We start from the raw sequence: 72089 nt of genomic DNA on the forward strand, positions 1-72089 counted from the left end.
TCCCAGCAGTGCCCTGAGACAGGAGGGGTGGGTGCAGAGTCCTCCCAGCAGTGCCCAGAGACAGGAGGGGTGTGTGCCTATCACTCCCAGCAGTGCCCAGAGACAGGAGGGGTGTGTGCAGAGTCCTCCCAGCAGTGCCCTGAGACAGGAGGGGTGGGTGCCTATCACTCCCAGCAGTGCCCTGAGACAGGAGGGGTGGGTGCCTATCACTCCCAGCAGTGCCCAGACACAGGAGGGGTGGGTGCAGATTCCTCCCAGCAGTGCCCTGAGACAGGAGGGGTGGGTGCAGAGTCCTCCCAGCAGTGCCCTGAGACAGGACGGGTGGGTGCCTATCACTCCCAGCAGTGCCCATGAAACGCAAAGGGTGAAGTAGTCACAGATACCATGCCCACAAATGTCAGTCAGGTGCACAAAGACCCTGCAGTACATGTACCACATGTGTTCGAGGCTGGGAGTATACGCATGCATAGCGCAGAAAAGAAAACATGTACACATGAAGTCATGTCAATAGGCCACATACACAAGTACAATGACTACCAAGGATGCCACGAATGACGCAGGTGGAGACATCGCTCAGCATGCATGTGCAAAGGTGAAGGACTACGTCACACACCCAGCTAATGTACACACAGCTCTGTGCCTAAGTCAGGGGACACCCTGCAGGGAAGAAGTCAGGGTACACAGAGGAAGGAATACACCTTGGGACAATTGCAACATGCAGCAACTGCATACATGAATGGAGAAAGGTAGCTAACACGGTGTGAGGGCACACAGATCCCAGGGTCCCCCCTATGAGAAGCACACTACTACATTTCCCACACACCCAACACATGACCAACACCCACAACCATGTAGCAGCCCCACCAACAGCAAGGCCAGCAATGCAGGAGTGTTCCAAGGGCAAAAATAAATAGCTTTATTCAGCATGATAAAAAAACTAGTATGACGTGAGTCCAATTTCAACAAAGGCCATAGGGCAGTCCAGGAGTCCCAACTGGATGGGGGACACAGTGGGATGCGTGTCCCCTAGCTTGCCTGCACAGTCACAATCCGTCGTCTTCCACAGGGGTCAGGGCATCATGTGGGGGGGAAGAAACAGGCACCGCAGGGACAGGAGGGTGAAGGGTAGGTGTCGTGGGTGCAGGGATGGAGGACTCCACCACAGGGGGTGGGGCAGGGCCAAAGGCAGAGGCCAGGATTTCGCTGCACACCTTAGCAAGGTCCTCCAGGGACTCCCCTGCACCCGAAGGAACCACAGGCCCCAAGGAGGGGGGGGGGGGGTCAGAGGGATGGGTCGCAGCGCCACTGTGGGAGGTTGTGGACAGGGGGGGGGGGAATCAAGCACCATGACCGGGGACCTCCTTGACCGCTTGTGGAAATATGGATTTTTCTGGTCAGTTATGTCCCCTATCTTGGACCCCAACAGTTCTATGTACATATCACAAGTACATGTATGTTCCCTCCAGTTCCAGTTATGAAGACGCAAATACATATGCGTCCACCGTCAACATGTCCTCTGTCAGATCCGCCATGAACAGGCCGGATATTCCATTCCTAAATATGAAAGGCCACCGGCTTTGTATGGCTCACTTATGCCATTTTACAGTCCAGGCAAGTAGGCCCTGATTCTGTCATCAAAACTCCTTTTGCCTTCTGCCTCTGAAAGCTCCAGTCTGAGCCTGCATCTGTGACCATGAACTTTGTCTCATTCTCTGCGCGGCTCACAAAGTCTGACATCAGCCTATTCTCTGCCAAGAACTGTATTTCACCTTCGAGTTATCTGCTTCCCCCTCAGCCGATGCATTCCTGCCTAGTAGTTTAAGTAAACATTCTTCCAGTTACCAAGCAAAGGGCCCGGCTTCTCTGCCCTCATACAAGTAATTCATAGTCCTGTTACTATGGAAGATTCCTGCCCTCGCATTCAGTGTAGACACTTAGACGCTTGTACACGCACGCACAGTCAGTATAGAACAGATTCTGTCCGAAAGTCCTTCTTTTATGGATAACATAGTTCTTTAAACATAGGATGTTAGATATGATTCGGGACTAGGTTGACTTGACCCCCCAGACTTCTTGTCTCCACATGTAGAGCTAAATGTCAAGTCCCCTTCACCCCCTAGTTACACGTCAATTACACGTCATACTGCTGCGCGCGCATCTAGGCCAAGTATTATCTTATAGATCCACCTATATATGACATCATAACCAATTATGTTCCTTTTTACTCTTTATTACACCCATTTCTGGTTACGCAGAACAAATCGTCATTTTCCTTATCAATTGTTACGCCTATTGCATTCGCTTCATAGTAATATATGTACTATAAAAGTCATTTCATGTCAATAATGTATGTACTTCACTTCCTGAACCTCCGGGGTGATGGAACTTGAAGCATCCGATTATAATCGATTATTGGAATAAAGCCCATTCCGAACCTCTAATACCACGGATTCTGCCTCTCATTTTATTGAGCTATTTTATTATGTTTCTGTATCAAATTCAGTCCCGGTAAAGGAATTTTATTTACCACATGATGGCGCCCGAACAGGGACACTTTCTCATCTCACGCGCCGGCGGTGAGTTGCAGGCCCGGTCTCCTGCCACAGCTGGATGGACAATAACGCGTACCAGCAGGATTTCCTGTATCTCCCTCCAGTCAAGCGGGGGCGACTGAGACTGCGATCAACACCCAGACGAGGCGGTGAGAAGTGCGAAGTATCCCGACCAGAGCCTAGCTGAGAGAGCAAGATCCGAGGTACACAGAGACCCACCAGTCCGAAGTCAAGCCCAGTTTCCGACGAGACGAGTCGAGTCCAGTCCGGTTCAAGTTCAAGTTACCGAGGCCTTCCGTTTCCGAAGCTACCCGGTGAGTACCATTACCGGGGAGGCATTTCTGACGTGCACATAAGTTGTGCCGGTCAAGACGGGTTTGGGTACACAAATCCGGTCTGCACTGTTTTAGCAGTGTATCTGTACTGTTTAGCAGTATATCAAGTATTCCGAAGTATCTAGTTATTGTCAAGAATTAAGCTTGGTGATTAGTTATGCAGACGATCATCATTGTTGTTTCAGTTAAAGGTTTAATGTTAAATGTTTAACGTGTTTAAAAAACGTCCTGTATAGTGTGGTATGAATGATTGTTCATTATCGTGTTTATTGTATTAAGTCTGTTCAAATTCAAGTATCAGGTCAGTTGGTCAAAATCAAGTATAAGGTCAGTTCTCAATATGCCGCTCTTCTCGAAATTAAGACAGATCACTACTAGAAAAGGGGTTCTCGAAGAAGCCGTTCCTATTCCTCCTAGGGACACTCCAGGGCACTTTATGTATCACAAACATGGCTTAGACGCTATATTATTTCTTGATTTATGGGTAGACTACACCAAGGGATTACCAGAAAGTCAGAGGTGGCCCACAGCGGGAACCTGGGATGCAGAGTGCATCATGAAAGTTGAGGAAGAGTTATGGAAAAGGAAGGTCAGACAGTCACAGAAAGACGCCGTTGAGTTATGGCGTAAAGAATCTCATAGACGCACAGAAAAAGCACGTAGACAGGAAGAAAAGAATAAAGAAAGTTCAAATAAAGTTCGAGAGAATCTATTAATTGAGGAAGGTAGCCGAGTGAAATCAGAACAAGTAGACAGACAAAGAAATGCCCTTATGAATGGTATGTATCCCCTTCTGGCCGAAGGATTACCTAAGGCTACTCCAGAAATACCGAAAGACTTGCCACCCCCACTGTTCCCAATAAAGGTACATCCTAAGGGGCATCCTAGAACCGCAGAAGATGTTTTTCTTTCCTCATATTTAGATGACGCAGCTCCCGAGTATGCTAATTCCGCCCCACATAGACCGCATACCAGGGAGGTTCAACGCCAAGATCCAGTGCCCGTATCCCTACAGCAACAAATCGAGTCACAAGTTCCGGCAAGCACATCTGTTTCTGCATCCGCTCCTACAGCTACTTCTACAGCTATGTCCACACCTGTAGTTGCTGTGTCACGTTCGACGAATCCTTTCACGCCCGACACCCCAGATGGGGCTACGGGAGGTGCTAGCAACATTTTTTCTACGCCACCCAGAATAAATAAACTTACTTTTCAAGAGTCAGCACATCCACGTACACCGAAACTCATAAGTGCCCGTACGCTGAAGGAACTTCTTATAGATTGTAGATATGACCCTGTGCCCGGTAAAGAGGACGAAATGACCCTGGCATCATTGCGTATCAGACGAGCCGCAGTGTATTTAGGAAAGTTACCAGGAATGACTGAGCATCTAGATAAAATATATCATTTTGTCCAAACAGGGCGAGATCCAGAATGTATTAACAGAGCTATGGAATACCAGAAAGTAGAGATACAGGGGGAACTGTTACGTTTCCTCATAAACTGTGTGATCAGAAATCAAGACCGACCGGGGGTAGACCCGGAAGCAATGAAAATTCTTACAAGATGGAGCCAGAATATATCAGAAGGGAGACATGATAAACAAAATTGTATAATAGCTATGTGCCGAAAGATCCGTAAAGAAATAGAACGCCTACACGAAGAGAGATTAGAGGTAGACGAGTTCGAACAAAGCGAGGAAGAAGGGTCAGGACTGCCCACAGGACAGTCGGACACCATAGCCTATGTAGGTAGAGGAAGATCTTGTAATAGTAATAGATGTCTTACTGACTCGATACGTCCGATATGTCCAGATAATAACAGGAATTTCCAAATACCTATAATTAATATAAGGTCTAACGAGCACTCGTTCCAAACCGCCGACAAACTACTCCAAGAACGAAGGGGTTATCATTTTCTCGATTCTATGGACGAACAAGATTTAGCCAGGGCAGCTGTCCATTGGGTGGACAGTCCCGGAAAATATAGTGATGATACAGTAGTACGCACATTTTTGAATCTTACCCCAGATGAACAGAGGTTAGCTGGGATTTATATGATTCAACAACTCATTATACTATATCGGAGTCAGCATTCGGACCCTGGTCCCTTACCTGACATATTGACTGAATTGCTTATGAATAAATGGAGAGGTCCAGGTACTAAATTAATTAAAGAAATTCTAGAATCAAGAAAGCAGTATATTGTTTTTGTATGCTCAGAGCATGTTTCATTGCCCGTCAAGGAAAGAACCACGTATCACATGGATAGACAGAATCCCTTACGAGAAGTGCACCCAATAAAAGGCGAGGACAACGAGTTTAAGCGCGTATTTGTATATACGCCCATATCAAAAATAGAATTGTTACAAATGAAGAAAGTGGTACCCAGTCATGACAAAGATCCAGCGGGTTTTCACCGAGAAATTAAAGACATGTTACTCATGGGAGAGTATACCTATCCCGACATTATGACAATATTAAAGGTGTTGATGCCTGCTGGCATTTATGAGAAACTCAAGGAAAAAGAGTGGGAGGTAGGAGACCAAAAGATAGAATGGTCAGTGTTAGAAGCGGAAGAAAAGGCCCGAACTGCAGGAGCAGGACTTGGGGATAAAACTAAAGCATTACCAGGTTTACTAGTACAAGTACTGCCACGTTTATTAACTACGAAAAAGGAAGATTGGGGTACAATTTCAGCCTGTAAACAGAAGCAAGATGAAGACACTAGTGATTACTATGCCCGATTTGAAAAATGTTTTGGTATAAATAGTGGCATAAAAGCAAGTAGCGAATCATACCCACATCTGTTTGTAACAAAATTAGTAGAAAATGCCCTGCCACCAGTAAAGAATAGAGTATTAAAATTCGAGAGTACCTGGCAAGGTAACACTCCATCACAAATGTTACAAATGTTACAGTACCATCACAATAGAATTAGAGAGGAACAAGAACATGAACACAGACGCATGAAAGACACGAAAATGAAAATGCTAGTTTCCCAGACAGTTCCAGCTGAAGGACATAAAAAGGGTATGACACATTCCGATTCAGCAGGACCTGTAAAAGGGACATGCAATTATTGTAAAAAGCCAGGTCATTACGTACACGATTGTCCAGTTTTGAAACATAATATCAGCATAGGTAAAACACAAGAAAGATCACGGCCATTTAGACAAGAGCAGAATGAACAAGGAGCTCCGCAGCATGCCCAGGCCATGCCAGCCGCACAACAGCCAATACAGTTTGTGCCAGCTGCACCACCGTTGCCTGTTGCTGCCACACAGACAACAACACGACAAATGTATCAGACCGCACAGTATGAATATCCTGAGTATCAGCGTTACGCATGAACTAGCCTAGAGAGGGAAGTTGACTTACCCCTTATTGAAATCCCAGTAGACCAAGAAGGACCTTATGTACATAGTGAATTATTAGGCCAAGATAGAAAATTTCTACTCGATACAGGGGCAAGTCGAACGACCATAAAACGTAGTGAAGTTCCAGGGGCACCCCTCTCAGGCTCACAGAATATTTCCCTTGGTTTTTCAGGAAAACCTATTATTAATGAAGTGTCACAACCTCTGCCACTTACGATAGGACCTCTGACCCGAACTACAGATTTATTGCTTACTAAATCATGTCCAGAAAATCTGTTAGGAATTAAAACCTTGAAAGCTCTAGGAGCCATAATATGTTGTTCTCCGGAAGGTGTAAGGTTGTTTTTACGTGATTTTAAAGGTCACTATGTGTCTAGAGACATGGATCCCCGACTGCAGACTTTACCTACACGTCTATGGGCACAAGGCCCTACTGATGTTGGATGCATGAATATTACACCATATAGAGTCACATTAAAGGCAGGAGTGGTGCTACCACGAATGCGACAATACAAGTTACCACCAGATGCTGTAGTGGCTTTACTACAAATCATTGACGAGCTCATTGCCCAAGGAGTAGTTGTGGAAACAGACTCCAATATATGTAATTCACCGATAATTCCGATTCTTAAACGAACAGATCCAAAGGCCCCGCCAGTATATCGATTGGTTATTGATCTGCGCGAATTAAACAAGTGCATTGTGCCACAATTTCCTGTGGTCCCAGATATCTCGTCATTACTGACAGCCATTGATTCCGAAGCAACATTCTTTACTGTAATTGATCTCAAGAATGCCTTTTTCAGCGTCCCAATAGATCCGGAGAGCCAATATTTGTTCGGATTTAGTTTAAATGGACGTAGCTTTAAATTCTCACGCGCACCTCAAGGATTTACAGAAAGCCCCAGCATCTATAGCCAAGCACTGAAACGAGAACTAGATAGTATCCACATGCCAGTTAACACTGCTCTGCTCCAATACGTCGATGATTTGCTGATCACCGCAAGAAGCGAACCAGAATGTGAAAAAGCATCACTGACAGTTTTAAAATTTCTAGCCGAAAAGGGACACAAGGTGTCCCCTTCTAAGCTGCAATTCTGTGTCCAGCGAGTTGTTTATCTTGGACACTCGCTGTCCAAGGAGGGAAGGCAGCTTACACCAGACCGCATTCAGTTAATAGCTAACATGCCAATACCCAAGACACAAAAGGAGGTGCGGGCTTTCATAGGCCTCACTTCATACTGTAGACAGTGGATCCCGCAATATGCATTTCTAGCAAAACCACTCATCCAGTTGACAACCCAGGAGGCAGCCACATCGACTGTTCTCCCTTGGACTCAGGAACATACACAAGCTTTTGAAAGCCTAAAGAAAGCTTTATGTCAAGCACCTGTTTTAGCAACGCCATGTTACAGAAAACAGTTTACACTTTTTGTTACAGAACGCGAAGGTACTGCCTTGTCAGTACTCACACAGGAACAAGCAGGATCACACAAACCGTGTGCTTATTTTTCTAGTACATTAGATCCCGTAGCTCAGGCTTTGCCTGCATGCCTAAAATCAGTAGCAGCGACAGCTTTAGCAATTAGACAAAGCGATGCCATAGTGTTAGGACATCCATTGACAGTTCAAGTACCACACACAGTAGAAGTCCTTGTGAATAGAACGCAAACACAACACTTGACTATAGCACGACTTACAGGGTATGAACTTACATTGTTTCAGCCACATATAGAAATCAGACGCTGTAACACATTGAATCCTGCCACACTTTTGCCAGTAACCGGAACAGACCCACTAGCTCATGACTGTATTGAAGTTATTACTATAACGACAAAACCCAGACAAGACCTGACAGATGTTCCATTGTCCGATCCAGACCTGACGTTGTATGTAGATGGTTCATGTATGAGAACAAGTGCAGGAGAATTAGTGGCTGCTTACACAGTCACCACAGATACTGAAGTCATTGAAACTAATCGTATAAATACTTTGTCAGCTCAAGCCGCAGAGCTCATCGCTCTGACACAAGCCTGTATTCAAGCCACGAATAAAAAAGTCAACATATACACTGATTCACGTTATGCATTCGGAGTTGTACATGACTTCGGCGTGCTGTGGCGAGAGAGAGATTATTTAACTTCCCACGGTGCCCACATTCAGCACGGACCCCTCATTCATGCCTTATTAGATGCAATACATCTACCTACTGCAATATCAATTATGAAATGTAAAGCTCATACGAAAGTTACTGATATCATTTCTCAAGGCAATGATCTAGCCGACAGAACAGCTAAACAGACTGCTCAAACTCAGACTCCCGACATGACAAAGACAATAGTCCCGACACCGACACATTGTATGACAGTTAAAGATCCTACTCTTGACGTGATTGACATACAGACACATGCTACACCAGACGAAATAAAGAAATGGACTGAATTAGGAGGGATTCAAACGGACCAAGGATGGATGATGAAGGAAAAGTCTGTATGGTTCCTTCCTGATTCAATGGTCCAAGTTATAATTAACACTACACATAGTCCAGCACATCTCGGAGAAAAAGCTATGCTAGATAGCATTCAACACATTTGGTTCAATAAACATTTACGAGCAGCAGCAAAGCAAAAAGTCCGTACCTGTATGATCTGTTGTCAGTTTAACCCAGGAAAAAGCATTCCCGTAGAACAAGGTGGATTTCATCCTCCTGATCACCCTTTTGAAGTGCTCCAGATGGATTATATCCAGATGGAACGATGTCGAGGATTCAAATACGTTCTTGTAGTTGTCTGCGCTCTGTCCCGTTGGACGGAGGCGTACCCGGTTTCAGATTACACTGCCCCGACTACTGCCAAACAGTTGGTTCGAAAATTCTTCCCACGATACGGTTTACCACGTGTTGTTCACTCAGATAACGGCCAGCCGTTCTCATCCGAATTAATGAAACACGTTTCACTTCTGTTAGGTTATCAGTGGAAATTCCACTGTGTCCGACACCCCGAGGCAGCAGGTCTCGTAGAAAGACATAACCAGATACTGAAAATCAGATTGTCCAAAATATGCAGAGAGAAAGGTGTCGACTGGGTAGTAGCGTTACCCGTTGCACTCTTTTACATGAGAATGGTAGCACACTCACGAACAGGGCTATCCCCGTATGAGGTGATCTTCGGTAGACCACCAAATATGTGGGGGACGCCTATACCACGAAAAATAACTGATGTTGACTGTAATATGCTGACAGATTACTTGGCTTCCTTGATGTCTGCACTACAATCTTGTCGTTCACAGGTAGCTGCAGCCTTTCCTGACAACACTGAGGTGAAACCCCATGACGTAGTTCCGGGGGATCTCGTCTGTGTGAGGAATTTCGACCGAAAGACTCAGCTGGAGCCCAGGTGGAAAGCACCCAAGTTGGTCCTGCTGACCACAAGGACAGCCGTGAAGATCGAGGGCCGCAAGGGCTGGATTCATTCAAGTCATATCAAGAAATTTCATGGACTATCCTCGGATATAGACATTATGCCCTGCACTCCCTCACAGACTGATTCAAAACTTCCTTTGGTTGAAAAGACTGAAACCGAACTTTACAAACTAAAGCTTAGGCCCAACAAGTCGAGCAATTTGATTGTTTAAGTCCTCTCCAAGGTGAAGCGGTTGAATTGTCTCTGACATGTATCCCTTGGACCTGAGTAGAGAAAATACCCGGAAAATGTTGAAACGACAGGCGTATTGTAAATCACTGCGTAGCCACTGCATAATGACATTATTAATTTTGTTTTTATTGAGTCTTCTAATAATTATTACAAGTATATTGTTGCACATATATTACCCTATTTCTAGACATGTTTATAATGTTGCTGCTGAACATTCTTTTAGTGATTTACCTCCGCATGAATTGTCTTATAGACTTGCGCTGCGCAATAACACTTTCATTAGTATGTTACATCATTCCCATCAGACTAGTAATGCCACCAATTGTTGGGTGTGTGGTCGGCTCCCTCCCTATCAGAATTAGGAAGGAGTCCTGCCATTCTTTCCACACCCATTTACACACAATGGCTCCTGTGGAGCATGGTTTAGTTTAATCAATTCCATAGACTCAGACACAGCAGTTTACCAAGATCATTGGGTATGGGGAAACCTGAACCTAGTTTTACTCAAGGTCTGCTATCCTGACAAGGAGGGTCGCCCCAAAAGAACAGGAACTGATCTAGAAAATGAAGTATATGGATTAGGTAATTTTACACCTAATCTCATGATTCTAAATGTCGTATCCGAAGTTGAACTAGTCTTACCCACCATGTCAGTATTTCCAGCGAAGGGTGAATTGTGTGTAAGAAAGGTTGGTTCCATACATATGGGCCATAGTAAATGCACTACTATAGTAGAATTCAGTGATCAAGGCAAATCTTCATTTAGAGCTTCTCGCCATTCCTACTTTGTATGTGGTCAGACTGCATATATGCGTTTACCTCTAGATTGGGATGGTACCTGCTACATTGCATTCCTTTTGCCACCTGTTTTCCTAGCTCCTCCTGATTATTACAGAAATATTCATTTAGTACACAACAGGGAGCGGAGAGATCTCCCCATTGTCGATTATACTGAGACGGCATGGGACAAGTATGTAGATTTCAATAAAGGCATCTTTCCCTATATAGGTACAGTTACCAATAGTAAGCTGATACGTAGATTAACTAGAACCCTTGAAGCAGTAGTGAATGAAACTATTTCCGCCTTAGGCAATTTAACAGAAGAGCAGTCTGCTATGCGGATTGTTGTGCTTCAAAATCGTCTTGTCCTTGACGTCATCTTGGCTGATAGAGGCGGAGCTTGTAGGGTCATCGGATCCAGCTGCTGCGTATTCATACCAGAGAATTCGCCATCTGTATATAAAGCTATCACTCGCCTTCATAAGATTGTAAGCCAGATACACCAGAACCCAGGCACTTGGACTTGGTCCAGTTGGTTTTGGAATGTGATATCAGCCTGGGGATGGAGAGTTTTATCCTTCCTAGGTATTGGCCTTCTCATACTATTCAGTTGCTGTCTATGTCTACAATGTGGACCAGCGATCTGTGGTCTGTGTGCCACATCGTGTATTCCACCACCAAGATTTCATTCGTCACGGAAGAAGAAAGAAGAACAAATGATGCTATATGAACAGATCAATGGATTAATGAAGATTGATATCTCTTGAAGGGCAAGTAGGGGACAAGGAGGGAATGTGGAAATATGGATTTTTCTGGTCAGTTATGTCCCCTATCTTGGACCCCAACAGTTCTATGTACATATCACAAGTACATGTATGTTCCCTCCAGTTCCAGTTATGAAGACGCAAATACATATGCGTCCACCGTCAACATGTCCTCTGTCAGATCCGCCATGAACAGGCCGGATATTCCATTCCTAAATATGAAAGGCCACCGGCTTTGTATGGCTCACTTATGCCATTTTACAGTCCAGGCAAGTAGGCCCTGATTCTGTCATCAAAACTCCTTTTGCCTTCTGCCTCTGAAAGCTCCAGTCTGAGCCTGCATCTGTGACCATGAACTTTGTCTCATTCTCTGCGCGGCTCACAAAGTCTGACATCAGCCTATTCTCTGCCAAGAACTGTATTTCACCTTCGAGTTATCTGCTTCCCCCTCAGCCGATGCATTCCTGCCTAGTAGTTTAAGTAAACATTCTTCCAGTTACCAAGCAAAGGGCCCGGCTTCTCTGCCCTCATACAAGTAATTCATAGTCCTGTTACTATGGAAGATTCCTGCCCTCGCATTCAGTGTAGACACTTAGACGCTTGTACACGCACGCACAGTCAGTATAGAACAGATTCTGTCCGAAAGTCCTTCTTTTATGGATAACATAGTTCTTTAAACATAGGATGTTAGATATGATTCGGGACTAGGTTGACTTGACCCCCCAGACTTCTTGTCTCCACATGTAGAGCTAAATGTCAAGTCCCCTTCACCCCCTAGTTACACGTCAATTACACGTCATACTGCTGCGCGCGCATCTAGGCCAAGTATTATCTTATAGATCCACCTATATATGACATCATAACCAATTATGTTCCTTTTTACTCTTTATTACACCCATTTCTGGTTACGCAGAACAAATCGTCATTTTCCTTATCAATTGTTACGCCTATTGCATTCGCTTCATAGTAATATATGTACTATAAAAGTCATTTCATGTCAATAATGTATGTACTTCACTTCCTGAACCTCCGGGGTGATGGAACTTGAAGCATCCGATTATAATCGATTATTGGAATAAAGCCCATTCCGAACCTCTAATACCACGGATTCTGCCTCTCATTTTATTGAGCTATTTTATTATGTTTCTGTATCAAATTCAGTCCCGGTAAAGGAATTTTATTTACCACAGGGTGGTGTCACTGTGGGGCTCAGGGACAGAGCGGCCATGAAGGAGTCTTTGGGGGAGATGTGGCCAGGAGAGCTGAGGGGAGGGGATTTGGAGGGAGTGGATTGGGTGGAATGCGGACTCCCACTCTGGCTGCGTGTCACACGTTTGCCCCCCGACCCAGTGGGTGTGCCTACTGCACCCTGTGTGTGCGTGTCAGGAGGTGTGCGGCGGACCTTCCCTGCTGGTGTGGTGCCTGTGTCTGTTGTGGTGATTGCATGCTTACGTCTGGGTGTATGTTGGACAGGCATGGGAGTGGGAAGTGTGGAAGGAGCAGGGGTAGGGGGTGGGACGTAGAGCTGCAGGAGACCCACTGCTGCAGTCAGTGTGGAGTCTATGGACCTCAGCAAGTTGCGTTGGTCAGCCTGCGATGAATAAATGCCCTCCAAGTATGCCTCCATGTTGTTGAGGACCTGGCTGTGGCCATGGAGGACATTAAGGATCGCAGTCTGACCAATCTGCAACTGCCGCTGGATGTCCACAGACTCAGCATTGGCGGCAGCAGTGGAGACAGGGGCAGGGGGTGCGGTGCCTGGCAGGAAGGAGACATGTGGTGACCGGGCACGTTGGGAAGGGACACGAGCACGTGGGAGGCGGCTGATGCCAATGGAGGGGGCGGTGCCAGATGTAGGGCTGCTGTCAGATGGTGGTGCAGCCCCCGCCCACTCGGAGTGATCATCCTCGGACCCGTCCGCTTCATAGTCTGTTGTGCCAGTCGACAGGTCCCCGGGGTCACTCTCCACCGCCTCTGTCCCACTCGAAGTGCCAGCCCCGATGTCACCGCTGGCACTGGTGCTCGGTCCCTCCACGCCGTCTGTGTCCATGTCTCCCACCGTGTCCCCCGACGATGCTGTGGGCAGGGTGAAGAGACAGAAAGTAATCATACACCTGTATACATATGTCACATGAGTACAATCTACGTAGGTTACAGTGCATAGCCTGAAACAAAGGATGAGTTACAACTACAAAACAAGGTACATACGTAGGGCCTGCAAGACACAGTTGTGTGACCCACCATGGCATGGAAAAACTATGGAGAGCATGACACAATAGCAAATGAGATGACATGGCATTCTGACTGAGGAGCAAGGCCCTGGGGACAATACAGCACTGCATCTGCACCACACAGCGTGGCAGGAAATTGGGATGAGCAGGGACCAAATCCAGGAACTAGAGGCACATGCAGCATAGGTAATACTGAGAACATGCCCACCCTGACTGCCACGCTGCACCTTGAGTGTATGTCCAGACAAACATCACACACTGGCCAGTCTGAGCAAGGAGATGACAGGTCTTGACATGTAGGCCATGGCCGCCCCACCCACCCCCTACATGAGACACATCTGTGGAGACACAGGAAGCACTTACATCTCTTAGTCTGGGTGAAATACACATGGGATGCAATAATTCAAGATTGCACACAAAATACATAAGGTGCGGCTGTCCAAAGAATCATGTACAAATGGCCATCATCAGATGATTGCTACGAGACACACAGGCAATGGCCACCGTGAGTATGAACTTGGAAAATCATGTCAGGCTGGACAGTGGACACTTGTAATACATCTCACGTCAATAAAGATGGTGCCAGGGGACAATGGCACAGAGCACAAGCGATGCTGTAGACACAGAGATTGTCGACATTCTCGGATTACACACATGATACCTAGGAAAAGATGCCCCTGGGGACAGTAGTGGCCACACAACTCCATGCTCCTGAATGGAAATGACTGCAACACACGCTAACATCCCTGCACTATGCGTAACGCACACTCATGCACATCATGTCACAGGCCACCACATGGGACATGCCTGCTGGAAGGCCTCACACTCAAGAGATTAACTCCCATGTCTGAAATCAGCATTAGTGCCAACTGACATGGAACCCACAAGTCCAGAACTGGACAGGGCACAGGCAAGGTCACTAAACCTCTTACACACCACCCCCACACATGACGCTGCAGGCATTGTACACTTGGAGAAGGTGTCAGGCTACATTACTTTGTGATGGAGTGACTACACAGAGACCAGGGAACACATTGCAAGGTTGGGAAGGGAGGCAGGTGAGGCCTGCAACACTGTGGGTAACAGGATCGTCACAACACCATAAACCCTGGAAGTGTATCCATGGAACAGTGCACTTACAAATGCTGGTGAAACACAACAAACACACACATGTACCTACCCCCTTCCGGCTGCTGCATGTCCTGTAGACGCCTGTCCAAGTCAGGAAAGACCACCGCCAGCACACGTTTCTGGATGTGGGAGAGACGGCGGCGCCCGCGGTTCTTGTGGCTCTCAGGTGAGTCCCCCAGCAGGAGCCGTGCGATCCTCCGCATCCAGCACCGGATATCCTGCCAGCGTTTCCTCACCTGGGACAGGTGCCGCCTCCGACCATCCGCACTCCTCACGGCGCTGACGGCGTCCAGCCATATCTGCTCCTTGGCAGAGGCGTCTACCTGTGAGGATGAACAAGTGACACTACATCAATACACCTTGCACATGTCACGGGGACACAGATTAGAACACATTTGCAGTCTACAACAAGGCATAGTATGCATCCAACGCATTGCACCTTTGTCATAGGGACATGATCCTCTGGGGGAAGGCCAAAAGCAGTACGTGCCATTGGAAGGACACAGGTGGAATGAGGGCAACTACACAATCAATGATCCTGGCTCACACTGTGCATCACACCCACCCCTCCTGTCTCAGGGCACTTCTGGGAGGACTCTGCACCCACCCCTCCTGTCTCAGGGCACTGCTGGGAGGACTCTGCACCCACCCCTCCTGTCTCAGGGCACTGCTGGGAGGACTCTGCACACACCCCTCCTGTCTCAGGGCACTGCTGGGAGGACTCTGCACCCACCCCTCCTGTCTCAGGGCACTGCTGGGAGGACTCTGCACACACCCCTCCTGTCTCAGGGCACTGCTGGGAGGACTCTGCACCCACCCCTCCTGTCTCAGGGCACTGCTGGGAGGACTCTGCACACACCCCTCCTGTCTCAGGGCACTGCTGGGAGGACTCTGCACCCACCCCTCCTGTCTCAGGGCACTGCTGGGAGGACTCTGCACACACCCCTCCTGTCTCAGGGCACTGCTGGGAGTGATAGGCCCCCACCCCTCCTGTCTCAGGGCACTGCTGGGAGTGATAGGCCCCCACCCCTCCTGTCTCAGGGCACTGCTGGGAGTGATAGGCCCCCACCCCTCCTGTCTCAGGGCACTGCTGGGAGACATCAGGCATTCCCCCCCCTGGGACCCCCCCTGCAGTACAAAGCATGTGTGTCACACCTGGACACAATGGCAGACGTCACAGTCACTAAAAAGGGACACAGTCTGTGCCAGTGGACACTGAACTCACCTGATAACCTGGTCGCCCATACAGCATGGGGTACCGTGGGAGGATCACATCCACCAAAGCCATGTTCTCCTCTAGGGTGAATGGCTGTGACCTCTCCACAGCCCTTGACATGGTTCCAGGGAATCAGTAGCAGCAGCTGGGTCGTGGAATACAGAGATGTGCAGGCAAGTGCTCCCTCATGGGACCTGGCTGCCTTATATCTGCCTTGCTGGCCCATCTCATGCACAGGAGTACAGAGTGATTGGTCACTCACATTTGCATCCTATGTTTCCTCCAATCCCTTCAAACCTAGCAGTCTGTGGGTTCTCTATCGGTTTCATTCTCCAGCATGATGTCAGCCCCACAAACACATTGCAACAAAGTAGAAGAATTCCAACTGACTACTGCTGTGCACCTTCCAGAACACATTCAAATTTTGAACTTGGTCTCCATGACAACCAGCATGCATGTAGGCCTCAATACTTGTCCCTCATGTGTCCCCTATGTAATTTGGAGCTCCACACACAGGTACGGTGCGTTCCGGGGCCCTAGGGCACCCCAAATGCATTGCAACGGACCGTACACGCGTGCCTACGTTCACTATCACTATGGGTGTCCTCGCGTATGCGTAGTCGTAGTGGTACGGGCCGTACACACGCCTGTACGCTCCCTATCACTACGAGTACGCATACGCGAGGCCACCCATAGTGATAGGGAGCGTACAGGCGTGTGTACGGCCCGTACCACTACGAGTACGCATACGCGAGGCCACCCATAGTGATAGGGAGCGTACAGGCATGTGTACGGCCCGTACCACTACGAGTACGCATACGCGAGGCCACCCATAGTGATAGGGAGCGTACAGGCGTGTGTACGGCCCGTACCACTACGAGTACGCATACGCGAGGCCACCCATAGTGATAGGGAGCGTACAGGCGTGTGTACGGCCTGTACCACAACGTGTACGCATACGCAAGAACACCCATAGTGGTACGGGCCCGTACACACGCCTGTACGCTCCCTATCACTAAGGGTGGCCTCGTGTATGCGTACACGTAGTGATAGGGAGCGTACAGGCGTGTGTACGGCCCGTACCACTACGAGTACGCATACGCGAGGCCACCCATAGTGATAGGGAGCGTACAGGCGTGTGTACGGCCCGTACCACTACGAGTACGCATACGCGAGGCCACCCATTGTGATAGGGAGCGTACAGGCGTGTGTACGGCCCGTACCACTACGAGTACACATACGCGAGGCCACCCATAGTGATAGGGAGCGTACAGGCGTGTGTACGGCCCATACCACTATGGGTGTTCTTGCGTATGCCTACTCGTAGTTGTACGGGCCGTACACATGCCTGTACGCTCGCCATCACGATGGGTACACATACGGCAGCACTCCCATAGTGATATGGGAACGTACACAGGCCCTCTTCGCAGCAGTACAGCGGTTTTCACACATCACAGTGGTGACAGGCGGCACACAGGTAGGGATAGGGCGGACATACTTGTCCATGGATGGACATACTTGTCCATGAATGGACATACTTGTCCATTAATTGACATCAAGGCATCGTCTGTGCATTACTACATGTGTGGGGCACAGGTGTGACGGCCTGTGATGTGGAACATTACTCCTGAGTCGAGAAGGCACCAGATGTATGATGAGATGTGTACAGATGTACTGTGTGATGGTGCAATGTGTGCCAGGCATGCCCTTGACTCCTTTGACATGTGTGCATGTCGTACTGCACACTTGGGGTGAGCATCACTGGCATGGCACAGACACCAACACACGGAAGTGTCCCCTGATGCCCGGTACAGGGGTTATCACACCTGACTTGTCACTACCCACGGTGCACAATGTGACTATGTCATGTATGTGTGGGGGCTTCCCATCAGGTTGATGTTGGAGCACCCTCAAAAGCTGCAGCCGTTGCAGCAACCAACATGTGTCTGTGTGTAGATTGTCATTGCACACTGTTCCGCACACCATACCACATGTGGTATCGGATGTGAGGTGCACATGTATGCATGGGACACGGAGTAGCGTGACAAGGACATGTCAGCATCCTCATAAGGAATGTGTGGTGAGTCATGACATGTGCACCTTCATGGCAAGGTGTGTGGGCTGTCCTAGTGTAATGTCATGTGACCTGTGGCTCCAGTGTTCCGCTACCAGTCTCTGCAATCGGCATCCTACTGCTGCTGATGTGTGGGCGTATGTCACTCCTGTCTTGCGTCTGGCTGTTCACTTGCACTGGGACACAGCTATTCCCATGGCGTGGCATGGGGAGGTTCTCAATCTCCGTGTGTAGCTGGGTCTTGGTAGGAGTGTCACCTTGCATCCATACGTGTCCTGGGCATGTAGCACATACCTGACTCCCTATGTAGCATATGTGTATTGACAGATTAACATGTGCTCAGTACACATGATTTGTTGTCGTGGTGCACTCACTCTTCCTTGTCACTTCCAAATTACTGCAGAGCGCCGCCTCTTGCCCGACCAATTCCGGACTTGGCTGCCATGCAGGAGAATGACAGCATCCGGCTCTACCGCTTCACCCAACCGTTGATTCTGGAGTTGACGGCGAGACTGGCACCACACCTGCAACCGCGGCACAGGTATCCTACGGCACTGACACCCCAGCTGAAGGTAATGGCTGCCCTACATTTTCTTGCCACGGGTACCTTTCAATATACCATAGCTAATGTTGGTGGCATGTCCCAGAGCATGTTCTGCCGTGTGCTGCATGATTTCTTAGAGGCCATGTTGATTCACCTGGATGACTTCATCAAGTTCCCAACCCCTGAACAGATGACTGCGGTCAAGCGTGGATTCTATGCCCTGGGAGGGATGCCCCATGTCATTGGGTCCATGGATGGGACATATGGGAGGTGGCGTACCGCAATCGAAAGCACTACCACTCCATCAATGCCCTTGTGGTGTGTCAGTTCAACATGGTGATTTCACATGTCTGTGCTCGTTTTCCAGGATCAGCACACGATGCCTACATCATGAGGCGTAGCGGGATGGCTGAAATGATGATGCAGCTGCGCAACGAAAGAGCATGTGTTGTTGGTGGATACAGTCTGTCTGTCCTGTATTTTGCATAGCCTACCAGCACGACCGCTTCACCACTTCTAACGATGTCCATGTGCTTCCCATGTAGGGGACGCTGGCTATCCCAACATGCCATGGCTGCTCACACCTCTCCGCAACCCCATCACGCCGGCCCAGCTCTGCTACAACACCGCCCATGGCCGGACAAGGCGAGTGATAGAGAGGACGTTTGGCCTGCTGAAGAGCCGATTCAGGTGCCTCCACAAGACCGGCGGCGCGCTCCCATATGCCCTGGCGAAGGTCTGCAAGATCTTCATGGTCTGCTGCATGCTGCACAACATGGCAGTTGAAAGAGCTGTGCCACTCATCCTGGATCAACGTGACGGGGACCATCCACCCGTGGAGGACGAAGGGCTTGGCAATGGGGCTAGTGATGTGGAGGATGTGGAGCCGCAAGAGAACATCCGGACTCGGCTCATACGCAACTTCTTTGCTTAGTGGTGAGTACCAGTGTCTGAGTGTGCACGCATTGGTCCCCGTGTGGCATGTGTTGTGATGTGTGTCTCCACCTGCATGTATGGCACGTGAGTCAGAGGTGTGTGTGGGTGTGTCACTGGAGTGATGGTGGCAGTGATGGTTGTATTTCCCCAGTCATAATTGTGACCTAGCATGTTGTGATCCATACATGTGTCGAGTAAATGCACATGCAAGTGGCTGTGCTTTTTGTGGCTGACTTCTTGTGTGTCTCTCTTCCCCAGGTACTTGCGCATGCCGTCTGCTGCTTGCATTGTGGTGGCACTGCTATTCCTCATGGACATGACATCGTGGGCTGACTCAGCGTTACAGGCACGGACACGTTTGGAAGTCTCCATAGGGTAAGGGATGCATCTGGGGTGTATTGGGTGTGGCAGTTGTTCACGATGTATGCACACTGCCCCTGTCGATGTTTGGTTCCTCTGCAGCCATGTAGCATCATCATGGGACACGACATGCAGCTGTGTACACCTGAATAGATGGTCTGCCTGGTTGACAGTCATGAGTGATGGGATAGGGGATTGTGATGATGGCATCAATGTGTGTGACACTGCCCTCGGACACATACGGTTAGCATTGGCTTGACATGGTGTGGGACTTCCACATCAGCGGATCTATGGTGTATGGCAGGCTCTCCGTGAGCAGCTGTGGGTGTTTAGCTGTTAGCCGACGCTTGTGTGCCAGTTCCATGGCGAACACGCATTTGTGCTGCAGAAGGGGGGTGCCAGTGTTGGACCCACATGTTACTCCACATGATGTGTTCATGTGTACTTCAAGTTGCCTCTGCAATCCCGAAAACATGACTAATAAAGGTGTCCCTATGCCTCCAAGGTGCCTCTTCTCAGTCAATGCTGGTGTGTTGCCACGGTGCATCCAGCATGTCTGGCATGGTATTCCCTGATTGTGGCTATGTGTCAATGTGTCGAGTAGCAAGATGCAAGCTGTGTGTGTGGGCTGAGACTGTGTATTGGGCATGATGTCCATTACTGTGTGGGTATTGTGACATGTGCCATCCCCATGCATCCAACGTTGTCCAGGCCCCCATTCTCTGCATCCACCGGACTCAAGCTTGCAGGACATGGTTCTGCCACCTGTCTACACATACCTGGGTGCCCCCCAGGACACTGGACTGGATCCCTGACCTCTGCACATGACTGTTGCTGTACTCAATGTGTCTGTCAGCACGGTTGTTCGGCCACCCCCTCAGCTGGTTGGGCCCATCACGGGTGTGTATGGTGCTCCATGTCTGTCTTGCCTAATACACTGTGACCCATGTGTCCTGTGCCAGACTCAGGCCCCAGGGTGTGGATGGTTGAAGACAAAAGATGACTCAGGCATGTTTAGACTTTACATGACACATGTTAGGTAATAATGCTACCAGCAGGCATCTACTCTTCATAGTGTGATTTATTATTGGGGGGGGGGACAAAGTGAGGGGCTTTCCGGGATTTTGGAATCCAAAGTTCAGTAGGGGAGTTGGTGTCCTTGCCATTTGAAATCCTCAGAGTCCATGCCACAGTCTTTGTCAACATTGGTCACCCAGTGACCAGCAGGGCCATGTGGCAGAGAATGTCTCTTGATGCTGTGATGCTGTTGCTCCAGTGGGCCAGGTTCCAGGCCAGGTGTCCTGGGAGATGGTGATGTAGCGCCGACCCTCACGGTCCTTTCCGTGGACGACCCGGCCTCCTGCGGGGACCCTCAGCAGCAGGCCGTGACGACGTCTGGGATGCTCCATCGGATGTTTCCTCCTCCTCCTCCTGATCCCTCCCTGTGGGTGGTGATGTTCTCCGCCTTCTGGCACAGGGAGGGTCGGCCATGTTGTCGGCCATCCGACGGAGTGTATCGTGAATCCCCTGGAACGCCGTCACTTGCTCAGCCTGTCTGTCCTCCATCCTCCGTTGGTGTCGCAGTAGACAGGCATGTAGCTCCGCATGTTGCTGGGCCTTGATCCCCTCGAGGACGGACACAACCTGGGCCATGCCCGTGGTGTCCTGCCGGTATGAGTCCAGGATGTTACGGACATGGGAAAATACTGGTTCCCCAGCCAACTGGTCAGGCTCGCGCCTCCGCCGTCCTCCACTCCCACCACCCCTGCCCACTTGCACCTGGCCTGCCCTTGTGGGCACATCGGGTCTCCGGGACCCCTGAGGGGTGGCATTGGCGTTGTCGCCTGCCTCCTCCTGGGTGCCCGGGACACCGTGTCCCTCCTGGCCAGCCTGGCTGCATTGTGGTGTTGGGGCAGGGATCCTGGGTGTCTCCTGGGATGTGGCAGGAGTGGGGGTGGTGGTTGGCACAGTTGTACCTGACGCAGGTGCTGCAGGTGGTTGGACACCAGAGGGGCCAGGTCGGTCGGGGTCGTCCACAGAGTGGTGAGAGTGGTCGCTGCCGGTGGGATCGGGCTCCTGCAGATCCGGGTCCTGTGAGTCTTCCCCCCCAGTGTTGGGGGGTGAACCACGACGTTGACCTGTGTGTGAGAGAGACAATGTTAATTTTGGTCCATGCAACATCCATGTTTCATCAGTTTCAAAGTTGGGACATTTCCTCTTGGAATTGGGATCTGTCTTGCAGTCCACTCACAGTGCACTTGTGCATGGGTGTGTCCCTTGGGCACCACTTTGGCCCCTTTAACTATGTGTGGCACGGTCTTACTTGCTGCGTCAAGTGTGACTGCAGTCAGCAGTGGAGTGGGCAGGTGTGGCGAGACATGCATTGGCGCCTTCCGTGTAGCACTGTACATGTGCACATGGAGTGGATCCACACACTTAGATGATCCAGGTAGCTGTCGTTGTGCTCGTGAACAGGTTGTGACATGGCCCTGTGTTTTGCCATGGGGAAGAGGGGGGGTTCTGGGACTGGCCACCCTTGTCTACATGCACGCAGTCTACCTGCTGACGAGCAGACATTCGCACACGCCACACGGCTGATTTGCTCTCCCTGTGTCTCGCTCCCTCTCTGTCCCCCTCTCCCTCCCTCCGTGTGTCAGCCTCCTCCCTCTGTCCGTCTCCCTGTGTCTCCCTCCCTCTGTGTCCCCCTCTCCCTCCATCTGTGTGTCAGCCTCCTCCCTCTGTCCGTCTCCCTGTGTCTCCCTCCCTCTCTGTCCCCCTCTCCCTCCCTCTGTGTGTCACCCTCTGTCACCTCAGCCCAGCTTCCTGGGCACACACTGTTAGCAGATCTTTGAGTGGCCCTTGGCTTGTTGATGTGAGTTTGTTTCTGATCTCCAGGCACCCATTGGGTGTGATGTGTGTCTGTGCGCTGCTGCTGTGGTGGTGTGTGCTGCCACTCTTTCACAATGTTGGCTGTTCATTAGCTGCTGTCATGTGCAAAACAGTGCCTTCACCCCCATGTGTTGATGCAAGGCGTCCGCCATTTGCTGGCAAGTCATTCCTGTGTTGGGACACACTGTTTGTCTGGCTGTGACCTAGGCCATATGGGCAGAGGGCATTGTTGTCTGCTTCGGAATTGCACTATGTGATTTTTGGGGCCCAGCCTCCCGCCATCCGGGTTACCGTGTCATGTGTTGGTGTCTTCTGTGGCCTGTGACTTGACATTGTCCAGCTGGGTGCATGGGGCATGGTGGCAGCAGTGGCATGTGCGTGCTCATGGAGTGTGGTTGAGTCACGCGATGGCTTGGGGTGGTTGCGTGCCTGTTAGTGATTTTGGTTGTGGATGCCGTTCCCCCCATGTGAGGTGCATTGTTTGTGTACTCACCTGGGTCTCGGAGTCCTTCTAATCCTTCGACTGCCTCCACCGGCAGTATGGCCATCACCCTCTCCTCCCAGGGCTGGTAGTGTACGGGTCTGCGGGAGGGCCCTCCTCCTGTGGCGTTGGCCTGGTTGTGTTCCTCCTGCCTCTTGGCTCGGACCCTCCTCCGCAGATCGTACCACCTGTTCTGGCATTCCTGCCTGGTCCTTCTGGTGTCCGCAACAGCATTCACAGCATCGACGATGGTCTGCCACATGGCTGTTTTTGCTGCAATGCTGGTCTGTCTGACCAATGTTCCAAAGAGCTGTGGCTCGACTCTGAGGATTTCATCAACAAGGACCTCCAACTCTCGGTTACTGAACTTTGGATTCTTGGTATAGGCATGGTGAGGGGTGTGGGTGTGGATGGTGGGGGGGGGTGTGGATGGTTTTGGGTGTGTGGGTGTGGTTGTGCAGGTGTGTGTGTGTGAATGTGATGAGGGGGTGTTTGTGAAGGTGGTTGTGTGAAGGTGTACAAGTGTAAGGTGTGGTGAAGCTTGTAGTATGGTTCTGTGGTGTCTGGCAGCAGTGAGTCTGTTGCAAAGGCTCATGGTTTGTGTGTGTGGGCCCTTTTTATTGGTCCATTGGTGGGTGTGGCTTTGTTTGAAGTTTGGGTGGGTGTGTTATAAGGAGTGGTGGTGTTTTGGGCCTCTGTTTGTTTTTGGCAGTTGCAGGTCAGTGAAGGTGTTTTTGTAGTGTTTGTTGGCCATGTTTAGTGGCTTTGTGCCATTCGTATAGTGTATTCTTGTGTTGTTTTGTTTTGTCCTGGTTGTGTACGTGCGTTTTGAGCGTGTGTACGGTGTGTACATGGGCCATTTGGTTGTACGGTGCTGTCCTTGTGTGTGGCTTGGTACGACTCGTACATGCGGTTGTGATGTTGGGGCCTGGGGTGCGCTCCGTACTTAGGAGGTTGTGTTGGGGGTGCGACTCGAACGTACTGGGGTGTACTTAGACGGTGGTACGACACGTACAGAGGTGGGGGTACGACTCGAACGTACTGGGGTGTGGGTACACGGTGGTACGACACGTACAGGGGTGGGGGTACGACTCGAACGTACTGGGGTGTGGGTACACGGTGGTACGACACGTACAGGGGTGGGGGTACGACTCGAACGTACTGGGGTGTGGGTACACGGTGGTACGACACGTACAGGGGTGGGGGTACGACTCGAACGTACTGGGGTGTGGGTACACGGTGGTACGACACGTACAGGGGTGGGGGTACGACTCGAACGTACTGGGGTGTAGGTACACGGGGGTATGACACGTACAGGGGTGGGGGTACGACTCGAACGTACTGGGGTGTACTTAGACGGTGGTACGACACGTACAGGGGTGGGGGTACGACTCGAACGTACTGGGGTGTGGGAACACGGTGGTACGACACGTACAGTGGTGGGGGTACGACTCGAACGTACTGGGGTGTGGGTACATGGTGGTACGACACGTACAGGGGTGGGGGTACGACTCGAACGTACTGGGGTGTAGGTACACGGGAGTATGACACGTACAGGGGTGGGGGTACGACTCGAACGTACTGGGGTGTGGGTACACGGTGGTACGACACGTACAGGGGTGGGGGTACGACTTGAACGTACTGGGGTGTACTTAGACGGTGGTACGACACGTACAGAGGTGGGGGTACGACTCGAACGTACTGGGGTGTACTTAGACGGTGGTACGACACGTACAGGGGTGGGGGTACGACTCGAACGTACTGGGGTGTAGGTACACGGGGGTATGACACGTACAGGGGTGGGGGTACGACTCGAACGTACTGGGGTGTGGGTACACGGTGGTACGACACGTACAGGGGTGGGGGTGCGACTCGAACATACTGGGGTGTAGGTACACGGGGGTATGACACGTACAGGGGTGGGGGTACGACTCGAACGTACTGGGGTGTACTTAGACGGTGGTACGACACGTACAGGGGTGGGGGTACGACTCGAACGTACTGGGGTGTAGGTACACGGGGGTATGACACGTACAGGGGTGGGGGTACGACTTGAACGTACTGGGGTGTGGGTACACGGTGGTATGACACGTACAGGGGTGGGGGTGCGACTCGAACGTACTGGCGTGTAGGTACACGGGGGTATGACACGTACAGGGGTGGGGGTGCGACTCGCACGTACTGGGGTGTACATACACGGGTGGGGGTTCGACACGTACACGGGTGTACATACAGGGGGGGGTGTACATTAACGGGGAGTACGACTCGAACGTATGGGTGCTGGGGGGAGTGTTTGGCACGTATGCGGGCACATATCTCCATGGTTGCAATGGGAGTTCGGTGCGGATGGTGTTTTAACCATACGGTTGTGAGTTCGGACGCACGGGTGGGATCGTGATTCCTCGGTCGGACTTGACTTTTCACGTTTGTACGGTAAATCGTCCGAGGACGTGTCGGACACATTTTCCGACCCGAGGACGTGTGGGGAATGATTCCAAATGCGGTTTGTATGGACTTTTTACCATGCGAATCGTGATTGCCAGTTCGTACGGAACTTGTACGATTCGTACGGTAAAAAGACCGGATACGAGTCGCACGGGGATTTTTTCTACCGGATCGTAATCGGCACCTAAGGTGCAGATTGCCTCTTTAAAATAGATCATTATGAACTGTAAACCTCTGGGTTTAAGTGGTTGGTTCTCCTATTTGCTTTTACGCCCAGGTGGCTGTGAGCCACTGGGCAGGTATTGAAGTTTTTTGCTGGCTTTAAGATAATTACCCCTAGGGGAGACCGGGCAGAGGTGGAGTAGTTAGAGTGATTAGGGGCAGTTATCTTAGAGCAAGAGCTTACTCTTTTCTGTTTGGATAGGGGCCTGTACAGCGGCCTGTGAGAGCGATTTACTCCCAACATTTTCAGTGTTGATGGTCTCTGGGGGGCCCTTACTGTTCGTACAAGTTGCCTCCATATAAACTTGTTGCTGTTTGGGAGGGCCCATGTGTAACCCTGGATAAAAATGGGACATTTTGCACGGTACTTGAGGCTATTTCTTTTCCTTGATTAATATCTCTTCTACTTCCGAGATTAGCTCATCAATCTCATGCAATGTACAGTTCTCTGTCAAGTGCCAGGCAGTTGTAGGCCCTTTCTTACTAGCTACAGGGCTTTTCTGCCGGCTTTCTCTTCCTCATTAATATGTATGGTAGGAGTCAGGGAACGTTTTCAAATAGGAAGCGGTATCTGCTCGGACCAGGGCCAAAGTTCCATTTCCGGGGTTTGCAGGACACAGTTCTTGTAACTCTTGTCCTATTGTTCAAATCAAGCCAAATGAAGGACCATACCATAGGAATGAAGGACCTTTTACTAGTGTAGGAGCTCTAATGGTAATGGCAAAGCCAAGTGAGGTGACCATGCCCTGGCCGGTATAGAAACAGAATATTGAGTTGGAAATGTCGACTTGCACTAATATCGAGTTGGTAATATCGAGACACAGAAATATGGACAGCAAGGGTATCGTGGTCAAGAATATTGAGTTTAAGGTGAGAAATATCGTTTAAAAAAATATCGAAGTCATTAATATTGTTTGCAAAAAATATAGTTGTTAACAAGATCGTTTTTTTGGTAGTTTTAAGTATTTTAGAATGTATTTTAAATGTATATACTCTATTTTTTACCTAAGTATTGCTTTTGTTTTTTAATATATGTGTTACATTTTTAGTGGTTATTAATTTTATTTTAATTAAATTTTGCGTTTTAGTTCCGTAGCAGGTTGCGGGTTTATAGAGGAATAGGGTGGGAAGTAATTTAATTATAAAACATTCAATATTAATTTGTATTTATTAGTATTCATTTAATTTAGATTTTATAGTCTACCAATTCATGTATTATTAATGAATTATTAATTGGCTGAATATTTTTATTAATTAATTAATTGGTAAATATGGTAATTGTGTCATTTTATCATGAACGGGTTGTGGGTTTATAGGGGAATAGAGTGGGAAGTTATTTAATTATAACTACATTATTATTTTGTATTCATTTTTATTTATTTAATAGTTTATACTGTTAATTGTAGGAATTAATTTATTATTAATTATGTATTAATTGGTGGTTAATTTGTAATAATTAATTGGTAATTACGTCAATTGTGTCATTTTTTTAGGAGCGGGTTGTGGGTTTATAGGGGCATGGGGTGGGAAGTAATTTAATTATAATTAAATTATTATTCTTTATGAATAAATATTAACTTATTTATTTTATACTGTTAATTGTGAGAATTAATTTATTATTAAGTATGTATTAATTGGTTGTTAATTATTATTAATTAATTGGTAATTATGTTAATTGTGACATGTTTTAAGGAGCAGGTTATGGGTTGATAGGGGAGTAGGGTGGAAGTAATTTAATTTTAAAACATTTATTAAAATTTTTTATATAATGTTTATTTAATTTTATGTTATAGTGTTAATTGTGGGAATTCATTTATCAATAATTATTTAAAATGTGCTTTTTATTTGTTATACATTAATCAATTAATTAATTGTTAATTAATTTTGTTAATTGTATCATGTTTTTAGAAATGGTGGTGGGGTTTGTAGGGGAATAGGGTGGGAGGTAGTTTATTCACAATTATTAATTATTTGTTAATTAATGCTAATGAATTGATTAAAATTTAAATATGGCAATTGTGTAATTAATTTGATTTGTGAGTTGTAGGGTTTATAGTGGTAAATGGTGTGAAGTAAATCATTTTAAATTAATTAATGATTTGTGGTTAATTGATATTAATTTATAATGTAAAATGAGTTATGGAAATTGTGTAATTATTTTTAGGTTTGTGTTTTGGCATTTATTAGGGTAGAGGGTAGAAAGTAATTCAGTTTAAATTAATTAATAATTACTTGATCATTAATATTGATTTATTACTTGATTAATATTTTTGGTAATTGTTTTTTTATTTTGTGGATTTTGTTTTGATAGGGGTAACGTTTGGTTAATACAATCATTTTGTTTGGTTTTAATGTGTTTTCTAATTAATAATATTTGTTTAATTAATAATTAATTGTGTTAATTATGGAGGTACACTTTTTTAAATAAATTTGGAAGTGCGTTGTAAATTGTGTGGTGTTATAGGGTAGGAGAAAAATATTAAATGTATTTAATAATTAATGTTTTTGATTATAAATAATTTTTATTACAAAATATTTATTTGTTTGTAAATTATTTTCAAATTTTTAAAAATGTATCTTTGTAAGTAATTTTTAGATTTTTTTAACATTATAGGATATTTCTATCTTTTGTAATGGTTTATATTTTTATATATATATGTTTTGTGTTTTTTGTTTTTTATTATCTTTCGTATTGTAGTTGATCTTTTGTTTGTTTTTAAATTTGAATTGTCTTCAGTAGTAATAGTAATTTTTACCCCACCGCTATCCAACACTTTCCCTGCTGCTGCATTCACAGGAGTAGGAATAGTAATTTGTAACCCTCCGCTATCCAGAACTTTCCCTACTGCTGCACTCACTGGAGTGGGAATAGTACTTTTTACCCCCCCCCCCCCCCGCTATCCACCACTTTCCCTACTGTTGCTCTCGCAGGAGTGGGAATAGAAATATATACTCCTTCGCTATCAAACACTTTCCCTACTGTTGCACTCAGTGAAGTGGGAAAAGTAAATGTTTACCCTCCACTATCCAACACTTTCCCTACTGTTGCACTCGCTGGAGTGGGAATAGTATTTTTACCAATTTGCTATCCGACACTTTCCCTACTGTTGCTCTCGCAGGAGTGGTAATAGTACTTTTTTTCCCCTCCGCTATACAACACTTTCCCTACTGTTGCACTAGCTGGAGTGGGAATAGTAATTTTTACCCCTCTGCTATCCCACATATTCCCTACTGTTCCACTCGTTGGAGTGGGAATAGTAATTTTTACCCCTTTGCTATCCAACACTTTTCCTACTGTTGCTCTTGCAGGAGTGGGTATAGTAATTTTTTCCCCTCTGCTATCCAACACTTTCCCTACTGTTGCACTCACTGAAGTCGCAATAGTAAATTATTTCCCACCGCTATCCAACACTTTCCCTATTGCTGCATTTGCAGGAGTGGGAATAGTCATTTATATTGCTCAGCTCTCCATCACTTTTCCTACGGTTGCACTAGCTAGAGTGGGAATAGTCATTTTAACTCCTTTACTATCCAGCACATTCCCTACTGTTGCATGCGTTGGAGTGGGAATAGTAATTTTTACCCCTCCGCTATCCAACACTTTCCCTACTGTTGCACTCACTGGAGTGGGAATAGTAAATTATTCCCCTCCGCTATCCAACACTTGCCCTACTATTACACTTACTGGAGTGGTAATACTAATTTTTACCTCTCCGCTATCCAACACTTACCCTTTACCCTACTGTTGTACTCGCTGGAGTTGAAATAGTAAATGTTTCCCCTCCGCTATCCAACACTTTCCCTACTGTTGCACTAGCTGGAGTGGGAATAGTAACTTTTACTCCTCTGCTATCCCACACTTTTCCTACTGTTGCTCTTGCAGGAGTGGGTATAGTAATTTTTTCCCCTCTGCTATCCAACACTTTCCCTACTGTTGCACTCACTGAAGTGGCAATAGTAAATTATTTCCCACCGCTATCCAACACTTTCCCTATTGCTGCATTCGCAGGAGTGGGAATAGTCATTTATACCACTCAGCTCTCCATCACTTTTCCTACGGTTGCACTAGCTAGAGTGGGAATAGTCATTTTTACTCCTCCGCTATCCAACATATTCCCTACTGTTCCACTCGTTGGTGTGGGAATAGTAATTTTTACCACTTTGCTATTTAATACTTTCCCTACGGTTGCTCTCGCAGGAGTGGGAATAGTATTTTTTTTCTCCTCCGCTATCCAACACTTTCCCTACTGTTGCACTCACTGAAGTGGGAATAGTAAATTATTTCCCACCGCTATCCAACACTTTCTCTGCTGCTGCATTTGCACAAGTGGGAATAGTAATTTATACCCCTCCGCTATCCATCACTTTCCCTACGGTTGCACTAGCTAGAGTGGGAATAGTAATTTTAACTCCTTTGCTATCCAGCACATTCCCTACTGTTACACGCGTTGGAGTGGGAATAGTAATTTTAACCCCTCCGCTATCCAACACTTTCCCTACTGTTGCACTCACTGGAGTGGGAATAGTAAATTATTCCCCTCCGCTATCCAACACTTGCCCTACTATTACACTTACTGGAGTGGTAATACTAATGTTTACCTCTCCGCTATCCAACACTTACCCTTTACCCTACTGTTGCACTCGCTGGAGTTGGAATAGTAAATGTATCCCCTCCGCTATCCAACACTTTCCCTACTGTTGCACTCCCTGGAGTGGGGATAGTAATTTTTACCTATCCACTATCCAACACTTTCCCTACTGTTGCACTCACTGGAGTGGGAATAGTAATTTTTACCCCTCCACTATCCACCACTTTCCCAACTGTTGCTCTCGCAGGATTGGGAATAGTAATTTATACTCCTTCGCTATCCAACACTTTCCCTACTGTTGCACTCACAGAAGTGGGAATAGTAATTGTTTCCCCTACGCTATCCAACTCTTTCCCTACTTTTGCACTCGCTGGAGTAGGAATACTAATTTCATCCTCTCCGCTATCACTAACACTTTGACTGCTGTTGCACTAGCTGGAGTGGGAATAGTAATTTTTACTCCTCCGCTATCCAACATATTCGCTACTTTTCCACTCGTTGGTGTGGGAATAGTATATTTACCCCTTTGCTATTTAATACTTTCCCTACTGTTGTTCTCGCAGGAGTGGGAATAGTAATTTTTTTCCCCTCCGCTATCCAACACTTTCCCTACTGTTGCACTCACTGAAGTGGGAATAGAAAATTATTTCCCACCGCTATCCATCACTTTATCTACTGCTGCATTTGCACGCGTGAGAATAGTAATTTATACCCCTCCGCTATCCATCACTTTCCCTACGGTTGCACTAGCTGGAGTGGGAATAGCAGTTTTTTACTCCTTTGCTATCCAACACATTCCCTACTGCTGCACTCACTGGAGTGGGAATAGCAAATTATTCCCCTCCTCTATCCAACACTTGCCCTACTATTACACTTACTGGAATGGGAATACTCATTTTTACCTCTCCGCTATCCAACACTTATCCTACTGTTGCACTCGCTGGAGTTGGGATAGTAAATTTTTCCCCTCCCCTATCCAACACTTTCCCTACTGTTGCACTCGCTGGAGTGGGGATAGTAATTATTACCTATCTGCTATCCAACACTTTCCTTACTGTTGAATTTGCTGGAGTGGGAATAGTATTTTTACCTATCCGCTATCCAACACTTTCCCTACTGCTGCATTCGCTGGAGTGGGAATAGTAATGTATACCTCTCTGCTATACTACACTTTCCCTACTGTTGAACTCGCTGGAGTGGGAATAATAATTTTTACCCCTTCGGTCTCCAACACTTTCTCTACTGTTGCACTCAATGTAGTGCAAAATATAGGTTTCAATTTTTTTAATATTTTAATATTTTAATTTATAATATAATTTTTTTAAATACATTTTTATGTTACAGGTGTATTTATATATATATTTATTTATAATGTTTTATAGATTTATAACATTTTAACATTCATTAAAATTAATATTTATTAATTGTAAAAGTAAAGATATATATATATTACATTTTATATATGTATGTTTAATTTTTTTAATTAAATGTATTACTTATAATTGTCACAATTTACAAATAAATCTAAATGATTTTTTAAAAGTAATATTGACTATTTACTTTATTTTACATTATTTTTTATACATACAATAAAAACGATATTTTGCACATCAATATTTTTTAAAACAATATTTTTTTCTTGATGTTTTTTTAATTACAATTATAAATATGGCAGGTCGATATTTTTGACAATGATATTTATGTATTGATATTTGTGTAAGTCGATATTGTGGTGGTCGATATTCTGTCAGTAATTCACCCTGGCTCCTACTGGTGCTGACGGGCACAGGACAGGCCTGCCCTTGGCCCGGGCTTTGCCTGGGAGCAATCTATGCACAGCTCACACAGTGGGAGTGCGCAGTGCACTATATAGCACTGATGAAATCACTAGGACAAATTTGAGACATACCTTGGAAAATTTGTATCCACATTTCTGCATTGGATATGGCTCAACTTTACATTAAAAAGGTCTTCAACACTGGCCTTTTTCAAGGGCGGGGCATTTCAGAGGCTAAGTTCCTGGCGTGTTTCTACCAGGACTCAGCGAGAGGTTTTCCTTATCGACGAAGTGAAGGTTGGTAAAACCCCACTTTTTTCCACTATGGGTGAGGCAGTTACTGAGGTGGCAACAGCTGTCCTGTCAATACCATTTTTACAGGTAAATATTATTCCTTCATGATCTGTCATTCTGGGGATACAATATTTTATACAAATTGGTGAACCCTGACACAAGATATGTGGGTTCTAGAAACCAGAGATGGTGACAAGTTAGAGATCGACATGACCCCGCAGCAACAGGGTTCACCCCTTCCTCTATTTTTATTCTGTTATAAAGAGGTATTTATAGACTTGGAAATTCAAGAGTTACTGAACATAGAAGTGAACTGGAAACTACTCCCTAGCCCCCGCGGTTCTCTCAGTACGATATTTCTAGTTCAGAAGAAAGGGTGGATTTCGACTAGTGATGAATCTCAGAGAGTTCCAGTCTTGGAATGTCTATCGCCCCTTCAAAGATAGAAGGAATCCATCTTCGAAAGGTTCTGCTGTGAGAAGTCAATTGCATGGTATGTCTCGATCTCAAAGATACTTACCTCTCTCTCCCCATTTTTTCAGCACACAGACGGTTCCCCGAGTTTCAATGGCAAGAGGAATGATGCAAGTTCAAATCCTCCCCTTCGGGCAGTCTTCTGCTCCATGGTGCTTCTCTAAATTCATGAGGCCAGTAGTCAAGGCTCTCAGAGCCAAGGAAGTCAAGATTGATTGTTTACCTAGATGATCTGATTCTGATGGCCCATGAACAATCTACTGTGGAGGTACTCCTTTTGTGGATGATTCAACTTCTGCAGGCTGTAGGCTTCATAGTAAATGTGTCCAAATCATTGCTTTCTCCCACCCACCCACGGTATAGTCTTGCTGAGCTGCCAGATAGACTCAATCAAAGCTCAACTCAGGTATATGCAATCAAGAAAGAGTTGAGGATATCAATGTTGAATAATGTTGAATTCAATGGTATATTTGACGTCCCTGGTCAGAGTAGTGGGATTATTGTCCTATTCGATCCATGCAATATTCCGGGTATCTTTCATTATTGAGCGCTTCAATGCCTGAAGATCCTTCACCTTCAGAAAGGGGTAAGTTACTCAGAGCAGAATGCTCTCTCAGAGGAGGCCAAGGTGAAATTGACTAGGTGACTGAACCATATGGAGATATGGAATGGCAGGGCCATCTTTTGTCAGTGACCCAAAGTGATAAAAGAGTCAGACACCAACAGGTGGGTCTGGGGTACAAGATGCAGTCGAGTCTCCACCGGGGGACAATGGCTCCTGCGGAGCTATATCTGCATATCAATTGCCTGAAACTACTGGTGGGGTCCTTTGTCATCAAGACTCTTTGCCCTCACAGGACAACATTTTGCATCCTGTTGCTGATGGACAATATTTGCACAATGAGGTACTTCAACAAATTGGGGGAGAGGGGGTGCAGTCTCAGATACTAGTCAGATTGAAAGGATTTTCTGCATTTCTGTCTTCCCAAACATTTTTGGGTGATTGCGTAGTATATTATTATAGACAGTAAATGTGGTCACAGACTGGAACTCTTGGTTGTGTGACTGCCCTATACAGATTCTGTGGTTCCAGAAAATTGTAAAGAATCTGATAGGTCTGCCTCATCTTCTGGAGATGTATACACAGCTAATGTTGATGGCTTGGGGAGTTTCAGGAGATGATGGGAAGCTTCTGGAGTTTCACAATAAGCTTCTTTCTAGCTCCAACAATCTTGGTCAGACAATACTCATAAGAGATATTCTTCCGCCTGGCGATGATGGGATGGTTGGTGTATGTAACAGGACATGGATCCTTTGACAGCAGAGTTGCACCTGGTGATAAACTTGCATTCACAATTGGAAGAGAGTGGGTTAGACTACAGATCAGTTAAATATTATAGGTCCGCTGAATATCTCCCAGTGGACAGTACGCCTGCAGGTGAATATCCCTTGATTTGCAAACTCTTGCGGGGTATTAGGCTGGTTAGCTCTCCCAAACAAATATATTCAGCTTTATGGGATGGGAGCTTGGTCCCGCGCTTGTGTTTAAAAAAGCCCCCAGGTGGACCAACTCCTGGGGCATATGTAATAGTATGAGGGGATGCGGCCCCCTGCAGCCCTGGGGACCGCCACAAACCTGGGGCACAGAACTATAGAAATGTGGAGGGGCCTGAGGGCCCCCCACAGCCCCAGGGACTGCCACCTCCCCAAAGCAATTAACTAAGAAATGAGGTGGCCCACATGGCCCCTGCTCCACAGCCCCAGGACCCGCCACCTCCACAGGGGCTCAAATATTATAATGGAGGGGATCCGTTGCGAACCCCCGGGGACCACCACCTCCCCAAGGCTAAAGTAAATATTGGGGGGCCACGCTGCCTCTCTCCTTGTGCCAAATATGGCCCTGGTGCCTGCCACCCCACCAGGGCCGGCTCCTGCTATGTGCCGAGTGCCCTCCCCGGGGACATAGCTGTTTGCTATGGCTTGGCGGGATCTTTATCGCTCATTCCAAGCCATTGCAAACTGTACTCCACTTTGAGAAAGCAAGAGCATTTTGCTCTCATTTGCTCAAAGCAGAGCACAATTGCCTTGATAGAGATGGAGCTTTATGTTAGCAGTGTCCTCTGTGTAAAAGCAATGCCGACACCTGCAGGAGGCAGGGAGCCGGCAGGGACCACAGGGCCTTCAGGTTCCCCCGCATTCCCAACACTAAAATGTTGGTTCCCTGTGTGGGACTAGGGCATCCACACTAGACGCCGAATGCCAGGGTATGGGGTCCCCAGGGCCAAAATCGGTCCTGGACGGGGGCCACTTGGCCATCCTCGCTTGAAGTATATAAAATCATTTTTTTTAAAGGCCGGGCCCTGGGGGATGGGGTCGCCAGTGCCAAAATCAGCCTGGGGAAGAGGGTCATGCAACCTCCCTCCCCAAATAAAGAAAAAAAAGACCTGCAAGGTGTCAGAGGTCCACCCCCTTTCTTCACCACTCTGCAAGCGTGCCTCCTGGTGCATTGTTGGTTGGGGGATAAAGTCCCCTTGGCTGCTGAGATTTCTTGGGGGCAACAAGACCTCCTGTTACCTCCATTAAGTCTCACCCAGTGGGATTGCTGAGAGGTCTTTGGAGGCTGTGCCCCATTTATCCACCACTCTGCAAACAAACCTCCTGGCACACTACTTTGTCCCCTTGAATGATAAGGGTCCTTGGGAGCAAAAAGCCCTCCTGTTACCTCCAGTAAGTCACAAACAGCGAGATTGCTGAAAGGACTTCCAGGGCTACACCCTCTCTCTCCACCACTGGATACGAGCCTCATGGCACACTACCGGGTGGAGGATGAAGTCCTCTTGGATGCTGAGGGACCTGGGGGCCAAGAAGCCCTCCTGGTACCACCGGTAATGCCTACACATAGGGATTCCTGAGAGCTGGTCAGAGGCCCCGCCACCCTTTCTCCATCACTCTGCAAACGTGGTACTACTTAAAAAACCATCAAACTTCACTGAAAAAAAAAGGTTACAGACACGTTATAGTTAGGAAATAGAATTAAAAAAAACCTTAGAAAATCACTTTAAAAACCAAAGGTTAAGGGGCATTATAGTTAGGCTCATATTTCAGCTATACAAAACCAGAGAAATTCAGCAGTCACAGTTAGCTGAACTAACTATAACACGCACCCCCGCAATGCACTGCTTATGACCTCACATATTACAAGGTCAGTTACATCACTGGTGATATCACTGAAGACATCTCAGCTGACATCACTGATGGCATCATGTACAGAATTACTGACACACCCACTCACACCCCCATAGTACCTTTCATACATGCACTCTCACAAAACCTATTCACAGACCCATACCAGTACTTACACACCCACTCACTGATTCATAGGTCTACATACACTTCCTCTCACTCACCCATACAGCCACTCATACACACTCACTCACTAATACAGACACAGACATATCCACTCATATAGCCATATAGCCACTCAAACACTGAGTCGGTCACCCATAGAGCTACTCAAATACCTACTCACTCACCCATACAATCACCCAGCCACTTACTCACCCATTTAGATACATACACACTCACTTACTCGTACAGATACTAACACATACTCACTCACCTATACGGTCACTTACACAAGCAACACTCCCCCATTCAGCGAATCTCACATTCACTCACTCACCTAGTCACTCATATACCATCACTCACCTATACTACCTGAGTAGTAGTAGTAGCAGTATACCCAGTTACTGACCTATATACCACTGACACATCCACTCACCAACCCATACAACCACTGATTCACCCACTCACTGATCCATACAGGCAGTCACACATACCCTCACCCACCCACACAGACATTCCGACACCCACACAGGTATGCAGACAACCAGTCACTCACCTATACAGCCACTCATGTACCCACTCACACAACCATACAGCCACTTAGACGCCAATTTATTGACTGATACAGACATTCACACAATCAGTCACTCACCCATGCATTCACTTAGACACCTAATCACTCACTTATACAGTCAGTCTATGTCTATGTCTATGTGGGAGTATTTGTAAAGCGCACTGTTACTTTAAAGAGTGTCCTGGTGCTAACTGACTGGTAGCAACACAGGAGAGTAAGCTTAGGGGCAGCTTTTTCAGAAACAGGGGAATGGATTCAATGCGTCTCAGCTGAAGTGGCATTTTATTCCAATGGCATGGTGCCAGGACGGAGAGAGACTTACTTCCTGACCTAAAGTGAGGGACATTGGCCAACAACAGGTCACTGGAGCGTAACTGTCTACGAGGAGAGTAGAAAGATATTCTAAGTTTAAGGTAGCTAGGTCCTTCCCCATAGAGAGCTTTCTGTGTGATAAGCATAGTTTTAAAAATGATTCTTTTCCTTATAGGGAGCCAATGTTGGCTCCTCAGAAGGTGTGACATACGTGAAATTCGGGGAGCTCAAAAATGGTCTGGGCTGCTGCATTCTGGACCAGTTGAAGCCTGTCCAGCAGACAGCCAGGCATCCCCAGATAGAGTCTGTTCCCTCCAGCCTTGAAATAATCAAAGCCTGGATCACCTGTTGTCTGGCCTTTTTAGATAGAAAAAACAGGGATTTCCGTTAAAGATTCAGCAGAGCAAAACAGGTGCCAACTACTGCATTCACCTGAGTGCGAAAGAGCAGCTGGTTGTCTAGCTTAAACCCCAGATTTTTCACCACCTGGCAATTCGCTGAGGGGGCTAGAGTGTCCGCAGGTCAGAAGACATGTAGAGGGGTCTCCGCCGCATTACCAAGGAAGAGGAGTTCTGTTTTAGCAGCGTTACATTTCAACTGGTTGGAGGCCAGCCACCCAAAAACAGCCATGAGACAGGAACTGATTAGGACGCCCGGGCAGGGATCGTTGGCCTTCCATGTAAACAACAGCTGAGTGTCGTCTGCATAGGACACAATTTTGGCCCCACATAATTCAGCCACCTTAGCTAAAGGAGTGAGGTAGATGTTAAACAGGGTTGGGCTCAGAGCCGGACCCTGTGGGACCCCCACCTCCAATGAGCGTGAGGAACCTGAAAAAGGGTTACACCAGACCTCCTGCCCCCTCCCTTCTAGAAAAGAAGCCAGCCATTTCCAGGCCAAACCCCTGATGCCAATCGCATGAAGCTGAGTCAAGGGCATCTAATGTGACACCGTATCGAAGGCGGCCGACAGATCTAACAATATCAGCAGTGCCTTCTCACCTGCCTCTGGACTCATCCGGATAGAGTCCACCACTTCTAACAGACCTGTTTCCGTACTGGGAGTCAGCCGAAAGCCCGACTGGATAATATGGATCAGGCCATTCTTTTCCAGATAGAGAGATAGCTGCTGGTTCATGTGTTTTTCTAGTATCTTCGAAAATGCTGGAAGCAGGGAGATCGGCCTGTAATTAGCCAGGTCAGAGGGATTGGCCTGAGCCTTTTTTAGCACCGGGATAACTTTAGCCAACTCCCAATTCATAGGGACCGTGGCATCAAGGAGGGAGTCATTTAGTAGCTGATTCAAGTGAGGGTTGATTGCCTCTGCTCCCAGTGCCAGAATGGAGGCGGGGGCTGGATCCAAGGGAGAGCCCAATTTAAGTCCTTTTAGTGCCCTTAGAGAATTTTCCAAAGAAATGGGGTCGAAAGAGTCCAGAGGATTTACTTCCCAAGAGGGGGGTCCAGTATCTTTGAGAACTTCTTGAGTACTGGTCCCCTCTAAGGATGGCCCCAATATACCAGCGTCCATCACAGGTGGAAGGAGGCTGGCTTGGATGGCCGAAATATTTTCTTGAAAAAAGGATGCCAGTATCTCACACCATTCCTTAGCGGGAGGCTCTGTATTGGAGTCTACCTCCGGAGTAGAACACGACCTCACGATTTTAAAAATCTCTCAAGAGTGATTGCCTGCTTTCAAGATTCTGGCTTCAAAGTAGGACTTTTTTGCTTTTTTGATTTCTTTGTAGTAGTTGCCTAACTCTGCTTTATAGTCTGCTTTAGCTGATGGACAATATTTAGTCCGCCATAGTCTTTCCTTACGTTTGCATGCTAGCTTCAATTTTTTAATTAAAGATGGAGTAAACCAAGGACTCAGCACTTTGGACCGGGACTGCTTAGTGCTACTTTCCGCAGTCAAAGAATGATAAGCGGACTCAATCCAGTCCTCAGTTAGGCCTACATCGGTATTAAACTCGCCGGTGAGAGAGGGACTCGAGGCCTCCAGCTTATTAATCAACAAATCCGCTTTAAAGTTTCCAGAAGCCCTGACTGTACGGGGAGGTATGCTCTCTTTGCAAAATTTTGGCCATCAAAATCTAAGGAGAAAATGGTCGGGCCAGACCAGAGGTACAGGAGGGTCTACAGCAAGGGGCTTAGAGGTGAATATTTGGTCAAGCATGTGACCGGCCAGATGAGATGGAGCATTAATAGATGGCGTAAGGTCCATAGAAGCACAGCTCTCCATCAAAATATGGCTATCAGTTAGTTGATCACAATCCATGTGTAGATTAAAGTCCCCCATCAAAATGCAGTGTCAGTACCTAAGGACCAAAGGCGAAACTATATCACAGAGAGCCTGAACAAAGCCAATCGCTGTACCGGGTGGTCTATATATGAGGCCCCCAGATATTGATTGTTTAGGAGAAAATGTTTAAGTTAATCCCAATATGTCTGCCACCTCCATGTTCACCTGGGGTAATTGGGTCAGGGTGTAACAGTTTTTAAATATAATACCAAGCATACCTCCCCTGCCCTCTTTCCTGTCTTTCCGTACAATTTTATAGCCCTCTAGAATGGCTGTCCAGATATGTGGGCCTGACAACTCTGTTAGCCAGGTCTCTGTTACACACAGAGCATCAAGATCTTCCTCCCTAAGCAGATCATAAATATCAATAGCATGCTTAGGTAAAGAGCAAGCATTTATTAGTGGAGCTTTTAATGATGGGCCCGGCTCTGAGTCGTCACAGGGTCTGTCATGCGCCCACTGAATCATCCATATAGGTACTCATACACTTACTGATTCACCAATACACCGTTGTATATATATTTAACACTCATAAACTTTTTTTAAACTCTCACAGTCACTGGATGATGTCATCAGTGATGCCATTTGAGATATCATCAGTGATGGCATGAATGATGCCACTGGCCATGTCATGAGTGATGTAATACGTGAGGTTATAAGCAGTGCATTGAGAGGGAGTGAGTTATTCTCAAAACCCAAAATTAATATGGATAAATACCAAAAAGTTGGCCAAAAAATTGATATGGATGAATACAGATGGAAATGCTAGAAAAATAAGCATCATAAACTGGGAGCCCTGATTAAAATTCATGCTGTATTATCACTGGTATCAATATTGTGATTGTTTCTTTGAGGCTATCGACCCTAGAATATTAAAGTGTATGATGTATTTGAGTTATGATTCCCAAAAACTTGAGATTATTGCTTTGATTTTTCAATTTCACAGAAGTTAATCACAAACAGGAGAAGCAGTTCTCTGCGCTTCAGTTGTGATTGGGGCTATCGGTTATATATGGTTAATGGTCAAAGAGGTCACTGAAGCTCTCCCCACCCATATGTCTCTTCATTAACCTGCAAATTAATGGATGAGGATGCACCGGGCTACCTGCTACCAATAGGTGACCTTCTGGAATCACCAAACAAAAGGAATTAACAGTAGAGCATGCTGTGATAAGAAGTTTACTATAAACACAATGTGAGCCCCCAGGGATCCACGTATCTCTCCATGCACCAACTGCTCCTATCTGATCAGACATACTTGTATCTCTTATTGGTACCTGCTGCCCATGTCTGTTCCAAGGAAAAACAAGCTGCCTGAGAAATTCATGGCAACTTTTATCTTCCCCGGCTCGTCGTCACGCCATAAGATGCAGAGTGGTCTCCCAAATCATCTGTCAGATTTCTCCCCTTGGGCTCTGAAGGAGATCCAGAATTGTTGGCAGCATTACCGGGTAATCACACGACATCTCCAGAAATAACATGAATTATGGTTGCGATCTCCAGACTGTAGTCACCAAGATCAATTCCACCTGCTGTTTCACCTGTGTAGCCACTCAAGTGATCATGAGAAAGAGGGGAAAGGCATAATTCAAATCCTTGCCCCAGTTCAGAGGAAAAGCATCACTCCTTTGGCCTCTGCATCCGGTATCCAACTGTAAATCAATGGAACCTGAGCATTCAGTCACGAAGCAAATAAATCCATGAGTTGTGTTCCCCATTTCTGGCACAAGCGAATGAACACTCAAGGATCCAGTCTTCAATTTATGGAATCCCTAAGGAATTGCAAATTAGAATCTACAAGAATGTTGTCCCGGTAGATGCATTGCCAACACTGAAATTCAAGACAGAACTGCAACAAATCCTTGTTGATCCCCACGAAGGCCTTGGATCTCATTCCTCCTCACTTTTTGATGAACTGCACCGCTGACATATTGTCCATTTTCAACAGAATGCAGAATTCCACTTTGTTCTTTTCCAGGCTGTGGATGATGAATGTTCCTGCTAACATGTCCAGGCAGTTTATGTGGAGCTTCAATTCCTCCTGTGACCACCTTCCTTCAGTGGATGTGTTTTCGCATCTGGCTTCCCAGCCCCAACAGCTGGCATCCGACTTGACGTCAAACTCCGGGAAGGAATATTGCTCAGCTGTTTCCACACAGCCCTAGTAGGGAAGACAACCAAACTCTCACCTGTGGAATTGTTGGCTCCTCTAACACCTCTGTGGGTGCATTCTCTCTGAAACTTGTTCCTGGAGGGTACTAAGGGGGAAAGGCCCCTCTGTTTTGACCAATCAGTACAGTTGGCACCTTGGAACCCTTGACTCCCTCAGAAGGAGAAACGGGTGGATGAGCAGCTCCTGCAACGTCCGGCCCATCCAAAAACATAGAGTCCAAAAACTTTCTTTAAAGATGCCAGCCATGTAAGAAATTGGGTTATTGGTTGAGGGGGATGAAACTCTTCTCAAGCAGTAACCTCAATTCTTGTCAGGGTGAAGTCACAAGAAAACCCCAAATTAACCTGTGCTCAACCCTCCAGCAGTTTGGCACAGAGCATTCAGGCTTAACCTAGAAGCAATGTGTAAAGTATTAGTGCAACACTTCAACCAGTATTAACGTAAAACCACCAGAGAAAAAGGATCCAACATCAGATTAGATAAACAGAGTACATTTCATTTTGATAGATAAAACAAGACCAAAATGACAAAAAGTAGAAACCGAAATATGAAATGTTTAAGGATTTCAGTGAAAATCTGTTATGTTACATTATATTGATTTGTATAGTGTACTAATCCCTCTAGAGGGTATCCAGGTGCTTCGGCAAGGGTGTAGGTGTGTGGTCCCCAAAGTTTTAATATGAAGAGCCAGGTCTTCAGTTCATGGAGATCTCAAGAAGTTAGGCAGAGGCTCTGATGTGTTGAGGGAGGTGGTTCCAGGTCTTGGGTGCAATGTAGGAGAATAAGTGACCTCTAGTTTTGCTTTTGCGGATGTGGGGAATGTGTGCAAGTTAGAGTGAGGCAGAGCGTAGGTGTCTGGTGGGTTGGCAAAAGTGTATGTGGCTGTTCATGTATTCTGGTGCTGTATTGTGTCTGGCTTTGTATGTGTGTATGAGAAGTTTGATTGGCTGAGCTTGTGAATGGGGAGCCAGCCTTAAAGCACCAACTGTGAATTACTGGTCTTGCTGTACCTGGACAAAGTCACAAGGACGACTGCGATGGAGTGTGGGCAGACTACATTGACCCAGTCAGGCCCCCTGAATAAGAGTACCTTAACTCCAGGTTGCAGAGTAATGCGAGAACCTGCATTGAAGATGCATCACGCAGCCAAAGGGATGCCCTGGTTCCGAGCAGCTGCTAGACTTCAATGCAAGGTCTTGCATCAACATCGAGGAGAGGCTTGCAATGTAAAGTCTGGCATCAAGGATGTATCATGCAGCAGGGTGATACATTGATTCTAAGGTGTGGTGAAGCTGCATATGGAGTCGAGTGTCGTCCATGCTGCTTTTGTCAAAAAGCTGGTGATACGAGGGTCTGCGTCGAAAATGCATTGCACATCAGTAGTTCAGTGGAGGCTGTGGGGGTGATGCAGAGTCCTTTCAAAAGGAAAGTCCACTCAGTGGAGGTGTTGCATCACTTCTGCTTGGAGTTGCACCACTCAACAGAGGAGATGCATTGGTTCTGCTGGATCCACAGATGGACTGTCAGAGCACCTTAAGACCCATTTCCAAGGGTCCAGGACTGGCATGGCTCCACTTGTCAGGGTAGGACTCACAGTTGCAGAGCCCAGGTGCAGGTTACAAGAGACTTGGTACTTGGAGTTACTCTGATGGTCCTGGGTACAGATTGCAGATCTAGTCATTCTCACCCAGGCAGGAGAGTAGCAAGCAGCTAGTCAGCTCAGAAGTGCTCCCAGTCCTTCAGGGCAGCAGTACAACAGAGTGACAGTCCTTGCAGCAGCACAGCAGTCCTTCTTCCTGACAGAGTCTTCCACAGGTCCAGAAGTGTATTGAAGAGTTGGTGTCTGAGGTCCAATATTAATACCTGCTGCCTTCTTTGGACTGAGAAAAACTTCTAGATGATTTCCTTTGAAGGATTCTGGGTTCCTTCTTCCTCTTCCCTATAGGGGGTACACAATAATTTGTGTGAAGGCAGGACACAATCTTTTCAAGTATGGCTGTGCCCAGCGCCACCCTCCCATACTACCACTGGTGGCCTCTCCAAGCACACCTAAGCTCTCTATGGTGTCTGCTGTGTAGGCACAATGCACAATATCCAGCTGTCAGCTACACCCAGTCATGTGAGCCAGAGACAGGATTCAGTTACTAAATGGCTTAGGTAGGAAAATGGCAACTTTCTAAAAGCGGCATTTTCAAAATTATAATTTGAAATCCAACTTTACCATAAGAGAAGATGTGTCATTACAATTCCAAAGACACCACACATGATCTGGCTACCTGTTCCCATTTAGAAGTTGTGAGAAAGTGTCTCTGTATATACTGTTCCCAAATAGGTACAGTGTGCACAGAGTCTACATTTCCCAGAGGTTTGGCAGAGGCTAAAGTTAGATATAACCTTACTCTCTAAAGTGGTAGCTTGGTCGAGCAGTAAGGCAGTATCAGAGGACAGTGTAAAGCATTTGTTGTACACACTCAGTCAGCAAATGGTCTCACACACTCAAGAACTGAACACTAGGCCAATAGGGTGTATATACACATATATGGTTGTTTTATTTTAGAACCAACAAGAGGTATCAAAATATACTTTCTCAGAATGAGATGCTTTAGTTAAATACTTTGCAAGAGGCAATTGACTTGAAATGCAAGTCACAGTTTGTTGCAATAGGCAACACAATTTCAAACAAAATAATACATTGAGCTCAATTGGAATTTTAAGTTATATGCAAATGATTTCTTTCAGGATTCCTTTTTTAACTTCAGGACTGGATCCTAGATTCAGTTCTGGGACAGTTCTTGGAAACAAGTGAGTAAATACGTTTTAGTTACTGTTGTGATTTTTAAGCAATATTTTGCTATTTTAAAAGTTGACACTTAGAAACTTTTTCTGATCAAATTACCAATGTTATCCTATGGAAGGAAATTCACTTAGCAGGTAAGTAGGCTATGGTTACTTTTTCTAGGTCAGTGTTGGATCCTGGATCCAGCACTAGTGTACCACCTGTAAGCAGTTGAGAAACTGCGCTTAAGTTATACAGGTGATTTTTAAGGAATATTTATAAGTTTGCAAAATCGACATTTAGAAGAAATTTCACAGAAAAACAGTCAACAAACTATGGAAGAAAATTTGAGTTACGGGTAAAGCATGTTCTCGTTACTTTTGTAATCCTGTGCTGGGATCCTAGGTTCAGCACTGGGACATCTATCTAAAACAGGCAAGTAATTTCGTTTTTATCATTGGAACAATTTTTAAAGAATATTTGTAAGTTTCAAAAATCGACACAGAACCCTTTTCAGCAAAAAGCAGGCAATGATATCCTATGGAAGGAAATTCAAGTTACTGGTAAGTACGGTTAAAATTACTTTTCAGTGTCAGTACTGAGCTACAAGATGCAGCACTGAGGTCTCTCCTGATAACAGGTGAGTAAATCGGAATTCGTTGTTCGGCTGATTTTACATTAATATTTAGAGGTTCCAAAACTCCACACAGAAGAATTTCCAAGTGAAACCAGTCAATGTTAGCCTATGGAAGAAAAGTGAGTTATCGGCTTTTAGGTAAGTACTCAACTGGCAGAGTTAAGGTTATGGGCATAGACTCAGGGGTCTCCCAGGGTCAGGTAGGTACAGTTGGTACACCCTCAGCGGCACAGGGGCAGCCGGGTGCAGAGGTATTTAGGCCCAATGTTATCCAATGAGAGGCAGGGGGCCTTCGGTTGGTGGCTGCTGGCGAGCAGCCCACGCGGCTGTGGGAGCTGGGCTCCGGGTCACTTGCTCAGGGCAAATGGGGAAGTAGATTAGGACATAGGTTGCACTGCCAGGGGCACTCGGGCGGCTGGGTGCAGGGTGCTTTTGAGCCGTCGGGCGCTCAGTGTTATTCAATGGAGATCTTGGAAAGTGAAAAAAGGCTGCAGGCTCGGGATGGAGGATCTTCAGGAGTGACCAACACTTCGAGGGGTAAGTTGGGATCTTGGAGGACAGGTAGGCACCCAGGAGTTGGGTACAGGGGGCCGTGGGGCGCCGGCTGCAGGGCTGTCTTTTGACGTCGGAAAATCGTACCCCCTGCTGGTCGCGGTTGGAGGGGTCCCTGGTTCTGAGGCTGCAGGTGTCGTCTGGGTCATCGAGGAGGGTCCTTGGGCACTGGATTCCAGGTCAGAATCGCTGGGGGACGTCCTCAGGGTGTTTGTCCACTCGGGCACAGGCCGGGCTCGGCGGGTGCAGAGTGTGCTGGATTTGCGGTTCCTGGCTGGCACCAGGGGTATTGCTGTTTGAGCAGAACCACTGCTCTTGGGAGTCTCAGTCTTGGTAGAGTCTCAAGGTGGTCAGGTCCTCCGGGGTTTTTGAGGTTGCTGACCACTGAAGGCGCCGGAGTTCCACAGGAGCAGGTTCAAGGATCAACAAGCCAATAGGGCTGGGGCCTAGTCAGTTGGTGTCATCCTCTTTTTTAGCAGCTGCGCGGTGGGTCTTCTGGTTTCTTGATCTTCTTGCTTGTTTTCGAATCGGGATCAAAGGAAGGAAGGTTCAGGGTTCCCCTTAGTACTAAATTTAGGGGCGTTCAGGTAGTTGAGGGCAGGGACCAATGGGTCCCTGTCCTGGGGTGAGTACACCCCCTATCCTGCTCCTCTCCAGTGGGAGGGGGGCAGGAGCCTAGCTGTGATTGGGCAGGGCTCCCCATCCTCAAGATGGCCGAAGCCCAGAGTTGTGCTTTACCTCGCCTCTCCCACCTGAGGGGTGGAGTTGGGACAGGCTGGCACACCCCCTTTCCTCACGTAGGGTTTCCCGCCAGTCTTCCCGCCAGAGTGGGGGTCAGAACCGGTGGGGGCCAGTTGCTGAGTACAGCAAGTGGCCTGGAGAAGCTCACAAAGGCGGCATGCCTTTGAAGCTTCCCCCTGCCCATCCTGGGGTAGGAGACCTAGCACCTCGCCCAGGATGTGCATTGTTGCAGGCCCAGGAGAGCGGGGGCTCTCCACCCAGGGTCCAGCAACATGTCCACTGTGTGGCAGCCTAGGCAGCCTCTCAGACAAGACATGGATTGTAGGTTAGGTTTCAGGGGACATCTCTAAGATGTCCTCTGTAATGCATTTTACATTAAATCCCACACTGGCATCAGTGTGAGCTTAATGTGCTGAGAAGTTTGATATCAAACTTGTCAGTCTTCAGTGTAGCCATTATGGTGCTGTGGAGTTTGTAATGCCAACCTCCCAGCACCATATACTCTTAATGGCATCACTGCACTTACAGTGCCCAGGAATGGCCCTGGGTACTGTAGGGGCACAGGGCTCATGCACCTGTGTCCTCACCACTGGCATAGGGCACCAAGCTAGAGGGGTGGCTGATGTATGCCAGGGCAGTGGGTTTGTGGGCATGGCACACAGGGATGTGTGCCATGTCGACTCTGTGTTTAGTTCTGCACCAGGACACTCAGCCTGCAAAGGCAGTGTGTGTGTCAGGGTACAGGGCTCCTAAGGGTGGCACAATAAGTGCTGCAGCCCTTAGGGGTCTTCTCTGGTCACAACGCCTTGGGTACCTAGGGTACCATTTACCAGGGGCTGACATGTGGCCAGAGATGCCAATTGGGTTTAGGCTTTATTACAGTTTTTGGGGAAGAAACACAGGCCCTGGGTACCTGATTGGCAGGGACACAGGGCACACCAAGGAAAAGTGCATCAGGTATCAGGCAAAAAGTGGGGGGGTTACTGCAACAGAAACTCACTTCCTTACAGAAGTTATCACTTAATACATGTAATAAGATAACTCCAATGATATCCTATGGGAGAGGCAGTCCTTGCAGTAGTGAGAAACCAATTTAAAGGTTTTTCACTACCAGGGCATGTAAATCATAAAGTGCTTGGCCCACATTTTAAATACACTGCACCCTGCCCTCTGGGCTGTCCAGTGCCTACCTTAGGGTGACTTATATGTATTAAAAAGGAAAGTTTGGGCCATGGCAAAAGGTTTATTTTGCTAGGGTGCAGTAGCAGTATAAAACTACACACACACACACATGCTGCAATGACAGACCTGACAGATGTTTAAAGGCTACTTAAGTGGGTGGCACAATCAGTGCTGTAGGTGCACTAGTGGCATTTCATTTACAGGCTCTGGATACACACAGGTCAACTTTACTAGGGGCTTATAAGTAAAAAAAATATGCAAGTTGGGGATAAGCCAATGTTACCATGTTTTAAGGAGTGAGCACGTGCATGTTAGCAGTGGTAAGCAGTGGTCCTAAGGCGAGCAAAAACTAGATCAGCAAAAATGGAGGAGTGAGGCAAAAAGTTTGGGGAAGCCCACCTTAGGCTGGCAGGTCTAACAGTCCATAAAGGTCCAAACAAACAGCGCTATGTCTTTCATGAATGCCTCTCCAAAGAGATTACCTTTTGCTTCTGGACCAGCCTCAACTGTCGCTCAATTTTGGGTCCCGACTGAGAAGCAGAGAGCATGTGAGTACAGGCGAGAGGAGTCAGTAAGCCCATAAAGGTCACCATTTGGTGTCTAGTTCTCGCATGGTTGTGGTTACTCTCAATGGAGTGTCTTGGGCATTCTGCCTGGAGTGTTTTGCGCACTGTCTCAGATAGTATGCCACCTCTCACAAGGCTCCCACTCGGAGGAGCAATGGTGGTTGGGAATGAAAAAGCCAGAGGACTCATCCCGGTCTTTATGGGCCCTAGCCATGTCAGTATTTAATTTAGTTTTTAACTCATCTGCGAGGTGTAATTCTCTGGATCCTTTATCCAAATCGTCATCAGAAGCGAGTGACTCTGTCCCCCTGTGGTCATGGTCAGACCATTGGTCCCTTATCGGGCTCAAGTCTGATTGAAAAAGAACACTAGGGCCCACCATTTCCTGTCAAAGGTCCACTTTGGAAGTTTGAATAGGGTGGCACAGTTTACCAAATGATTCCACCAATTCTATGGGCTGTGCAAAGTCCTACTACCCCAATGGGGAACCCACTTGCATCTAAACAATGAGTCTGTGGCAGACTCCCAGAAAAAACCTTGGGGGCCTTAGAGGTGGTGCTCTGCCACTTCTCCAATGTCATTGACATTGCCATCCCTACCAACTTGGAAACTGACAAATGAATCATAGAAGCCAATTCTGAGTTTACCTCAAACTCCTCCGTCACTTCTTCTTGTCTCACATAGCCATGGTCGTCGGTCATTGAAACCTCTAATGGGTTCTGACAGGGTAATTACAGATTATACCTATTTGAGATGATACTGTGCCTGACTAACTGCACCCCAAATGTTTTAAGGGGAAGTAGTACTCATAACTAGCTAAGCATGAACAAAGAACACCCAATTACTACCCTCCTCGCAAAACTAGACTCAGTCAGTTTAACTGACATGGGTTTGAATGTGTGAGCCAGTTAGTGAATTCAAAATGGCCAACCCATCTCCTCCAGCCCTAATGAGTCAGGCTCTGAGTTAAATTAAAACTCCATGCAATTCCGAAGAGTTCTTCCATCCTGTAGTTTTGTAAGCCAAGGAGAATCTGTAAATATCCACTCTCCATCTTTATTGTTTAACGTACTCCAGGCAAGTCTGGCATTCCCTGTGGCTATGGAATGCATGCTCAATCTATATATAACGGTGATGTTCTGTGAGCCTACCGTGTGCCTCCAGTTAAAATTGGTCTTGCACACCTTAGAACCCATTTTGGCTCCGACGGTCTGTCAAAGGCATGCCCCTGCTCTCCTGGCCCTGAACCGAGTAGACTTGACCAGACCAGCATCCGCAGACAGGCAGGAAGTCAGGAGAGCTGCAGGCCTGTGACAGCACAGCCTCTTTTAGTAAACAACTGGGGCGTAATTAGTTGTTGCATTTTTGATTCAGCTCTACCAGAGCACCTCCACTCTAGCCTGCAAGTATATAGACACGGCTCTACCACATCACCTCCAGTATCACGTGATCCCAGTGCTGAGATCCACAGAAACCCCTTCTCATGCACCATAATTCTGACCAGCCCCAAATGCTTAACCTGGTAAAAGAAAAGTTTGTCATTTATTAGAAGCTGTGAATGATGTTGTTTAATCAGCTTTATTTATTAAGTAACACACTTTTTTCTGTGCCCCCTCCAATCTTTGTGCCTGCTCGCTCTCTCATCTCTGTTCCTCTCCGTCTCTCTTACTTCCTCATACCCTCTACCTCTCTTCGCCACCTTTCTCTATTTGCTTCCTTCCTTCCTTCTGTTCCTTTAAGTTTTTTCACTCCCTCTGTCCCTCTCGTCCTCTCTCATCCACTTTTTTATCTAAACGTCTTCCCTGCTCACTTTTGCTCTATCTTTTCACTCTACTCTCTTTCTATCCTTTCTCTCTCTTTATCTATTGGCATTTGTTTCCCCTCTGCCCCCAATATCTTCCCTTATCTCTGCTTCTATTTAATTTCTTGCTGCTCCCTCCCCTTCTCCCCTCTCCCTGCCACTTTCTGTTGCCACAAGAGGGCACGGTACATCATCCTTTCAAGTGAGTGGCAGACAAAAGCCCCAAATGTGACTGCAGTACCTGACCCTTGGGCCCTGACCTGCTGTTTCTTGATGGAGAAAAAACAATGCTTAGTTACCCTCATATCAGCTCCCCAAAGTTTATCTTACTGGGAGCCGCTCATGCGATTGCACACATCAGGCTGTGGCCTAGGATTATTGGATGGATGCTCCCTCGGAGTACACTAGCGAAAGGCCATAAGCCGGAGGCCAACAGGAAGTGACTACGCGTCCCTCACCTAAACTGCCGGTGGTTCTGGTGGGAGGAAAGGCAGAAACTTAACTTTACAGGCACTGCCCCTAATGGAAATCGGAAACACACACAGATGGCCAATCAGATGCAACCAGGCGCTAGCTTTCATCCAATGATGCCCGAGCACAGCAATGACAGTGCATAACTTATTTTGCGGATTTTAAATGTTTTTGTGTAACCGGCCTTGAAATCAAAGGGAGGCCAGGGTTCAGAGCCTGCACAGTGGGTATTGACTGGCGGCTTCACATCTCCTCGTTAAAAAGAGGGGTGGGTGCCAGTAAACTCTTCTACGCTGCGTTTGCAGAGTTTTTGCCAAGTTCCGTGCTCCAAGAGGAGCACAGAGTGGAAAAACTCTGGAAACTCCGAATGCTGAGAGGAGTTTACTGCCCACCCTTGGTGTCTGGTAAGATTCCATAAAGCAGGGGTGGCACCTGATGCTAAGTGAGGAGAAACGTACTTTTGTTTCTGAAACCTCCCCCGCCGACAGCAGTTCAGAAAGGGGGGTGGGTGGTCGCAGTAATGTTCTAAGTATGCTGTCAGAAGGGATGGCCTCCCCTCAGGTTTCCTCATAACGACCAACTGAGCAGGCTTGCAGGTTGGAAATAAAACACCACAAATTTACTATGCAATTGTAGGAGCAAAGAGCACATAAATGAGTCTGCTGTGAGCAGCAAGGAAAGAGGACAGGAGGATGAGATGGATTGTTTATACCCTGACGGACATTTTGATTGGCTATTGTAGGAAAGTCATCCTTTTTGCCCTCATCACCATCGGGTTTTGGCTAATGCTAGTGGTTACTGAATCTGAAAGTGCCCTAGGCTCTTTTAACCAGGCCCAGGTTTGGTGCTCCTTCCTCTAAAGGTGTATGATGATCGGTATAATTCCAATAGGCAATGCCAACCTACCCAACCAACCTGTAAGTCCCTAGCATATGGTAGGGCATGTAAGTTTAAAGACCCCAGTGGAATTAATGCACTTTAAGTGTGCACTGCTGTGGTGCCTGATGTCATTTTAAAGCCAGGCCTGCCTTTCAGACTGGTCTTAAAATACAACTTTGTATAAATTTGACTTTGGAAATAAAAGTACTTCCAAAGCCACAAACTTCCTTTTTATAACTTATAAGTCACCTCTAAGGTCTGCCCTAGGTGCCCAAAGGGTATGGTGCCTTGTTATAAAAAGTGGGGATAATATAAACGATGGTACCAAAATCTTTCCCACTTCTCCCTAGCGCCTCTGTTCTTCTTGCTACGGTTCAGTTTCTGTATCAACAGTTGCCAATGCCATACAGAACAGGCAAGGATTAGGCAAAGGTTCAGAAAACTAAAAGCAATCTCACTCATTAGTGGAACAATTCGTCTCAATGATTTTTTCAACCCTTGGTTAAAATGTCTTAAGTAGCTCAGATCTCTTTTCCATGTACGCCAGTTTGGAGTCCCACATTCAGGATAAGCCCTGCGCTTACCTACTCGCAGTTGCTTTGCAGTTCCGGCTATACAGCAAGCACAGGATTTACTCCCACTCTTATGATGCTTGACCTTTTATTTGTGGGGGCTGCAGCCTTAGTGTGTCAAGGGTTGTGGAGTGAACCTGCTGGACAAGCCTGTGCAGTCAAACTAATCTTCAACAATTATAGCTGATTGCAGACCAATGATTGGACCATCTGTGGCCTGGCCAAGTTTTTTTGCAATGATGTCTCTGTGGCAGTTGCAGCCTTCAGGCCGATCATAACTTCTCACATTGATGGAATTCTCGTCCCTTACCCTTGCCATCTACTAAATATCAGTGCTCAGGAAGAGCTAATCAGCCATACTTTGCTAACAATGCCTTCATATAATTTCTAATGGTAGCTCAGTCTCCATCCTCCTCACTTCAGTGCCTGTGTGTCCACACAATGGAAAGTCTTTCTTCAGTCTTCTATTCATAGGAATGCAGCCAATACACGTCCACTGTCTGGGGAAGTCCTTCTCAATCTCCATCCTGGATCATGCTAAATCAGGAAAATTTCAAATGAATCCCACTTGCCCCAGCTCTCAGACTCATACAAAACATAGAGTCCTGCTACCATACATTTGTTACACCAGTGCTGCCCATACACACACGCTCAACATACACATAGAACATCAGCAGATGGTTCTGGGCTTCAAATAACAGCAGAACTTGACATGAGAAAACAATCTGATCACACTGTAAATTTGTAGAACATGCTACACTGCCACCATCGCTACATGTGTATGTACCTAGGGTAAAGACAGTAGTCCATTGACTAATATGAGGGCACACTGTGTGTTCACCTCTAAATCACAGGACAATTCCTGGAATTTGCATTGTCAGTGACATGCTAGATGGATGCCAGTTTCACATGGAATCAGGCAGTCAGGCCAGGGGTACACACCGATTTACCATGCAGGGGACATTGCTGCCCCAACAGGTGGAGAGTAGAGAAGATCTACACATAAACATATAACATCAGAACCAGATCTATGAAAGAAAAAGTTCACGGTACAAATTGATTCATCACCTATAATGCATTACTTACAGGAAGAAGAAATTATAAAAAGAAAATTCTGAAATAGGATATTCTATCAGAATAAGTGAGGAAGCATAACCTGTCTCTGCAGATCAGTATTTAAGATATCAAATCAATAATAACTGGAAACAGGCTGCTGATTATTCATGGCGATCAAGGCTCTCTGAACTAAAATGCAACATGGGATCCTGCTAATAAATTCTTCTACACTGCCTTCCTCCTGTAGGAGCGCATACTTCTTGTTTGGAACTGTGACAAGTTATTTGATGCAGCATGACTTCCACCACTCGGACCTGCCAACTCGCAGGCACAGCACAGAGGTGAGTGAGATCCAAGGCCTAGGAACGTGCCAGAATCATCATGTAGCTCCAACCTATAGTAGGGAGCAGATCTACCCAGACAGGTTCATGACAACATCTAATCATTGCTTAGGAAGCACAGCCTTGTTTGCCTTGCGAGGAGGATATGGGAAAAGCAACTGTATCCTCATAGTGATGACTTCTTTCTTTTCCACAGTGCACCCAGGCACAATCAGAGGCAACAGGCTGTACGGTAGTATTCCCCCATCTAGTAATAGATTGCCAAAATGGATCTCGATGGTAGAGACCCTTAAGCAAAGAGCATAGAAGCAAAAATATTAGAATTACCAGCCCTCACCTGCTGAAAGAGTAGGTCACCAGCAGGTGCTTCTAATGCAAGGTGACAGCCTTGCATAGGGGACATGGAAAATAGGGCTTCTTGTGGGAGACTTATCCTTTTTTACTCCTCCCATGAAACAAGGAGGGGCTAAGTTTAACCTTTTGCCTTGTTCATCACTTCATTTTTCAACCTATGTTCCAGGATGTTGCCTTTGTTCTAGGATCTGGAACTCTGGCAAGATATTGAGTTTTCTCCAGCGCAACAGTGAAAGGGATTTATTAGTATTTGCCCCTCCAGTATGGAAAACGTCAATTTCAACTATGTTGTATTGTTTAACAACACGAGTGGAGCAAGCAGTTGAAAATGTGGCTATTCCCAGCATCCTAGTTTTGTATTCATCAAAGTTTCTTCCTGCTACATTTGTTGACAAGCAACAAAAAACCATTGAGGTGTCATTGCTAATACACTTTAATAATAGACGCTCTCTCACTCTGTCACACGATTCTGACCTGTGGAAACCTGTAAACTGCCAGGAGCCTCGCCATCATCAAATTGATTGAAGAATAGACGTCTCCAATGATCACGGAAGGGGCTGGCTGGGACTCGCAGCGGAATGTCTGCGGTGAAACACCAGAGCCGGATAAGAGGCTCATCACAACACTTATTGCTTTCTTCTCCTCATAGCAGCAGTCTTGTATCCTGAAGCCCAGGGTCACATTCGGAAGGATTGAGGGGTTCTGGTTGATCTCATTGACTGTAAAGATAAGCGCTTGCACCCAACGGAACACTCTTGTTGTGAATCTGAAAAAACATATTTAACCCGTAACGGTAATTAGGAGAGGGTGAACTACACAAATTACACTTATTGTTCATATAAAAACTGGTACTGGTTACATTGAAATCTTTAACATCAAATCATGAATCATTTCTGAAAATTCTGGGTCTGATGAATACCAATTCTGGGATATGCAAACGAAACATATAATACAAATTAAAAAAAATATTGTTTTATTGATTTTAAAGGCACAAACATCAAGCATACAGTGCAGACAGATATCAAGCTGATGAGATCGTACAAGAGAGAGTTCCCCCGCCCTACTTCCTGACCTCTCCCTAGTGGTGTCTAGGTTACATGAGTCACATAGAAATTGTGCATTACACCCTACCTCCCCCTGTAGTCTGGAATGGGATCTCAGTCCAAGGGATCTTCATTCCCTGCATCTCCTCTTAGTACCTCTAGCCCATGGTAGGCTCTCAACTTCCCCCACACCTTTCCAAGTTTCCTGGGGCACCCCTTCTCTCGAACAAATATTCTTTCGGCTTCCATATACATAGTCATACTCTCCCTCCATTGCAGTACTGTTGGTGACTGGGCTTGCCCTCACAACATAGCCAAATCCTGTTTGGCCGCCCTGAACCCCAACATGCTGAATCCCAATGGGTGATGCGGAATATCAACATTGTTTGGAATTCCCATGAGTAATAATAGGGGCATTCCTGGTATCTCCAGGGCCATTACTTCATCAAGCTCCTGTTTGACATCCCTCCAGAACCCCTTATAATAAATAATTGTTTAATACACGCTTCATTTCGGATGACAAAAATGTGGGAAGGTAAAAATGGAATTTCTGGCCCTACCTGGATTCTTCTAGACAGTCAGAGATAGCAACCTACAATAATTGCAAAGAAAGAATCTATGGTGTTGCTCATCTGGAGGTAGAACCTTTAAGTAGTAATAACATGAGCTTTCAGTATTCCATCCACATTTAAGGTTATTTAAATTATTATAGATCAATATTGATTTATCAAGGTATGCTTTTTCCTCTTGTAGGTTGAAATGGGAGCACATTTCTCTTCCTGCCTTGTTAGTGGATGTATATTATATCCATCACTTCGGAGCATTATATCTTGTAGGCCCCTCACAGGCCATTCTTTTTTTTCTTTTTTTTTTATCCTCATTCGCCTCTGACCCCAACAAACTGGGAATCCGCCGGTCGCCACTGTTACTCATTTTGGAGAGGTAGGTTTTATGGGGTGCTGCCCCATCCCAATGTCGCCCGCCTACCAGTGGTACACCTACATCCTACCTGTTGCGGACCTCTCGCTATTAGTAGGAGGATGGTCATGCTCTCCGCGGATTTCAGGAAACCGAAAACTGTGGCTGAAAAATAGAGCCCACCTTGGATCACTATTACCTGATGACCCAGTGATACCAACGGGGTCCATTGCTTTCTGAGAGCTTCCCATGAGGCCTAATCATAGGACAAAAAGAAGGTTTCCTATACATAATACAGAGACAAGTTAGTTATATCTCTGTCTAGGCTGGAGACCAATTTAACAGGCAGTCCCAAATAGCTCTCTTCTTGCTATTTTTTAGTCTGGCCACGTCAATTTTAGATGTCTTATACACCGATGAAAGCCATTCCGAATGTGTAGGAGGCAAGGCCTCAGCCCATTTCTTACACATTTCTCATCTTGCCAACAGGATAGCAAAAAAGAGAAAACCTCTACTGTGGCCTGTAATTTCAGTTTGAATACCCAAAATTATTAAGCTGAGGGTAATGTGTACTGGGTATCCTAAAATAGACTTTATAGTGGAACCCACGTTTTGCCAGAGCTCAGAAATAGCAGGACAAGTCCAGAACATGTGTGTGTCGGGGGCTCTCTCCATGCTACATTTTTTGCATCTGGCAGGTGGACCATTGGACATCTTAGAGAGTCTAGCTGGGGACAGGTAGGCCCTGTGTGTTGAGAAATAATGATTTCTTCTCAGCCAAGCTGGCTTCACAACTGAGAACAAAGTATTATAAGAGACCTGCCATAACTCAGCCCAATCCCCCTCCAAAATCAGTTCTTCTCATTATTCACCCGCTAGTCTGAAATCCCCGTCTATGGCCTCCGCAATAGAAAAAAGCTAGCTTTTTAACAAGGTGTTCTTCAAGATCCTTCCCCAGTCCAATCCTTTTTTTATGATTTTGGGACCAACTTTTTAACTGAAGATACTTAAATCTAGACATGCCCCCTTCCAATTTCTCATCGAGTGTTGCCCAAGAAAGGAGAGAGCCATCAGTTAAGTCTCTTCCTATTAATAGACCTGCTGTTTTTAGTGGTATAGCCAGCATGTCCTTAAAACAACTTGGAGACCCCGGGCTGTCCCACAATGGAGCTAATCTAGAGTAATACCCAAGACCCACTGACATTTTAATACTGGCCCATATTTGGGCTGCTCCCCATAGAACCTTCAGCCTAACTTTCTTAAAAAAATGTGTCCCCATATTTAAAAAGAAAACCTTCATGGGGAAGCCCCGCCTGATCCAGCATTGCTTTGAACATTTTCCCTCTATCTGATGAATCTGGGGATTTCAACAACATTCTTGAGTGGGTCAATTGAAATGCCCACACATAATACTGAACATCCGGGAGTGCAAGACCACCCTTTTCTCCTCTCCATCTTAATTTTTTCCGGGAAATCCTGGTTGCTTTGTAGGCCCACACAAATGAATTAATTGCCTGCTGGAATCCGTTGATCAATTGTTTATCGAAATGTAATGGAATAGTGTTAAAGAGAAAAGTTACTCTTTGGTAAAATTACCATTTTTATCAGGTTTACTCTAAAATGGTCAAGGGAAGGTAAGCCCAGGATCTCATTTGTTTTGGGCTCTCTTTATGAATATTTGAAAGATTCACCTTGGCTATCTCCTCAATATTAGGGACGATTTTAACTCCCAAGTACCTCATCTCATCTTTAGTGTGATATCGACCCTTTGGCAAGTTCCAGGTCATGATTTCAGTCTTTCCTGCGTTAGCTTCATAGCCAGAAACTCTGCCAAACTCCTCTGCTAACCTGATGACTTGAGGAAATAATGTCTCTAGATCTGACGAGAGGATTAAAATATCGTCCGCATACAGGGCTACCTTCCTCTCCCATGTACCACTCTTGAATGGCAATATGGCTGACTCCTCCCTAAGACTCTGAGCGAATGGCTCTATGTACAAGTCAAAAATGAGTGGAGAGAGAGGGCAGCCCTGTCTTGTTTCTCTCTTAATGCTGAAAGGCTTGGTCAGTTTACCGTTGACTACCAGCCTTGCCGACGGGTCACTATATATGAGTTTAATAGTTCGGCAGAACTTTGGACCAAAATTCAGTTTCTGAAGTACGGCAGCAAGATAATTTCAATTTACCCTGTCAAAGGCTTTTGTTGCATCGAGCGTCATGGCCGCCAGTGAAACAGTAAAATTGGAAGAAAAATCAATCGCGCCTATCAGGTCGTGCGTGAGATCAAAAAGATTTCTGCCTTTTAAAAACCCCTTCTGGTCAGTATGTAGCAGATCTCCTGCAACTACTCCTAACCTGTCGGCCAAAATCCTGGTGAAAACCTTATAATCAGAGTTAAGGAGCAAGATGGGTCTATACGACCCACAGTTGGTAGATGATTTACCTGGTTTCAGAATCAAAGTGATGTTTGCTTCTCCCCACGAAGTGGGTGGTTTAACCCCTTCTACTAGAATCTTATTAAAAAGTATGGTCATGAATGAAATTATGACCTCACCCAAGGATTTATAGACTTCGGCCAGAAGGCCGTCTGGCCCAGCCGCCTTTCCAGCCTTACATGCGGAAAGTGCCTTCCTTACTTCCGGCTGCGAGATTTCCACCTCTAGATTTTCCCGTTCAGTAGATTCCAGAACTGGGAGATGGACTGAGTTTAACCAATCTCTAGCAATGGTTTTATCTATGCTGTTATCCTCATCATATAATTCCTTAAAAAAGGTATGGAAGGCGTCTCCTATCTCATCTTCATTTCTTGTTAGTGTATTAGCATCTGCAACATATATTTCCTTGATCAGGTTACGCACCCTGTCTGATTTAGCCTTCCAGGCTAGTAATCTACCAGCCCCCTCACCGTATTCAAAATGAGCAAGCCTGCTTACCTCCCACCTACTGGAGATTCTAGCCTGAACTGTGTTATCCAGAAGCGCTTTGAGAGATTCCAATTTAGCAACTAATATTTGAATTTGCTCCTGATCTGCCTCTTTCATAATCCTTTTTTCGACCTCTTTCATTTGACACTCTGTAAGTGAAATTTCTTCCCTATGTTTCTTGTTTTTATACGAGATCCTATTTGTGACTAAACCCCTCAGAAAGGATTTTAGGGTGTCTCAGACCACAATGACATCAGCAGAGCCAATGTTAATGTCTAGGAAAGATTTAATCTCCTGGGACAGATAACTAATTTCCTCTTTATCTAAAAGGATTGTACGGTCAAATGACCTTTGCTGAGCTTTCCCTGCAAGATTCCAATCCATCCAGACGGCCACATGATCCGAAAGGTGGGGGGTCAAATAGCCTATATCTTTAATGTTGCTGCTTAAATCATTGCTGATTAGAATATAATCGATCCTGGATTTGTGTCTGTATTTTTTGTTATAGAAGGACACTCCCAATTGGGTGCCCGACCTCTCCCTCCAGATATATCGATTAGCGCATTTTGCCTCATCATTGTTTTCAAAAAGGCTCTAGATTTAGACGGGATGTTAGCTCTGCTATTTGGGGATTTATGCCATAGAGGATTCAAAACTATATTAAAATCCCCTGCAAAAATTGTCCTGTCAGGAAGCCCCAGCAAATTTAAAAAGATTTTTTTTAAGGTTGAAGGATCATCCTGATTAGGACCATGGTAACCAACTAAAGTAATAGGGATACTCTCCACAGAAATCGTTGCTATAACCCATCTACCACGTGAATCCGTCTTCACATCCAGAAGGCTAACATTAGCTTGCCTTTTAATTAGTATAGCGACCCCCCTAACATTAGCCGATTGATCAGAACAGAGACAGTGTTCCACCCACCTAATCTTCCGACATATTACATTTTTTCTTTTTTTTGGTAAGGTGGGTTTCCTGCAAAATTATTATATGTGCGGGTGAATCCTTCAAATATTGTAAGATTTTTTTCTCTCCTATTCTTAACTCGGAGGCCATTTACGTTCCATGACAAACATTGGATCGTTCTCATGGATGATTAAGGAGACCACAGTTTGACCCTACCCCATCCTGCAAGGAGTCTACACTTGACCAAAAGCGGTGGAAAAAAGAACATAATAGGACTAAAAGGCAAATGAGAATTACGTTTTTTTCTTTTTTACCCCTCTGCTCCCTCACCTGTGCTAACTCCACCCCCCCCTAACCCTGCCCCTCCCCCCTTGGAGAACCCAACCCCCATTTACCTGGAGAATCCAGGTTCTGCCTGCCGGTGACCCCTGCTCTGCCTTATTTTTACTTTTAGTTTATGATAGGGCTAGTGCTGGGTGCATAAATATATTTAAAAAATGTAATTAACTCATGTGTACCTAGTGTGTACCAAATATTTCTAAAAAGGGTAAATGTTCAAACATATGCCCAATAATGCATTTACTGGGACAGTACTTAACCGAATTCTTTTTGCACCTCACCCAAGTTCTAGCATATAAACTAAGAAAACTGCGTAGTTTATCGTAATGTAGAAAAGATTATTTTAAACTCTCTAGAAGATCATCTGCCTCCTGCACTGTTCGCACATTGTGCATCTTATTATTAAACATGATCCTCAATTGGGCTGGGAAGTTAAGTTGGACAACGGCCCCCAACTTCTTAAAGTCTTCCATTCTCTTCCCCAGCTCCCATTGACGATCTAGAGTGACACGTGAAAGAGCTGATTTCAAAGATTTCAATTTAAGGGCAGCAGTTAATATTCTCTCTTTTAATTCAAAGGTGAGGAAATTGATTAGAATTTTTCTTGGTTTTGTTCGGTTAGGATTTCTCCTAAAAGGGTCTCTGTGTATCCTCTGAATATCTCGCCTCAGTTCTTCTTCTGATACATCAATCTGCACTGCTTCTTTGATGAGGGCCACAGTAAAGGATTTTAGATCCTCCCCCTCTTTCCCTTCCGGCACCTTCAAAAGGTGCAAATTATTGCGCCTGGAGTAGTTTTCTAATGACTCCATTCGTTCTCGGAGTACAGCTTCATCTTTTCTAAGTAGGGAAATATCATCTTTAGCCGTTCTCAGGTCTGTTTTAAGTTCTTCCATCAAATTTTCTAAGACCCCCGTCCGGGAGTTGAGAATGTCAAGTTTTTTCTCCAGGGACAAAAATGTCTGATGTCTCCCTGGTTTGACTCCAAGATTGCAAAACCCTTTTTAATGTCAGATGCCATTGTGGGGAACAATGATTCTAACGGAGTACCTGAGGGCAATTTATCGCTCAAAGCCGACCTCACATTTGCGTCCACTGCCTCAGCTGCTCCCCCATGGACAGCAGCATCAACTACATCTCCACTTGTTGGAAAATTATTTAAGGTAATGATCCCGTTAGTTTCAGAGACTCCTGGTACATCTGACTCATTGAACTGAAGGAACTGCCCGACCTGCAGTTCAACCTGCGGCTCAACATGTGCCACTGATGAATTGGAAGAACTTGAAGGCAGGCCAGAAATATGCTGAGCTGACGGTAGGCTGAGGGCAAGACCCAGGCAGGGGCAAGAGACTCTCTGTTGCCATATTGAAGAAAGAGTGAGACTGCTTCCTCAAATCAGGCTGAACACCTCTTACCCTGAGAACTTCCCCCTGTTTTACCACATCCAAAACTTAAGGCAAAACCTTAAAGGATGACCTCAGCTGGGGGTTGCTTTAACTTTAGTATTCAAAGGAGGGCCTTTCTTCCTTGTATTTTTTGGGCCTTTTCCCTTATATACTCGATAGGGGAAAGAGCTTTCGTCAGTATTTTCCGCTGGCTTCCCCTCAAATAGCTCTTTATTTTCAGTAGGTGCTTTTATAATATCTTTTAATACCTGGATACTTGTAGCTCAGGCTCTCGTACTCTCCCACGTTTGTTATGTTTTTCAAATTTAGCCTTTGATTTTGCCCTCAACCTCAGCCTCCACCTGCTTAACTTCCTTCCCCTTATTGCTATTGTTCGTGGGGGCAGAGTCAGAGACAGAGGTAGAAGTCCCCTTTCGTCTCAAACAGTATGGTGCAGTATGAGAACCCAGGGGCTTTCCCAGTAGAGGACTTTCGATGCTACCTTCTCCGCCCTCAGCCCGGCGTTCTTGCACCCCCAGTACGATTGCTGCCACCCTTGTTTTGTCTCCCCCGGCCAAACCTTCAGCCAAATCTTTGGCAGCAGCGCTACTTTCGCATCTCGCTTCCGCTTCTGCCTCCAGCGTGAATGCGGCGGCTCCCGCCGGATTCTAGGTGCTGACTCTGCCTCTCTCGCTCCCGGAAACACCTCGGGAGAGGCCGCCGTGGAGCAGCCAACGCGCTGCCAATCTCCAGCTCCTCCTTAGCTCTGAGGCGGCGACGAGGCAGCGTGGAAGATCAACCGAAGCGCCAACACACATCCCCAACTTCTTTGCCAGGTACAAGGATAACTTTTTAAAATTTTAATCTAAAGCACTGCCATAACCTCATGGGCAAATTAAATGCAATGCTGCGGCAGAAAACAGGAGAGCTACCGGCATGACAAGCAACCGCTTAGCACACGGCCGCCATGTTCTCCTCCCTGTCCTCACAGGCCATTCTTACAGGTAGTACACGTGTCTTCTGTTTCCAGGACTGGTCTATGAGTGAGGCCTGGATACTATGACTACACCACTTACTGTAGTGGCATTCGCAGGCAATGGAGGTGGGAATGGTGGACTGCTGCAATGCTAAGTCACACACTTAACTTGTCCAGGCCTTGCCTTCATATTTACCCACCATCTTCTTATAGCTGTTCTGTATCCCAGTCGACATGTGCATCTTTTTTAGCCAGGGCTTGCCCTGCAGCAGTTGACCTCTCCTGAGAATGTCCCTCTACCAGTGCTGCAGTGGGTGAGCATTGCTGTCAATTCCCCCAAGGCCTCACACATGGGCCGATCACTCCTCCAGGTATGTCAATGTATCTTCTGTCTCCATGCATCTTTCTTTTTTATAGATGGCTCTCTCTCTTATCTCACTTTTGCCAGGCCTGGCACATATTTCTGTGCTTTCTTCAGCATTGTTCATATAGTAAGACTAGGGTGAGAAGGGGCTTCATTCCAGTCCACAGAATTTGCTGAATTTGCTTTCCCTCCTTCAATCAGGCGTATAGTATTGGCTTCTTACTATTTCAAGTTCATGAGCCTATATTACCTATTGCAGTGTCTCAGAATGAGATGATGATAACTGATTTTTCTTTTGACTGGCAGAGTGCACCCTTTAGTAGCCATCTCGGTTCAAGTCCCGATATTAGTAAAACAAATAAGTTAGACATTTCTTTTGAGTTTTGAAAACAAAAATGATATCTGGTTCAAACGAATGATGTTCTTTTTTCCTTGATTGTTCAAACAATCTACATACTGAAGCAGCAGAATCACAAACAAATCTGTGACTAAAGAAATAAATATTCCTTGGCCACAAATAGGATTCCAACTAGATAACCAATCATTTGAAGCAATAAAGAAAAAGTAAAACAAAATACCTAGCAACAACCCTACCATCTTGGTATCTTCTCTTAGTCAATCCTTACAAGAAAACTTGGATTTTTGCAGGAAAAGCTGAAAGTTCCTAGGAAAAAAATGTTTGTTCTCATCACATTCATGCAAAATTAAATTAGAAAGCAGTCAGCTTGAGAGGCAACGGAGGGGTGTTATAGTCCATACCTCAGAAATTCTTATCTAGTGAAAGCTTACATTTATAACAATGAGATTAAAGAGCAAAGAGAGCTTGTTATAATAATTAGATTGCTCAGGCATATAACCTAGTAAAAACGTTAGAAGAAGCCAGGAGCTGGCGTTGATAGTGGAATCTTACGATTCAGTAGACATTATGGGAATTGCAGGGAAAGATATTATTACACTACCCACATTTAAATGTAGAAGGACCCCCTCCACAATTGATTTTATATTCATTTGATGGAGCCTAGAAAAGATCGTGATATATTGCTCAGCTATCGAATCTACTTTTAGCGACCAAAATCCTCTCAAGGCCACTTTCCTAATGGCCCCAAGGAAAGCCTACAAGAAGGAGATAGGGGCCAGTGATCTCCAACCTTCCACAGATTATTTAAAATTAATATGGAGAATGTGCTATCCAGCCCGAACACAAGAATCTTTAGTGACTAGTGGAGATCCGTTTATCAAATAAGGACAGTACAACTTGCATAGTTGGAGCTTTTAATGATCTCTGCCTAGGCATAAAAAATGCCCTCCTTAGGGTAATACACCCATTGAATAAGCTGAACGGCTGGTTCGACTGTGACAGTAGCTAATTGAGAATTAAGGATTGCACTAGGGAAAAAACCCAGAAATCAAGAACCAATTGTTGCCCTGAGGAAGCATTACAAGTGAATCATGGGAAGACCACTTTAGTAAAGTTTATGTTGCTCCCCCAAATAGGGATACCTCTACTATATACAGTAGGAAATTAATAGAGGTCAGGTTGGCAGTGGATGAGGTAGAAGAAGCCCTTACTCAAAGGATGGGAGGTAAAGCCCCGGGACCTGACAGCGTACCGATCGACATTTCAACTTAATACCCATCTCTGGTCTCCCATCTTAACTAACTTGTTCAGCAATCTGGCACACACAGACATTCCAGACTCCTTGCAAACTTTTATTATTGTCCCTATATATAAGAAGGGTAACAGTGTAGACACAAGTTGTTATAGGCCGATCTCATTGATCGATACAACTGTTAAAATTCTGGGACGCGTCATCTACAATAGAATTCAGGAGTGGGCTCAAGCAGAATCTATTTTATATTCCCTCCAACATGGTTTTAGAAGCAAGATAGGGAAAATCAAGCAAAGCACCAATTTATACTTAGTAATAGGTAAATATACCCTCGTTAAGCATGTACTACTATATATGGCCTTTACGGACTTAAGTGCTGCTTTTGACTGTGTCAACCGAACTAAATTATGGCACACGTTGTTGTGCAAGGGTCTGGATGTATCTCTTGTCCATTTTCTTGCATATCTAAATAGGGATATGTGAGCCAGAGTTAGATTGAATGATAAAGAGAATGTGTCTAAAGATATTGAGATTGGCAGGAGTGTCCAACAAGGATGCGTGCTTGCCCTGCTCTTGTTTATATAATATATTAACGACCTCCACCCGGCTTTAGCTTTGATAAACAGTGACGTCCCATCTGTTAATGGGAATCCCCTACCCACACTTTTAGATGTGGACAACACTGTGCTATTGGCTAGGACCCCCAATGCACTGTGCCTCTTAGTATCTGCGTTCACTGATTTTATGACTGATCTTGACCTTAGAACTAATTTTTCTAAATCACACATTATGGCATGTGGTCCACACTGCATTCATTTACCTAGGATGCAAGTAGGTGAAAACTCTCTAACCAGTGTAAAGACATTTCCATACCTGTCACATTCTCCTCTTTGGGAGCTTGATCACCTAATATTGCACACAGTAGAGCGCAGTTTTCAAAGGCAATTGGTTTACTATTCTCCCTCCCCAACCTCGTGGTGCGGTTCAATTGAAAGCCATGCTGCAAACGTATAAATCTCAATGTGTCTCCATTGCCACCTATGGTTCTGAAGTCTGAAGGGCTGCTAATTGTGAAACCTTAGAAATCGAAGAAAATTGGTTTTGTAGGGGACTCTTTGGAGCACAAATTTCTTTTCCTCATATTATTTGTCACAATGAACTAAACCTACTGTACATAATTGACCCTATTAGAATGAGGCCTTTACTATTTTGCATATCTATTTGGAGCAATGAGAAGGCAGCACTCACAAGAGACATAACAAATGACTGTCTTTCTTGTGATAACGGTCTCCGAATTCTGTGGTTGACATACATTAAATCGGAATTAGGAAAAATTGGTATGCATAATGGTTTTATGGAGAAAGACCTATGTCCTACTTTCAATAAAAAGGCAGTAGTATCAGCTTTGTATGAATTAACGCAGGAAAACTGCCTTAAAAACGTTGCGGTAGATGGGAGCACTCTTTGCTATTTAGGTTCTGGGCCGACACTGTATTTATTGTGTTTTCCACTTGGGTATCAACCAAATCTTGCTGTGATTCCCTGTCCATATGACAATAAGTCAGGCCAATCTATGCCACATTCTTTACTGTTTTGTAAATTTTATGAGTTTTTTTGGAAGGTTGTTCTTGATTCCGCTTTTTAAAAGGAAATACAGTGATCTTAGGCAGTGTAGAGCTAATTTTTCTTCTGTTGTCCGACAATGAAACATGCTTACACGTAGGTTCATTTTTAAGACATGCTGTTAGAGCACGTAGCACTTTATTATTAAAAAAAATAACATTGCTGCTATCCATAATTCCACTTCTGTTATATAATGTTGAGCTACATCCTTTTGTTACTCAATTGTCTGAAAATGAAACACGTTGATCCAGTAGGCTCAACCCGATATGCTGCGAAGGCACATGGTACTTTAGCCTCTCATAATTTGCTGCTATTTGTAATTTCTCATTTTGATAATATTTCATTGTGTTTTTAATTGGATGAAAAGTCATCTGTGATATGTATGTTACTTTTATTGATGGAAAACCTTCCGAATAAAGTGCAAAACAGAAAACTGAACAGAAACTGATTGATTTGATTAACTTCACGCCCCTTCAGTAACACAAAGTGATGCTGTTCACTCAGAGGCTAAGAAGAGGTAGTATCTTTCAAAAGAACATTTTAAATATGAGGAACACCACCATGGCCAAAGTAATAATAAAATGTACTTTCTGCAATACAGCGGGCATAAATGCGTGATAAGTAAACTAGGTATTTTCAAATTTTCCTCTTAATATCTCTTCTTCAGGCTGTCAATAACAGTCGCCCCTCTGGCTCCCCTTTGATCCTGACCCCACCAACTGGTTGCACTCTCTAAGCATTAACTAAAGAGCTCTTGATCATTTTTAACAGCTCACTGTCAACTGGGCTTTATATTGAAGTTTTGAAGACAGTGGCGTCTAACCATCCTAAAACATGTTCTTAGAGCACTTTAGATCTAAAGAATTTTAGACCTATTCGCCTCTTACCATACTGGGCCAGGCTCTTAGAGAAACTAGTGTTTTTTAATTCAGACATATATATGCACCCTCCGACTCATCTCTTTTTTTTTCAAGTTGGATCCATTAAATATAAGCACAACTGCAGACCAGAATTGTATCAGACGACACACAAGGAGCACACATGGGAATTCGTGTTTCAAATCTTCTTTAATTTGTGCAGAGCCCCCCTCAGCACTGACAGACGTGTTTCGCCACTCCGGCTTTGTTGATGTCAGTTTCAAATTTGCAGACCACTATTTTTAAAGTGAAAAAGTGCAATATACAAGTAATAGAAATAAAAGAAGGCTAAATACATGCATGATACTAGTGTTCTATGGTGGCCATCTTAAAAATCTGTTGCTGCAATGTTAAACATATAGGGGCGATTCCGATCTCGCTCAGAAGGGCTCCGAAAGCGATCCGACCGTAAAAAGTACAAGCTGTACGTGTGTTTACCGACCGACTAGTACAGCTGTATGAGCGAATAAGTACGATGCTAGCAACGCGAAATTCGCCGACCGAATCGTTTCCGGGTCCGAACCGCTCCGTACGCCTTGTCCGTAAGCGAACCGTGGCGTGCAATGGAGGTAAATTCCGACCGAGCCAGTACGATGGACGCGTCGGACAGCCGGATTGCGCCGAAGTTTCCAGGTCCCAAAACGTCCAGGAAACTGCTTTTGGGGGTCCATGTCGGATCCACTGTCACCCGCAGCCTTACAACTCAGACACAGGGTCTCCCCAACACAGGCATGTACGGTACTGATGGACAGACTCGTACCCACTGTAGGGGGTGCCCTTGTGCGAGATGTACCCATTCAGTCAATGGGGAGCCAATGTACGCATAGTGCGACCGGCTCCCATTGACTTCTATGGGAGTCCGACCGAACCGAGTCCGGCCACATGCGGCCGCATCATACTGACTCAGTCAGACTGCAGGAGTCCGGCTAGGTCGGAAAACACTCCGGATCTGGCTCGGTCGGAGAGCTTTCCAACCCAGATCGGAATCGGCCCCATAGTGTTCAATTCCATGTCGATTACACAAAATATCAAAATACTTCATGTCCTTCTCACAATTATTCATCAATATTATATCAGAAAAAAGCGGGGAAGAGAAATGATAACACAAATGTAAGAGAGATAAATATAATCATGATTTCAACAATCAATGTCACTCATATTATACCAACAAAGAAAGAGTAATCTTTCTCATAATCTGTGTGTTTCCTCAATCGACTATGCATAGTGTTGGTTTAACCCTTGAGTCAGAATAGCACTAGCGCCCAAAATATTTAAAATATATCGCCCTGAATGGGCAAAATTAGATGGCTTTAGGGATGGAGGATACAGAAGTATTATATGTATCAGAGCGGTCGGAGTAAAAACATGGGAGAGGCATGATTTTATAAAACGTCTCTCACGATGAAGCCCTGAATGGACAATTTTACAAAAGTGTTTTAAAACATGGAACGGTCATGAAATAATGATGTTACTTCTTTTTACTATCTAGTATGAATGATCTACCCAGAACTCCTGTGATCAAATCTTACCTGTCAGTATACAAAGGTGTGTGTATTTATTTTCCTCAAGAGTATCATTATTGTGACATTAGTCTGTTCACTCTAGATGGGTCCATAATTCTTCATCATTATTCAAGCCCTTTGGAGCCATGGTACCGAGCTCTACAATGTACCTAGATTCCATAGCGTGCAATTTCCTGACTCTATCCCCCCCTCTGTCATTTTGGGGGATTTGGTCCAGGCAGTAGGATGTCAACAAATCACGATTACTTTTGTGAACACTTTCAAAATGGCGAGCCACAGGATAGGTACTATCTTTTTCCGCTATTGCCCACATGTTCTCTAGCACACGTTTTTGGCAGGATGTATCGTACTGCCTATGTATTTTTTCTGACAGGGACACTCTAGAAAGTATATGGTAAACTCTGAGTTACCGTTGAGAAGTCAATTGATGGTTCAAATGGATTTCCCCTTCTTTCCCTATATTTCGTATGTATTCTTTTTGTGACTAAATTTACAAGCTTTACATTTTAGACAAGGAAAAAACCCTGTCACAGGTTCATTCTTTCGTTGGGTGGACTGATAATGACTTGCTACCAGATGATCTTTAATCGATTTTGATCTTCTGTATGTGATAAGTGGCTGGGGTGAAATTACATTTTTCAAGATATTATCCATTTTCAGGATATGCCAATTTATCCTGAACATTTGAACAATTCTGGAAGATTGTGTATTGAAGCCCGTAATCATGGGGGAGGAGCAAGATGGCAGATTGACACCGTCTAGGAGAGTCGGGTCATGGAGGCGCTCAGGAGGCTCGGTATTTGCTGATGGAGAGATGTGGCAGTGGAAGGGGCATGAAGGCATGAATGCATGCAGGATAGGATAATATTATAGAAACTCCGAACTCGGTAAAAAGATCGGCAAAGAAAAAAATACGGCAAAACGGCAATACGGTAAGCACGAAAACCCGAAATGGAAGTGGAATAGGGTGACAGAATTGCTGACGGTATCTTTGAACAGATACTTGCTTGTTTGGTACTTGCTAGCATTCTGGCGGTTTCCGTGGCTGATGGAGGCTCATGCTGCACTGTGCTGTGCTGATGGGGACTGACAAGGGCAGCATCGTAGTCTTGGCGCTTTGTGCTTTTGTCTTCTCGGGGAGGAGAGATGCTCCCTGAGAAGACGCCGAACTTCGCAAAGAAGCACCGGCAAAAAACAGCAAGCGGCAGATGGGCTAGTGGCAAGCCTGAAGTGGATGTGGACTACTGGGCTGGAATTGCTGACAGATACATCTTTGCTTGCTGGTGCTTGCTGGTGCTCCGGCTCTGGCGATCTGTGCAGTTGGAGGTGGTGCTGGGGAGCTGAGCGCAGCTGAGTGCAGTTGAATACAATTGAATGCAGGCGACATTAAGGATCAGCTTTCGGCGCTTGCCGCACACTAGGGTAGCCGAGTGTTTGGCTGCCCGACGAAGAGCACAAGAGAGCCGGCGAGCTGGTCACCACGGTCACTCGACGGTTAAACTGTACTGATCTCAACAGGATATGGCCCTACCAAAAGCGATGGTCAGGAGTACTCGTGCTACTAATAGAGCACTGGTGAGTACAACAGCGACTTGGGGTAGTAACATGGATGTCAAAGGTGTGGAAATGCAGAGGGCGGACTCTCCCAGCTCGACTTTTGGACTGGGGAAGGTGGGAAAACCTGTGCTGCAATTGTTGCAATCAAAGAAGTCAAGGGATTTGTTCTCTTCTGATATTGTGGTGGAAGCTGATACTCTTAACAATGGCAAAATATTAGCAGATATGGTGAACCAGACAATTGGGGTGCAACACAGTAGCATGATTTCTATTTTTTCAGGACACACTGTTCCAAATAACTTGCAGGCATCGCCTCAGACGCTTCCTCAGCCTCAGTCTCAGCCTCAGCCTCAGTCTCAACCTCAGCCCAAGGAAGTCTCAGATAATAAGAGGGTCCCGGATCTGGCTAAGGGCTCGATAGAAGTAGGGGCTGAGCAGGGCTGTCCCTTCATCAGCCCTGCTGAATCAGCGACTGTTCGGGATTCCCCGAGCACACTGGGGGCACTTAAGTTTGTTAACGGCGGAGAGAATGAGACAGCAACGGAGCCTAGAATATCTAAGTCTGGTGAGAGTAATCCTGAGACGACTGGTAGCCTTGGTAATCTTGGTAATATTGGGACCCCCAAAAGACTTATTACCCCTGTAATTGCCACTGTGCCTAATGAACTAATATTGGGTGATTTGAGTACCTCATCTTTGGCTTCTGTTATCGACACTGACCAAGCACAAGAACAGAGCCAAACCCAGACCCCCTTTGTGCTGCAGCATGAAGTCATAGTCGGCCAACAAAATAAAAACTCCAGGGACAGTAATTGTTAGAAAGAAGCATCAAAGCCAGAATCAAAAACTGAAACCTGTGAAAGAGCTGAAAAAAGCTTTTGGGGGTCTAGATCAAGTAATAGGAAACGGAATAAGGAAGCTACAGCGGATAACTCAATATGGCGATGGGTACAAGCAAAAGGTGGGGTCAAAAATACGGTATCAAGGCTATCAGAGACTGACATGATTGATGAAGGTAGGGGAGGAATGAGGCTGGTGGCTGAAGGCACCGGTGACCTTGGATCTGGCCCTGGGTCAGCTTCGATGATATCGCTGGGAGAAACAAGCATGCAGCGACTATCTGGCAATCTGGAAAGTAAAGAGGAGCAAGGAATTGAAACTAAGATGCTCTCGCTGATTCTCCAGAATCTTAAAGACCAAAGAGTAGAGACTAGAGAGCTCTTCACCCAGGTTCGATCAGATACCCAGGGCATCCAGCAGTCTCTAAAAGAAGTTACTACTAAAGTAGGATCACTGGCCGGTGAGATTGCTGAACTTCAACAGCGAGTGGCGGACATGGAAGAAACAGCTACGAAAACTGTTAGCATAACTGAGAAGCACGATCACATCTTGGCTACGATGCAATTTAAGCTAGAAGAACTGGAGAATAGACAGCGGAGACAGAATTTGAAGATGTTTGGCATTCCAGAAGGTCAAGAGGGCACAGACCCCAGGACATTTATAGTGCAAACACTGTAGAAATTGTGTCCGGACCTTAGCGATTGGGATTGGGATTGCCAGATTCAAAGGGTTCATACGGTGCCAATGGTCCAAAAGAAGCAAGACAGCCGGTATCCTAGACCTTTCTTGATTTATTTTGGCAATTTTTTATTGAGTCAGGCTGTTTATTTAAAAGCTGGCCCAAGGTCGCCTATGTCTGCTGATGGTAACTCAATTGTCTTTCGTTCCGATTACTGTAAGGTAACAATGAACAGAAGATGGCAGCTTAGGCAATTGATTGACCCAATGAAAGCCGCTGGAGTGCAGGCATATCTGCAAGAGCCGGCTCGACTAAAAGTAATTTGTGGGGGGTCAATCTTATATGTTTTTTTCAGAAACAGAGGCAAAAAAGGCGCTATGTGGATGGCAGAAAGAGGGGACAGGCTAAAAGGGGGAAAAGGTATATCTTTCTAAAGTAAATTCTTGCTCCCTTATCTATGCAAGAGTAGAACTTATTAGTGGTAAACAGCAGAAGTTACTACATTAATCATTAATGCTTTTTCTTCATTTTGGTTTCTGTGAGGAAAGGATTTATTGTGGTATATGATAAAAATATTTCATTCATGCTTTCCTCTTTTTTATTACTTGTTTTCTCTCGTGTTGAATAACATGGAGACTAGAAGCCTCTGGAACCTTTGTGACCTGGTCTCTTAGTGGGCTGCCAAAGTTAACGGCAGCTCTGAGAAAGGGGATGATTCCTCCT

This window comes from Triturus cristatus, chromosome 11 (assembly GCF_964204655.1).
Source record: "Triturus cristatus chromosome 11, aTriCri1.1, whole genome shotgun sequence".
NCBI classification, from domain to species: Eukaryota; Metazoa; Chordata; class Amphibia; order Caudata; family Salamandridae; genus Triturus; species Triturus cristatus.